At 33.7% G+C, this 68,194-nt stretch overlaps 7 protein-coding genes across 7 annotated transcripts; 4 read left to right on the forward strand and 3 right to left on the reverse strand.

Annotated features, from left to right (window-relative positions):
- Positions 1-10,373: 10,373 nt before the first annotated feature.
- Positions 10,374-12,008, forward strand: LOC145033556 (elongation factor 1-beta 2-like). The gene is made up of 6 exons (XM_078982146.1): positions 10,374-10,557; positions 10,675-10,794; positions 11,122-11,203; positions 11,286-11,406; positions 11,491-11,604; positions 11,705-12,008. The coding sequence occupies exons 1-6, from the start codon at positions 10,472-10,474 to the stop codon at positions 11,866-11,868; spliced, it is 687 nt and encodes a 228-aa protein (XP_078838272.1). The 5' UTR covers positions 10,374-10,471; the 3' UTR covers positions 11,869-12,008.
- A 2,189-nt stretch (positions 12,009-14,197) lies between these two features.
- Positions 14,198-15,935, reverse strand: LOC145033564 (ATP synthase subunit d, mitochondrial-like). The gene is made up of 5 exons (XM_078982157.1): positions 15,670-15,935; positions 14,968-15,049; positions 14,812-14,876; positions 14,645-14,731; positions 14,198-14,543 (listed from the first exon to the last, which is right to left on the reverse strand). The coding sequence occupies exons 1-5, from the start codon at positions 15,838-15,840 to the stop codon at positions 14,442-14,444; spliced, it is 507 nt and encodes a 168-aa protein (XP_078838283.1). The 5' UTR covers positions 15,841-15,935; the 3' UTR covers positions 14,198-14,441.
- Positions 15,936-19,139: 3,204 nt separating this feature from the next.
- LOC145033575 (tetraspanin-3-like) lies at positions 19,140-22,341 on the reverse strand. Its single transcript, XM_078982165.1, has 2 exons — positions 21,655-22,341; positions 19,140-19,689 (listed from the first exon to the last, which is right to left on the reverse strand). Exons 1-2 carry the CDS (start codon positions 22,165-22,167, stop codon positions 19,342-19,344), a joined length of 861 nt encoding a protein of 286 aa, XP_078838291.1. The 5' UTR covers positions 22,168-22,341; the 3' UTR covers positions 19,140-19,341.
- Positions 22,342-30,448: 8,107 nt separating this feature from the next.
- LOC145033586 (V-type proton ATPase subunit a1-like) lies at positions 30,449-35,142 on the forward strand. The gene is made up of 14 exons (XM_078982177.1): positions 30,449-30,807; positions 31,363-31,407; positions 31,514-31,744; positions 31,818-32,102; positions 32,210-32,347; positions 32,445-32,552; positions 32,666-32,773; positions 32,869-33,017; positions 33,103-33,256; positions 33,337-33,497; positions 33,606-34,080; positions 34,158-34,357; positions 34,432-34,491; positions 34,633-35,142. Exons 1-14 carry the CDS (start codon positions 30,667-30,669, stop codon positions 34,838-34,840), a joined length of 2,463 nt encoding a protein of 820 aa, XP_078838303.1. The 5' UTR covers positions 30,449-30,666; the 3' UTR covers positions 34,841-35,142.
- Positions 35,143-37,649: 2,507 nt separating this feature from the next.
- On the forward strand, positions 37,650-41,035 carry LOC145033596 (protein NRT1/ PTR FAMILY 2.7-like). The gene is made up of 3 exons (XM_078982184.1): positions 37,650-37,786; positions 37,885-38,644; positions 40,047-41,035. Exons 1-3 carry the CDS (start codon positions 37,729-37,731, stop codon positions 40,861-40,863), a joined length of 1,635 nt encoding a protein of 544 aa, XP_078838310.1. The 5' UTR covers positions 37,650-37,728; the 3' UTR covers positions 40,864-41,035.
- Positions 41,036-45,321: 4,286 nt separating this feature from the next.
- On the reverse strand, positions 45,322-47,974 carry LOC145005091 (uncharacterized). The gene is made up of 3 exons (XM_078964142.1): positions 47,235-47,974; positions 45,480-47,159; positions 45,322-45,397 (listed from the first exon to the last, which is right to left on the reverse strand). Exons 1-3 carry the CDS (start codon positions 47,972-47,974, stop codon positions 45,322-45,324), a joined length of 2,496 nt encoding a protein of 831 aa, XP_078820268.1.
- A 1,824-nt stretch (positions 47,975-49,798) lies between these two features.
- LOC145033605 (protein NRT1/ PTR FAMILY 2.7-like) lies at positions 49,799-59,934 on the forward strand. The gene is made up of 3 exons (XM_078982189.1): positions 49,799-49,878; positions 49,969-50,728; positions 58,886-59,934. The coding sequence occupies exons 1-3, from the start codon at positions 49,815-49,817 to the stop codon at positions 59,742-59,744; spliced, it is 1,683 nt and encodes a 560-aa protein (XP_078838315.1). The 5' UTR covers positions 49,799-49,814; the 3' UTR covers positions 59,745-59,934.
- Positions 59,935-68,194: the final 8,260 nt, after the last annotated feature.

Genomic DNA, 68,194 nt, shown 5'->3' on the forward strand with positions numbered 1-68,194 from the left:
TATATATATATATATATATATATATATATATATATATATATATATATATATATATGTTGTGTACAAATTAAATGGGAGTTTTATGTCAACCTTTTGGTCCCAAAAGTCTCATCTTGAGCATGACTTGTTTTGGATATTTTAACTTGTCCTTTCTGACCTTAGGAGGGGTCCTTAGCCATAAAAATGAAGTCTATTTGGTTGGTTTTGCTCTATGAATCTTGTAGGAGGTCTTAATGGATTAAGACATTGTGTTAAGCTCTTATTAGGAATGTAAAGTCATAAACTTGGAAACTTATGACTCTAGGGTATGTTTTGGTCATGGATTTGAAATATGGGTTTAAGTGCTTAAGCCATTAAGCCATAAATGGAGTTTGGAAGCTTCGAGGGTACGCCCCACGTACATGGGAGTACGCCCTACGTACTTGGTCAACCACCCCGATGGTGGTCAATATGAGGCTTCGTGTACGTTAAGCGTACCTCCGAAGTACGCCCCATGTACTCGCATGGGTCAACCTTATTGAGTTGACTCGGTTGGGTTGAATCAATTAACTTAGTGGGTTTGACCAACGGACTTTGACTCTCACCAAGTTTTGACATTGAGGGTATTTTGGGCATTCTGGGATTTTGATGGAATTCTTCATTTGATGCAAATAGGTATCAGTTAGAGAGATGAGATTCGGAGTCGGGCCTTATCAGTTGTGTTCAGTCTACGAGGTGAGTTTTCCTCACTGCACTTACGAGTCGAAGGCACCAAGGTCGACCCTTTGGATTATTATCATGGTTTATCGTATGTTTTGTGTATTGTAGTGATGTATAAGATCAGTATCCGGGTAGATAGGATGTTAACATGTGACGTGGGCCCTAGTCTGGAGAATCGATCCCTTGTGTTCCTAGAGGCCCACGATCGTGTGACTAAAGGGGCTTCACGGAAATGGCCATAACTTTGGATACAGATGTTCATTTTGGGCCTATGAGTAGTCAAATCGAATATTGGAGCAAGGAGCACGTCTAGATAAGTACCCGAAGGGGACTTACCCATTTTTGAGTTCATAAATCTCATTCTAATTGGAGTTATGAACAATTTTGTTATTTTTCCTTAATTTTGGGGTTTTGTTTTTGGGTTTGTATTTGGCCCATGGACTTTTAGGTTCCGTTTTAATTTATGATTTTACTGTTTTTTGATGTAATTTGGATGATCGGTCAACAATTTTATGAACTTCCATTTTCTCCCAAAATTCTGTGTGTGTCAACCCAGACTTTGAAGCCAATCCCATGGTATCCGTATAATCAACGTGGTTTTGAATAGATCGACTTGGTTATTATTTTAGAATCAATATGTTCACTCTTGCTTATTTCTATTTGTTTTGTATGCTGCATTAACATGCGATAGTGAACTGTAAATTAGCCTGTTTGTCTGATGCCTAGTTATATGAATATTAGTTATGTGTATGTCGACATGTTATGATTGGTTGGGTTGAGGTCATCCTACTTTGTGCTGAAGGCCAAGACACCCAAGGTGGATCGGGTAGACTGTAGGCCCTGAGAGGCGGTCTAATCAGACCGAAGGCTCGGAGGACTATCCATATAGGCTGAAGGCTCGGTGCAACGGTCCAATCATGCTAAAGGTCCTGATCGACCCAAATAGGCTGAAGTTTGCGAGGCGGTCCAGTCATGTTGAAGGCTCTGTATGAATGATGTTTGTTATTGATATATGTATTATATGTTGGTACTTTGTGGGAAAGCTCACTAAGCATTGGCTTACAGTTTTGGATTATGTTTCAGGTACCTCAAATGATCGCGGGAAGGCGAATGTGTGATCGTGCACTGTGACAACCCGAGATTTATATCTTGTAAAGCCAATCAATTCAATCAAAAGTCAAACTCGTTTTTGCTATCGTTTAGCATTGTTAATGGTTTTGTTTAAGTGTTCTAAGTCTAGAACATTCAATGATGGAAAGTCTTCTCACTGTACTTGTGGTTCGAAGACACCAATGTCGGCCCATTGGATTGTGTTATGTAGGATGTTAGCGGTCTTTGTGACTCTTGCATATATATTGGGTTGAAAGAAACCTCGGGGATGGTCCCATGTATGTATGATTCGGTTAAAAGAAAACCGTGGGCTAGGCCCATGTATATATGATTGGGTTGAAACATACCCCAAGGTTGGGCCCATGATTGTATGTTGGGTTGGAATATACCACAGGGTTGGCCCCAATTGTATGTTTGGTATGTGGTACTTTGGTGAACTCACTAAGCTTTGTGATTACAGTTTATGCTTATGTTTTCAGGTACTTCCGGTACGAAATGGAAGGACCTAATGTGATGACACAACATCCCCTTCATGATCTCGCACTTATGATTATTTTTACTCTGATGATTTTGGTAAATTTGCATCGTGGTCGACTTTTAGACATCTGATGTATGGAATTGATGATTTTTAAAATGAAAATTTTATATCACTGTTTTGGGATGTTACATAAATGTTGCACCCTGGTCCGACGAAAACCCCAAATCTCAAATGTTGTAAAAATCAATGTCAAAACAGCTCATACATAGAAAGGCGGATGTTACATCGGACATCTAGCCTCTAAGCCATCATCCATGCCAAGGCATACGATGTAACGCCCGTATATTAGGGCTAGTCAATTTAGAGATGATAAGCATCAAAAATGACTTTTTAAGGGCAGATTATTTATAAGGATTAATCTTAACCAAGTTGTAGTATATGTCACAAGGTTTCCGTGCATATAAAGAACGCCGAAATCCGAGTTATAACGAAGAAGTTACGACCTGTCGAAGTTTCGCGATATAACCGGCACGACACAGCCGACGTAAATAGTGAATTTACGTTAGAGCGATATTTTTCCTTAGTGATCTAAATGAAAGTAGTAGAATACATTAAACCAAGAGCGTGCATAAAAAGAACGTCTAAATCTGACTTCGTATGAGGAAGTTATGATTTTTCGAAGTTTCAGTATTAGTAGTATGCAGCCCGAAACTCGAGATTGAGGTCGAGTGATATTTAGCCAAAACTTTCTTAATGATAATTGAAGATCTCATCAATATTAGTCCAACGATAAAAAGACAGACGAAAACGGAGTTCAGATGAAGGAGTTATGAATTTCGAATGGAGTTTTCTTGTCCCGGCCTACTAAAAGTAATATATTTATAATATATTAAAAATAAATTCAAAATTAGCCAATGGAGCCTAAACGAGAGTTGTAGATCATAATATCACCTTCGCGGCAATATAAAGAACGTCGAAAATGGAGTTCGTATGCGAAAGTTATGAATTTCTGAAGTTCGGGGCACGAAACCCGGTACTGTGTCAGAGTTCACGACGTGAACACTGTGTTCACGACGTGAATTTTGAGATTTGACCTTCTGGAGCTGTCAGACACAAGTGGATGAGTGACGCATGCAGTGACGATCAATCCCCACGACGTGAGCCTTAAAACTCACGACGTGAACCCTAAAATCTCACCCTATAAATAGAAATCAAGGGTCAGCCGATTTTGGTTGCTCCTCCCTTACTCTCTCACTCCCGATACCTTCTCTAAGCCCTATTTTACCCCCCCCCCCCCCCCGAAGCCCCGGTATCATCCCGAGCCCCGAAGCAAGTCCCGAGATCCCAAAGATCCCGAGAAGTGCGGTTCCCGAGCCGAAGCTCTGCCCGCGAGAAGTTCGATTTTTGAAGAGATCTTCCAGATCTGCTGAGGATTACTACTTCTGCAAGTCGTAGTGCTGTCCGATCATATTCTAATCAGGTGAGTGTATACTACCTTTCATAAACACGATAATAATACAAGTATGGTTTGAGTGTATTAAGTATATTGTTGTTTATATGTGTGAGTGTGTAGTTACTTTCTTCTAACACATAAAAATGAAGTATTTGCTATGAAATACGTGCTATGTGTTTATATGTTATTTGTCTATTTGAGATGGGCATGAAAATTGGAGTTTTATACAGGTGTTAAATGATTTAAACTGTGTAAGTATTTATATCTACAAAATTGTTGGGTAGAACATAGGTAGATGGAATAGTTGGTGACTATGGAGTTAGCGCCTATTATATAAACCTTGGCAACGATGTGACTTCGTGCCTATTTGATGAATCTTGGCGACTATGGAGTTAGCGCACGTTGAGTAAACTTTGGCGACTATAGAGTTAGCGCTTGTTGAGTAAACCTTGGCGACTATGGAGTTAGCGCTTGTTAAGTGAACCTTGGCGACTATGGAGTTAGCGCCTGTTGTTGAGTGAACCTTGGTGACTATGGAGTTAGCGCCTGATAACTATGGATTTAGTACCTGATAGATAAACTTTGGCAGCAATGGACTTCGTGCCAATTCCTTAGGTAAATCCTTAGGAGTGAATGAATGAAGGATAATGGATTCTTAGGGTAAAACCTTAAGAAGATAATGGGGATGGGTATTTGGGTTGATTGTTTGATAATTGAATATAATAAATGTATTATTGTGGGTTGAAAACCCTATATGCTCACCAGGCTCCCAAGCCTGACCCACTCCGTTTTCTTTTCATTACAGGTAATGGCACAAGGGTATAAGTTGGTGGACTTGACGAGAGATTTTGGATTATAAATCAGTAGTTGAATAACTATTGTAAGGTCTATTTTATATTGTTTATGCTTTTGGTCTGTATCGAACATGACATCCCAAGGTTTTATTATTTAATGAAAATACATTCTTTTCGAGAAATGTTTTGATAAATGGTTATCATATTTTATTTTGGGAACAAATTCCGCAACTCTTTTAATCAAAAGATTACTATGATTTTATAAAACAAAGCATAAACAAATCGGTATTTTCTGGCCGTGATTTTGGGGATGTCACATACGATCTAATCATAAGACCTTCCACAACATAACCAATCATTGCTCTTGCATGAACACATTCACACGCTATCAGTATGCAAGCAACCTTCCACACAAGGACATATATTGCCACACACAATGTAGTAAGAGCACTCACGTGAAGCTATCAAGTCGAATCTTAATTCTCTGCAAATGAAACAGCTAGCATGAATTACCTAATACCAAAAAGAAGTCAAACAAATAATATCAATAAAAAACTCACCAAAAGTCAAATTGGTCAAAAAGTCATTGATCAAAACTAAAGTCAACGGTCAACATGTGCCACGTGTCGGGTCCACTATAAGCCAAAAATAATCGCAAATTGATCTCAACCCACGTGTCGCGTCTAAGGAGTGGACTAGATGCATTCCCATTGCAGACTAACTCCTTCAATAAGCACTTAATCCATAAAAACAGAAGCTATAATTGTTTGTAAACCATCAAAAGGGGTTCTTAAATGGATAATGTTTCCAACTTCATCCATGCACAAGCCTCTAACAATCCAACATTAACCCTATATCCAAAATGAGGTCAAAAAAACATAATCTTCTTATATTGTTCAAAGAGAGCTCAAGTTTACTTTTGTTTAATCCCATTAAGTGCATAAATGACCATTCAACAACTCAAAAGCTTGTAGTTTTCCAAACTCCTAGCAAAGGGGACCATACTTGACCAAAATGCTCTAAAACTCTTCTACACACTAGATCCATGAATGAAACACATAATATTGGAACTTTATAACTTACAAAGGTTCGAAATATGATGAGAATGTTGAAACTCTTATGGATCTTGATTTATTGTACCAAAAACAATTTACTTCTTCAAGATTCAGTCTAAAAAGGCACTAGAGCACACAAAATCAAAGGAGAATAGGGTTTTCTCTTTAAGATTTTGAGAGATGGATGCCACACAAATGAGGAAACCATAGAAGCTAGAGCATTTAAATAGGGCCCAAAGCCTGATACCCAAGGTTTTGGATTGATTGCAACGTCGCATCATGCCCGCACTTGGACGCGCCGCACTCAACACACACCCAACACGTTGCGTCAGCCATTCGACGTGTCGTGTTCAAGCCCAAATCTCAAATTTTAAATCTTAAAATCAAAACTTGGCAATTAGAACAAATTCTGAAAAGAGTCGATACATATCTGGTTAAATATCAATCAACTTGCATGGTTTTAAACACGGGATGTCAAAGCTGATTTATTATTGTTTCTACATTATGCAAAAAATTTGCTCCACTTTAAGCTACAATTACTGCTTCGTCATAATTTTGATTACCTGTTTTTTTTTCTCCAAAATGTAGTTCAATGTTTTGGTGTAATTTTAGACTTTGGAAACACATTATCTTGCTATGTATGGACTAATTTACAAGTCCTTAAACAAAGAGTATCATCCTTGTTTTTTTGTTATATATATATATATATACACACACACACACATACACATACATACATACATACTAGCCGTTTACCCGCGTCAAGCGACGAGTGTGACAATGGTGGTTGAATGCTGAAAGATGAATTAAACCTTAGAAATGGAAACGTCATCGATATATACCCAAGATTTGTGAATAGAAATTGCAAGATTTAGGGAAATACGGAGATAAAGAATGAACCGGGTCAAAATAGCCTAAAAATAGGGGATAAGAGATTTGACCTTTTCAACTGTTGACCATATGTACTCTACTCTTTTTGTAATGCATAAATTGATTGTACAAATGCATTGTATGTTTGTACGACTTAAAATTCAACATTTGACCAAAAATGCTTTGTAAGGTAACTAAGATATATATATATATATATATATATATATATATATATATATATATATATATATATATATATATATAGAAAGAGAGAGAGAGAGGGAGATCATTCATTTGCAGAATATTTGAAATCTCTCTTTACTTTTATTCTATACTAAAAAGTTATGATTTTTTAGTTATTTTTCGGTTCCAAACTAGGTTTTAAGTTATTTCCGGATCCATACCAATGAGCCAAGTTTGTTTGTTTGTTTTTTTAATAGCTGGTTCAAAAACTTATATAACAACCCTTGATCTGAAACCGGAACTAAAACTAGTTCGGTCCGGTCTTTGGTTTTAGGATTTGTCACTTTTAGCTTCCAGTTATTTTGGTTTCTGTCCGATTTCAGATGTCATACAACATTAAAATTGTTTATTAACATTAATGTTTGTCTGACTGTTAATATTCAAGCCAAAAAACAAACAAGGAGAGGAGCTCATCGATCATGATCACATATTATAAAAGACAATACATATAAAAGAAAAAAGACAAAGCATTTTTTTATGTCTATCTTATAACTAAACATGTCATGTAAACATCAAACTCATCCATTGAAATCCATAAAAAAATGATTTTTTAAAACAATTAGTGATAATACAATACAAACATTCATTAGCCCACTTAATAAGACCTCGTAAGCTCTAATAAAAGTTCAAATATCGGAGAAGACCGAACGAGAATAATATAATACTTTGCAAAATAATAATAATAACGTCTTTGTATCTTCGTCAAATGGAGAACTACTTTGAAGCAATTTAGATCATCCACAATACCCACCATTAACCATCATAGTGGTGGGTGACACCTCATCACCATGTCCTACCACTAAAACCATGAGATACTTACTACTAACACATAACTCCACATCATTTTTTAAATTAAATTTAATTCAAAAGTACAATAAACGTACAATAAACATACATATATTTTTTTTAAACTAGGTTTCCATAAAATTAAAAAGATGTTACATTAATTAAAAAAAAACGTCAATTTAAAATAAGTAGAAGAAAACATAAAAACTTCAAACAAAAACAACTATCCTTAATCCTATTTTTTAAACAACATTATTTTATTTTGAGGAAATTTTCAACTTTTGTCAAACTTTAAGATGTACAAAACGTTTTAGGTTTGTGTTTTCAAATTGATCCATGGGTACATTAACCAAATCAATATTGTCTTTGTATACATTGTTTATAACAAAATTGTAAATTCCACTGAACTCGCCACATATCACAATCATATCGCGTCACTTCAAACATATTTCGTCGGGATTTTGACTTGTAGAACCCATTAAACCATAGAAGAAGCTTCAAACTTTTCCCAAAAAAATATATAGAGATTTGACTATCTTCATATTCTGAAACCGAAACACATGCTTGTGCTAACTTCTCGTCTTCATCTTCTGACCAATTCATCATTTTGAAAGTCATGGTTTGAAAGAGTAGCACAAATGTGTGAATATGAATAAAATGATAGAATAACTGTGTGAAAATAAAAAAGGTTTATAATAGTAGTTATATAGATAGAAATTTAATAATAAAAAAATACCTAAAGTCACCATTATACATGGTTAAAGGAAGAGTCAAAGAGTAAACGATTTTTCTCGAGCCTTGTAGGTCGTTTTTGGCTTCATAAAACATCATGACCATGAATGTTTGGAAGGTAGTGTGCACAAATTACGATCGTGATCTCATAGACCACGATCCTTCTCGTGGTAACCATTGCATAAGGCCTTATTATAACTAATAAAACGAATACAAGAAATTCAATCTTTTTGTCAAAGAATTTCAATTTTTTTTAATTTTATTAATTTTTTGTGACTATATTTTGACCAAAGAAAAGAAAAGAAAAAAAGCATCTAGGAATTATGCTTCACTGGATCTATGGTTTTTGTCCCAAAATTCCCGATCCATATATAAATACCTCAACTCTTCATCCTGCCAACCCCTCTCACCCAAACTCTACCGGCCGTCATCCCACTTATTCCGACCATCTCACCGATCTCCACATACAAAATCTATAGAGATGGCTGTTACTTTCTCCTATCTGCAAACCGAAGCTGGCCTGAAGGCCCTTGAAGCTTTTAGCTTTTAGTTATTTTGGTTTCTGTCCGATTTCAGATGTCATACAACATCAAAATTGTTTATTAACATTAATGTTTGTCTGACTGTTAATATTCAAGCCAAAAAACAAACAAGGAGAGGAGCTCATCGATCATGATCACATATTATAAAAACAATACATATAAAAGAAAAAAGACAAAGCATTTTTTTATGTCTATCTTATAACTAAACATGTCATGTAAACATCAAACTCATCCATTGAAATCCATAAAAAAAATGATTTTTTAAAACAATTAGTGATAATACAATACAAACATTCATTAGCCCACTTAATAAGACCTCGTAAGCTCTAATAAAAGTTCAAATATCGGAGAAGACCGAACGAGAATAATATAATACTTTGCAAAATAATAATAATAACGTCTTTGTATCTTCGTCAAATGGAGAACTACTTTGAAGCAATTTAGATCATCCACAATACCCACCATTAACCATCATAGTGGTGGGTGACACCTCATCACCATGTCCTACCACTAAAACCATGAGATACTTACTACTAACACATAACTCCACATCATCTTTTAAATTAAATTTAAATCAAAAATACAATAAACATACATATATTTTTTTAAACTAGGTTTCCATAAAATTAAAAAGATGTCACATTAATTAAAAAAAACGTCAATTTAAAATAAGTAGAAGAAAACATAAAAACTTCAAACAAAAACAACTATCCTTAATCCTATTTTTTTAAACAACGTTATTTTGTTTTGATGAAATTTTCAACTTTTGTCAAACTTTAAGATGTACAAAACGTTTTAGGTTTGTGTTTTCAAATTGATCCATGGGTACATTAACCAGATCAATATTGTCTTTGTATACATTGTTTATGACAAAATTGTAAATTCCATTGAACTCGCCACATTTCACAATCATATCGCGTCACTTCAAACATATTTAGTCGGGATTTTGACTTGTAGAACCCATTAAACCATAGAAGAAGCTTCAAACTTTTCCCAAAAAAACTATAGAGATTTGACTATCTTCATATTCTGAAACCGACACACATGCTTGTGCTAACTTCTCGTCTTCATCTTCTGACCAATTCATCATTTTGAAAGTCATGGTTTGAAAGAGTAGCACAAATGTGTGAATATGAATAAAATGATAGAATAAATGTGTGAAAATAAAAAAGGTTTATAATAGTAGTTATATATATATATATATATAAATTTAATAATAATAAAAAATACCTAAAGCCACCATTATACATTGTTAAAGGAAGAGTCAAAGAGTAAATGATTTTTATCGAGCCTTGTAGGCCGTTTTTGGCTTCATAAAACATCATGATCATGAATGTTTGGAAGGTAGTATGCACGAATTACGATCGTGATCTCATAGACCACGATCCTTCTCGTGGTAACCATTGCATAAGGCCTTATTATAACTAATAAAACGAATACAAGAAATTCAATCTTTTTGTCAAAGAATTTCAAACTTTTTTTTTTAAAAATTTATTAATTTTTTGTGACTATATTTTGACCAAAGAAAAGAAAAAAAGCATCTTAGGAATTATGCTTCACTGGATCTAGGGTTTTTGTCCCAAAATTTCCGGTCCATATATAAATACCTCAACTCTTCGTACTGCCAACCCCTCTCACCCAAACTCTACCGGCCGTCATCCCACTTATTCCGACCATCTCACCAATCTCCACATACAAAATCTATAGAGATGGCTGTTACTTTCTCCGATCTGCAAACCGAAGCTGGCCTGAAGGCCCTTGAAGCTTTCCTCTCCGGAAAAACTTACATCTCTGGGTCGGTATTTCATTGTAGTTACTCATTACTCATTACTCAATTCACTTGTACCTTTATTTTTTCCAGATTCACTCAATTGTTTTGTATAATTGTTGTGTTTTCATTCGAATGATTCAGTGACCAAATCACAAAGGATGACGTTAAGGTTTACGCAGCTGTTTTGGATAAACCAAGCGCCGATCTGTACCCCGCTGCTAGTAAGTGGTACGAGTGTGTCGCTTCACAGCTTGAATCAAGGTCCGTTTGAACTCTACTCCGTTTACTTTAACAATATGCACCTGTCTTATTCTTCGGCGATTGTTGTCGATCGGGTTTAGTAGTAATCTAGGCATTCGGTAATTTAGTTCAGTAGATAGTCAACTATGATGTAGACGATTCAATCGTGATATAATTTGCCTGTCAATTCCACATCTACATACGACCTTAACTATGAATATGTAATTAATAAAAGCTACAATATTGAATTGGGGCTCAAAATTGATACATTAATAAGGATCAAAATGGGATTGACATATGTGTGTGTGATCTCCATTTTTACTTACCTTGTACAACTAAATCATGCAGTTTCCCTGGTAAATCTCTTGGGGTGAGAGTCTCTGCTCAAACTCCATCAGAGGAAGCTGCTCCAGTCAAGGAAGCTCCCAAGGTGTGTTTCACGTCCCGTATATCTTTTTGATCTTTTTTTTGGTTTCAAACTTACTGAATTTTGATCCATGTGGATGTTACAGGAAACTGAAGCTGCAGCTGAAGATGATGATGACCTTGATCTCTTCGCTGATGAGACTGAAGAGGAAAAGAAGGCAGCTGAAGCAAGGGATCAAGCAAAAGCTTCAACAAAGAAGAAAGAGAGTGAGTTTGTTCACCTTTTCGTTGTTTTATTCTATCTTCTTTTCCTTCTCTTTTATCAGCTGTATAACTCCATGTATAATTTAGGTGGGAAATCATCTGTTCTTATGGATGTAAAGCCATGGGATGATGAGACAGACATGAAGAAGCTTGAGGAGGCTGTTCGAAGTGTTGAACTAGAAGGCCTTCACTGGGGACAATGTATGGTTTTATTATAGCAATGTCATTGAAATACAAATAAAGTATAGAAATTCACTGCTGAAAATTTAATTGTGTTGTTGTGTTTGATGTTTTTTTGTAGCAAAACTTGTTCCAGTTGGTTATGGGATAAAGAAGATGACAATCATGTTGACCATTATTGATGATCTTGTTTCTGTGGATGATCTGATTGAGGATCGACTTACAGCTGAGCCCATCAATGAGTATGTGCAGAGTTGTGACATTGTTGCATTCAACAAGATCTAAATGCAAACCCCACCCACAAGTTTTGGTTTTCTATCATCTTGTTTCATGTTAGTGTTGTATTTCAAACCAATCATACTTCATGCCAAGGATTTTTATTGGAGTTACTAATGACACCACCATTTCCAGTTTTGTTTGCATAATTACATATTGTGTCGCATCCTTGGAGACCATATATTGATTAATGCTAGAGAAAAATTTACAACAATGTTTGATTTAGAGTAAATTAGGTTTTTGATTTTTTGGCTTAATAGATTAAAATAATAATAACATATCATAAATACACCACCCTTAGGAATACGGTTGTTTTAGAAATAGATTTTGGAGAGTACAAAATGAGCTAGACTATAAGGGTGCGTTTACTAGGAAAATTTTCCAAGAAAAACGGAAATTTTGAAAACGTTCTTTCAGTTTTCCAAATTTATTCAAGAGAATGAAAATTTTCAGTTTTTCAAATTGTATGTAAATTAGAAAAGTAATTTTTACAGTTTCCAAAGTTTTCTAAATTTCTTAGATGGAAAATGAAAACTCCTTCGGTTATAATCAAACGTATTTTTTAAAAAATTTAATGAAAATTGAAAGCGCAAACTCATATCTATTTTCTGAAAACATTTTCTTAGAAAATGAAAACAGTTTTCCACAACCAAACGCATGGGACAAGTTTAGAGAAAGGTTTTCATTTTGTTAAGGTTTTTGGAAGATGTGGCTCGTTAACTCAAGTTCAACTAACCCATTAACCCAAGTTTAAATCATGGGATCTCCATTTAAGGCGACCAAAAGAAGGGTTTGTGATGCCAGCTCCATAAGGATTGCTCAAAGACAGAGCCTCTCTATAAGTAGTGTAGCTTGCTCCGTTGAGAGGTTGCTAAAAACACAAATGAGATGTCAATAGGGAAGACATAGAGGATCATTAAGATACTATATAAGAACAAAAGAGATACCTAAAGGTATGACAACTACTGCGCTATTAATCTACTTAGTAATGCAACAAACTATAAAAGATAGTGTTGGAGGCCATATTAAGACATGAAACAGCATTACTTAAAAATAAATTTGACTTCATGCCAATGAGGTTGAAGAATGATGCTATCCACCTTTTTCAAGCGCCATATGAAAAAACATAAGGAGAGATAAGAATCTCTATATAGTATCCTGTATCCATGAGTGTTCATTGATGAGAAAAGTCATATGGTTGTGTGTACTACATAAGACATTTTGATTTTGGAGGACCCTATAAGTGTTCGAAGGAATTATGTCAAGGTTATATATGTCATGTCCTATGGGTCCAAGGCAGGTCTTCAAACTACAACCGGCAACATATGGTCTTTCATAGGCTACACCAATGATCGACTCTTGGCATACATCTTTGTGTTTTTTAAGGATGGAGCCCATGCCCATCATCATGTCAGGGGAAGAGTGTCGTGGTGTTTTTTCTCGCTGATGACTGTTTTTGTGGCACATATTACAAATGATCCAAGTGCTAGGATTGAATACCAGAGCTAGAAGGCAACAATAGAAGAAAATGGTTAAAAATCAACACAAGTTTAAACAAAATATCTATGTTGTAATTTCAGTGGAATGTAATAATGAAGGAGCATTAGTATGTATTGGTGAGCAAGCTCCGCACCCAAAGGAGGGTTTCAAGTACTAGGGTCCTTGATCCACGAGTTAACCAATGGCTACAATTAAGAGAGTGGATACGATCATAGTTGACGATGCAAAGAGGAGAGGACACTTGAAAAGAAAGTTGGAATATAGACTTGAAAGATACGACCTACATAAGAGGGTGTGAATGTTGGAATCAGTATAGTAGAGTAGCATACAAGTAGTCTGATGAATTTGTCATCCATCCAACTTGTGCATACCCTCAAATATCTTTTTTAACATAAAAAATTGTAAATAAGACATTCTTATTGAAATTCATAAACTTGTAACTTTTCATGACTCTTATGATAATACCATTTCAATCAAGTAAACACAAGTTTACACACAAAGTGGTATACAAAACCAAGTTCCAAGTTCAAATAAATCACACAAAAATGTCACATGCTTGAATATTCAAGCTCTTACTAGTTTCTACATGGGATGTTTTTTTCCCTCATTATTATATAGGTATTTGTAAATTTGGTGATTATGTAATGAATGTTCAAATAAACCATCATAATGGGACTAACTGATAAATTTATCTTTGCATTCCAAAAAAAAAAAAAAATCTTAGTGATGGTAAATGACAAGAGTGAATCCCTGTTTCAACTTTTTGCTTGGGCCAAAAAAATTGCAACTTTCGCAGCTTTGGGTTCCATGTATCCCAACCATTAAATAATAAATACGATGAAGGGCAAAACAAAAATAACGATTGTATTCAACATGACAACATATCCCATCAAATTCAGATTTATGTATTTCATCATATTGGGATCGATTTCGTCACAATCATGGAGTACAACTCCATGGTTTTTTTTTTCCCTCAAACTTCCAAACAAATAAAAACCCAAGCATCTTCATTCCTCTTGCTTTATTTCTATAACAAAAACAAATACATCTTCCTTCCTTCCTTCACTTGAAGAAAATCAAAATCAATAGCCCCAGTAATCATTTCTGATTTCATCATCAAACTTCTTCTTCAACTCTGGGTGCTTCTCAAAGTACTCATCAGCAGTCATGGTGCTAAGCTTTTTCTGTCATAATCAAACAATTAAATTCAATTATCAACAAAGAAATAACCACTTAAAATGGATTTTAACTTTAAATTTTTTGCCACATCATCATTGTTTCTTACCTTGAGGTCTTGCACATCAGCAATTTCTTTCTCAAGTCTTTCAGATTCCTTGAGAGATTTCTGCTCTGCTTCTTTCAGTTCCACCAACTGTCATTTCAATTTTACAAATATATATATTATCAGATCAGAATTTAAGAACTAAAATTTAATAGTATATAGTTTCTTACCAGTGCATCAAACTTGGGTTTGTACTCTGGGGTAGTTTTGTCAACAAACTTTGGGATTTCAACACCTGTAAAGAGGATCATGAATGTAACTGTTTGCAAAAACATGGTTTGTATAAAAGTGTATGCATGTTTGTTTGTTGGTAAAGAAAGACTTACTTTCATAATATTCTTTGTAAGAATCAACAATGCGGGATCCAAGTCCTTTCCTGTAGTATTCCCAATCAATAGGTTCTGGCTCCTGCATTATCCAAAAAGAAAATTCATTAATTGATATCTTATGAATGCTGATTATAAAGATATTTCATATAATTGAGATGCCAACAGTAGAATTTCAAGTTTCTGGATTAGATGACAATAGTAGAATAGCAGAAACAAGGACAGAAGAGTCAGGTAATTTTAAACCTAGAAAATTATATCAAATAGCAAGTGAACTTCCATAGTTTTGTGTGTTTTCTTCACCTTGTTATCTGAACAAATACCTAAATTCTCAAAACCATATCATATGAAGATTCTCATTTCAATTGCATCTACAAATTTAAATGCTTTTGACAATCCAATTCAGCAAAGAACTGCGAGTTCCAAAATTACGATCAATTTATCATATCTGCACAGATAAACGAAACTTCTCGATGTAAAACCAAAGTACAGATCACAGGACATGATATACGTATAACCGATTCAAAAGAACGATATCAGCATCAAACCTAATCTGAATGCTTCCGATTACAGAAACCCTAGCTATCAACAAAAATGCAGATCCGTATCGTTTAACATTTGACATCGATAGATTCAATATAGAAAAACACATATCGTCAATCGATAAATATAAAAAATGATTAGAGAGATTGATGCAATGACCTGGCTAAACTTGGTCTGAAGAGTTGAGTTGACTTCCTCAAAGGCACGGCGGAGTGACGAGAACTCCTTACGAGCCTCATCGGTGACGATCATCTTCGCCATGCCATCCCAATCGATAGATTTAGATGCCTTGAATGCCACATCCACCACCTTCTTCCCTGCACCGCTCATCTTTCTCTGTTTTTTCTCTCTCGGAAATCGAAGAGATAGTACCTCGGAGCTATAGCAACTGTCAAATTGCGAAGTGTGCCATTTTAGGGTTCGTTTGAGTTTTAGAGGTGTTTGGACGCACGGTTAAAAAAATTCCTTACAAAACAAAAAATAATGAAGGTAAAATCTATATAAAAAAAGGGTTGTATTTCACTATTTTGTAAAGAGATAATGATTAAAAGGCTAATATATTTTTGATTTGTATATATTTAGTTATTAGATTTGTATATATTTAGTTATTAAGTCATTTTAATTTGTTTAACTGTACACATTTAATTCATTTAATTTTTATGACTGGCTACTTCGAATAAGTCCGAAAAATAACTTAAAAGGGTAATATATTTCTAATTTTATACACATTTAGTTCTTAATATTTTTTTTTGCACATTTAGTAATTAATATTTTTCTGTTGCAAATAAGTATTTGTTATTTTTATATATGTTCAGTACTTATGATCGATTTTTTTAGGTTTTTCTCACAATCTCTTATGCGAGACAATCATTAATAAGGTATCCAGAGATGTTTATGTTTATGGTTACGGCTGCCTCGACTGCTTGGTTGCTTAGTTTTTGTAGTTTGACTCAGATCTTGTGTTTCAAATATCAAAACTTCTCCAAACGATAACGGATTTTAACGATATTTATATCAACGTGTTCGTATTTGAATCTACTACAACTTTCATTTACATTACTTTCGTTAAAAAGTAATATATATATATATATATATATATATATATATATATATATATTAAAGACTAAATGTAAAATGAGAAATATATCACATTTTTAAGTCATTTTTTATGGTTTACCCGAAGTAATTGATTATAAGTACTAAATGTATAAAGTTAACCAAGTTGAAGGGTAAATGTGAACAAAAAAATTCAATAACCAAATTTATACAAATCAAAAAATAAATTAACCTTTTAAGTTATCATCTTATTATGTAAATCAAATCAAAAAAAATGTTGAGTGTTAACTTTATTATAGTTTATACTATCTTTTCTTTTTGCATAAAATAAATTTATAAATATAATTTCAAATTTATTTTAATAAATTGATCAATCATCACAACTATATGGTATATTTTCTTACAAAAAAAATAATGTTAAAAGTATTGGAATATGGATCATTGGATTGTTTTCTAACACATAAATAGAATAAAAGTTTTTTGCTTTGTAGTTATAAGGTTGTACGCAACAGTGTTAATACATGTCAGCTGCCACATAAGTTTTCGGCAACTATTTCACTGTCACGTTACCTTTGCTACAAGATATATGTGACATGTGTCGTTTTCAGAGGACGAGTCAAATTGGTAAATTTTGATTTTTTTTTTTTTTTTTTAAATAGCCTAAACCATCACACTCTCTTTCCTCTCTTATTTCTTTCGCCTCGGCAACACAATGCCGCTTGACTACTTTGTACTCGGCATACCACCTTTTGGAGGTGGTGTATGCCGATTTTGCCACCACCTTTCCGAACATATCTCAAGTCTCAAGTCTAGTTATACGTAAACATATACTATCTTGAAGAACGAATTACTAATTGACTTTATGGAATTAGTTGAAGTAATAAAATTTTATAGAAAAATCTTATTTTGCAAAAAAGTATGATGTCATTTTGATAAAAAGATGATGTCGTTTAATAAAATTTATGCTATTTTTCATAAATATAGTATCATTTTGCAAAGAGGAAATCAATTTCAAGAACTTATTTATTTATTTATTTTTAAAAGATTTTGCAATATCCATATTACAAAATATTTTTTTATAATAATGCTCATAGTATGATCTTTTTGTAATATGATACCTTATATTTTAATCATTTTAGCAATTAACCTTCATTTATGCCCTACAAAGAATAACGATTTAAGGTTAACCGAGTTGCCACATTATATATATCATATACCATAAATCAAGTCCAATGTTCCGCAAGTACACACCCATTCACCCATATATACATAGATATTTATAGAATGGGTTTTGACCATAAGAGTTTGGATCTTAATTTTGATACGGTGGTAACATATTGTACCCGTTAACTTTTTTTAATAAAAAAAGTTGGGTATAGATCATTATCAATATGTTTTGTTTATAAACCATGCCGTATAAATATTATAATTATAGTCTTTAATTTCCCAAATCATTTATTTTTAATTCCAAATACAAAGCCCAAAGGCCAAACCGTCAAAGGGAGGAGTGACTACCAAGGAGGTGAGAACTCGAGCAATCATTATCATTCCAGTTTTACATACTTACAAACTTCCAGACCTAAACTTACATTTATAAATCATCAATCAACAATTTGAAGTTCGAAAAATCATTAATCACACCTCAACTTTGTGACTGCAATCGACAATCTTATGTAGGCATTCAAAAATTGCACTTCAACCCATGTCACACCACGATAAATGGCACCTCAAGTCCTCAATTCTACAATGGATTTAAAAAAAAAAAAAAAGATTGCTGCTCCATTGAATTCTTATAGATTTCTAAGACCTTAGGTGTGTTTTGAGTTTTTAACTAAAGCATAGCAAACTATTTTTAGAGGTTTTCACAATAGGATGGTAGTTAAAAATAATTATAAATTTTTGGAGTTTTTATGTTTTTTCTTGGAATCGATTTTACAATGTGTGTTTATCACTACAATCGATTTCTTAATAATTTAAATGGGCCGGGTTGATGAAGTGGATATTTGTTGATGAAGTAAATAAGAGTATGTGTTTAATTATTAAAAATCTTTTGGGTGATAGAACGGAATTTGATTAAATGGTTTGGATCAAGATTCATTCTATTGATAGGTGTACATATATATATATATATATGAAAGGCTTAGATAAAAAAATAGTTTATATCTAATAACGAATTCAAAATTTCTAAATGAGGGATGAACATGTCAAATTTGTTATAAATTTTATTTATGTAAGGTTTTATTACAAAACTGTTAAAAACATCACCTATTTTTCTAAAGAGACTTTCATCATGTTATTTGAGTTCGCTCGAACCAAACTTGTTTAACTAGTCATGGTTTCTTATGAAAAAACTTGTTTAACTAGTCATGGTTTCTTATGAAAAGGTTTGAACTGCTCAAGTTTTTAAGACAATAGCTCGCCTCGACTCATTTTCAGCCCTAAGACGGAATAAACCTTTATTCACCCTTACCTTAATATTATAACTAAACACATACAAATACAACTATTACATGTTCATAATTTTACGTGACACAACACAACATGACCTTTAAGTGAACCTAAATTTCAAAACATACATGAAATATCACAAATAAATTAAAATGCAAATAACATATATATGATATGTACGTTCGAGTTTGTACGCTTCATTTACGAAAGCAAAATCACCACACCTAAAAGGCTAAAACATACACACACCTTCAAAAACCCTAAAAACCAAAATCCAAAATCGAACAAAAGAGAACTTTTTAAATTTCTCTTTCAATTCGAGAGCAACTAAAATTGTATCCAACTAGGTCGCGACTTCTCCATTCGGGTTTCTCCATAGGGCTCATCATTATCCATCCTCTTGTTGTTCCTAAAAGCCGCACAAGCAACAACATATGCAATCACTAGGAGAATCAAAACAACAATGTTAATAATCGAAACCTTCCTCCAACTTTTCCTAAGACTCGCTAACACCCCCGCCTTACACGAGTTACACCCGTAGCATAACTGTTCTTGGTCGTTACTCCACCTCATGCAGTCACGATTGTTTGTTGCTAACGCTGAGTTAACCGGGTTCCATGTTGTCTCGTTCACATACACGTACCCACATTCTGTTGGTGGCTTACAACATCCCGACTGCAATAATTAAACAAAAGGTTTCATTAATAATTATTAATTGAGAAATCAAATATTCTCCTACTCTTCCTTGCTACTTATATTCTACCAATTTAAAATGATGACAAGTGTCAAGTTTTATTTTCCCAATAATATTAGGACACTTGTCATAATTTTAAATGAGAAACTATTCGTACACAATAGTATTTTTCATTATACAATAATTAATGTTTTATAGAGTTGTATAAAATGACATTTTAAAATATAATTGTTGTGTATGGAGAAAAATTGTTGAATTGCTATTTTAAATGGTTAGAATGTGGGTATAAAGGAAAATAGAATGAAATTTATTTTTTCTTATTAATTATTGATACACAAGGGGCCCATTTACCAACTAGATCGAAGGAAAATTTTCAAACATCATCGTTATTATTAGAAAAGTCCAAAAATTCGTTACTTTAGAATTAATTTTTTGATGATATGGCGGAGTAAAAGTATTATAGAAGAGAAAAAGCAAGTGGGACACTAGGGCGTGGCTTGGAAAGGGGAGAATTAAGGTCAGAAGGGAAAATGCAAAGGTAAGTAAGAGGAGGCAGTTGAGATTTGGGATCTTTTGACCAAGCAACCAATAAATTATAAATCCCCAAAATAAATTTAATGGTTTTAATAAAAAATAGAATTTTTTCGAAGATAATTGACGTATTATGTAATGATTATATTATCGACTTTTAAAATTAAAGAAGTTGGATACATTTTGGATTGTGCGTGAAATGTGCATGGAAAATGATAAGAGGTGGATGGGAAGTCAACCGACTCAACTCGTATGCGTGGATGAGATAAGTTTGCATGAATTACAATAACAGTCCTTAAACTATTTTGGATTTAATAGTGGATGGGATTCTGATTTCATAAACGTTACCAAACTTTTGGGGTCCCATCCGTACTAATGTCAGAAGTTAGAGGACGTTTCGTGACACTCATTGGTTTGTAACAAAATGAAAAAATCTTATTTGGTTCTAAAGCTTTGTGATTTTGCTTCGATGTCTTTGTGACCCGAACCGAATGGACCGATTTCTATGGGTTATCCATTGGGCAGCCGGGCTTTGTTGATATAGTGACACCTGAAACGACTTTGTTAGGCCATTTGTGTCACTCTACTGTCTCTCTTCAACACGTGTATTGCATTTCTAAACCTCTATGACCCTACAAATATTCGGTAAATCTGACATAATTTTTCAGAAGAATTTTAAATGGATTTATTTCATAAAAAGAAAAAAAAAACAAATTTAAAGTGAAGTTGGTTTTTATTAAGAAACAAAAGTACAGACGAATACAGAACTATTACATGAATGTATATTACATTTAAAAAGTGTTCAATGCTTTTAAATTAAATAGTTATATTTATTATAGTCAGTAATTAGAATTATTTCCATATTCTATTACTTATTATTATTTTTTTTTCAATTATTGTATACATAAGTTTGCTACGTGTTATAGGTGTCCTATTCCACGAAATTACATGACAAGTATGGAAAATTAAAAAAACTGGCACCAATCATTAATGTACACGACAACGACACGATCGTTTCACACCTAACATTAATTCAATAAATTTAGCAATTTATTTAATTAAATTGTTCATACTCACTTTTGTCTTTCATACTTGTTTCCCGTATATGATAAAATTAAAAATATTCTTGCTACACATATTTAATTAATGTTACATTCTCTTTATCAATATTAAAAAAAAAAAAAGTTTAGAAAAACCAAAACATCACGTAACTTTTGAAAAAATAAACATTAAAATAAATTTTACGTATGTCAAACAATAATGACAGATAATGTATAACTGGACCATGGCTAATAGTATTACTTTAAATAGTAATATAGTACTGTATATCCATCTGATAAATATCTATCATTTTTATTTTCTTAAATATTTATAAAAAATAATTTACTATAACACTAAAAGAAAATGAGTGTTACCTCGATTGGATTGAGCTTTCGCTGGTAATACATATCAGCAGACTCCGGAAACCCACCAACAACCCGACCCGTTTTTGCACACGCATTCGAATCACGGATACAGGAACTGATTTTCCGCCAATAGCTATCACTTGCAACCCGATCCTTAAGCCAACCCGAATAGTCCGGTAGGTAATAGTCCTCGTATTCCCGGTTTAATACGGGTCGGCCCGATCCTTTGTCGGTTACCACATAGGCGAATATCACAAACCCGATAAGCAGAGCGATGATGACGAACATCGCCCAGAGGTAAAGGTACATTACAAAAGTATTCCGGTAACACGCGCCGGCGAATCCAGCGAGTGAGACCACCATGATTGCGACTCCGATGACTATTAATGGCCACTGAAGGAAGCTCATGCAATCGGTGTTGTTGGCTCGCGTGCTCAGCCATATTCCGCCACCGAGAATTGGAATTGATAGAAGGAACGTCAGGAAGTTTAACATACCAATCAGATGGTTGCTCGACCTCATGATTTCACTCTCTCCCTCCCTCTCTCTCTCTCTCTCTCTCTCTCTCTCTCTCTAGAATCTACAGTTATATTTTTGTTTTTCTCTCTAAAAGTATAGTTATTTTCAAGCTTTGTGTGTGGTGTGTGTGATTTGGGTTTTTTTTTATATAAGCGTGAGTTGAATGAACGGAGGCAGGGAGGGAAGAGTACAAAGATGAAAGTATGAAGCATGTGTAGGTGTGACTCTGTGTGACGAAATGACGAAAATAGGTTTGGGAGGAAAGTGAGAAAAGGAAAGAGAAAGGGTAATTCGTGTAAATTAAAACTGCAAATATGAAATAGAGTAAATTACACGAATGGTCCCTATGGTTTAGGGTAATTTGCACGTTTGGTCCCTAACTTATTTTTTTAACTCGGAAGGTCCCTACTGTTTGTTTTTGTTACGCGTTTGGTCCCTGTTTTACTTAAAAAATCTATTTTTCCCTTTATTTTTTAATTTATTTAAATAAACACACCCCTAATCTCACCCTTCTCATCTTACCTTACGTACTGCATTATTTTTTCCTATTTAAATAATAGTCTTTTTAGGTATGACAGGGACCAAGCGCGTAACAAAAACAAACAATAGGGACCAGACACATAATAAAAACAATCAGTAGGGACCTTCCGAGTTAAAAAAATAAGTTAGGAACCAAACGCGCAAATTACTCAAACCATAGGGACCATTCATGTAATTTACTCTATGAAATATCTGCTTTGTCGACAGAGCGAAGGTGGCATGTCAATTGTCATGGGTTCATTTCGTTTAGTTTAATAATTGTTACATTGAATGTAAGGATATTCATAAAATGATTTTTTTAATGATTATAAAAAAAATATATATCAAGACTTTGCCCGTTTAATTAAACCACGGTATATGAAATAACTGTGAAGCGGCTTTAGTCTGCAAGGGATGTTGAATCTGTGTCTGTGTGTTCGAATATGAGCCAGATGTTCGAAGAATACGATTATAATTATAGTTGTTCAAAAAAAGAAGATATCGTGTGTGTTCATGTCAGCTCTATATTTATTTGCAAAATCAAATGTATGGTATACATCACATCCTGGAATTTATTTTTTGGATTCGAATGAGTTTACACTTTACCGACCAAGATCTTTGAATTCGGACGAGTTTATGCTACATGCTTGGGAATGAGCATATGGACCGGGAAACCGGATGAAACCGGTACCGGAAGCGGAACCGGTCGAGTCAGGATCGAGACGATATTTTTGTGGATTTTTAAAATTGACAAAAACCGGAATCGTTTGTTGCTATTTATCAACGACCGGTTTCAACATTGAAGACACGATAATAACCGGTAGGAACCAGGAACCGGTAGAACCAACGGTTCGGTTCGGTTCTTAATTCGGCCGACTTCGGTTCTCAGGTCGGGTCCGGTTCGGGTCGGTTTCTTTGCTCATCTGTATACATGCTAGTTTTTAGTATTTAAATGAAAGTTATTTATTTATTTATTTATTTTTAAAAAGGGAACTTCCTTAACAAGGGTTTACGGGCCAGCGCGCTTTCGCACACCAACTAATCCCCGCTGCAAAACATGAAGCTCTGCCTCATGCCCTAGAGTCACTTCAAGCGAACATCCATGACCACAAGGACTGAGTGGTGTCAGGATTTGAACTTGGGTCAATATGTTATCCACCATATCTTCCACATGTCTTACCAAGTCACCACAACTCAAGTGGTTAAGTTAGTTTTGGATTAGTATTTATAACAAAAAAAACAATTTTCTAAAATAAAATCTTATTCTGGAACATGATGAACTAGTCATGTTCATCATGTTGGATTAGTATTTATACCAAGTCATGATGAACTAGTCATGACTTGGTAAAATAAAATCTTACCAAGTCACCACAACTCAAGTGGTTAAGTTAGTTTTGGATTAGTATTTATAACAAAAAAAACAATTTTCTAAAATAAAATCTTATTCTGGAACAATTTTCGAAAATAGATGTTCGTAACGTTGCAAATTTCAAACTATTTTAAAAAAATAGATTATCGGGTCTGTCTGAACGCAAACTGAGGGTTTGGTAGTTTTTTCAAATAGAAATGTTTAAAAAAGGTTTTTTAATAAAAGAAGAAGAGTGTAGTGCATGCAATCGACCAAGCTCAAGTAAGCTTTTCCAAAATACCCATGCATGTTTTATGCTATGATTTGATTTATGAATCTATGAATCACATGCTAGTCAGGGTTAAGGATTTACTTAGGATTTGCATGATAGAATGTCAGGAGAGATGCATTTATATGCATATTGTATGAGCTTGTAGACTTGCATGCTAGTACTGATCAGTTAGTGATAGGATGGTATGTTTAGGTTATGCTTGTTCTGATTACTCGATGCTTGAATGTTGTTTGCTTTGTGCTTTTTGGAGTTTCCATTAACCTTAGCTAACTATTAAGTGAGTATATTGAGTTACATATTGTTGAGACTATATAATTTTAGAAGGTTAGGTTTTAACTTTGTTGCACAACTCTTGTTTGAATCCAATTGTTGTAGTGTGAGACCTTTCATTCGAATAATTATCTAGTGTTGGCGATATTTAATTATGTTTGTAAGCTAGTTATAGGATGTTAGGGGGAGTTCCTTATGCATCTGATGGTGGGGAGTAGTGTGGTGGTTGTCTCGGGTACATCAATCCTTTTCAGGGTTTTGGCCTGGGTAGGTCGGGATGCTTATCATCGAGATCTTCCTGAGTTGTTTAGTTAGATCCATAGCGCATTTCACGTCTCTCAGTTGCGAAAATGTTTGGTGGATGGATTCGCCTGATATGTGATGCCTTGTAGAGTAAGAAAAATTGGATGTTATGCGAGATTTGAAATCTTTCTTGGTAGGAAGTAAGATTGAGATGTCTTATGTTTGGCTGTGACTTGGAGTGTTACTACACAACTGCTGCGTGCTTTGAGCTTTGTGGGACTCATGATGATGTGAGTGAACTATTAAGTGAACATGTTAAGTCACATGTGGCATGGGCTAAATAATCTCAGAGTGACAAAGTTGACCCTACCGTGTAGCTCTTGTTTGAGTCTAACCACTGTAGAGACGAGTCTTTAACTCGGAAGATTATCTAAGCTTTGATGCATGTGATTGTATTCATGAAGTAGTTAACTGACATTATTGGGAGTTCTTTAGCAGTTAATGGCAGGGTAAGGTCGGGAACCTAGGAGAGCCTAGGATGTGCTGTAGTGGGCTGGCCTATGCTGTTTAGCAATGGGTATTTATTTGAGAACGGGTGTATAATAATGGATAGGATGGATGCAGACAAGAGTGGTTACTTAGAGGACCCGAGAAGATTATTGATGAAGGTATGGATAGGTGTGGAAGGTAGTATTGGGCCCATACTACTAGAAGCACAAGATTCATACTCGACTAGAGGAAAAAGTGGGTGATTCTAAGGAACTGGTTAAGGAAGGTGGCACGGTTTGGCACCATGATTCGTTGCGGTGTATCCTGCCATTATTGGTTTATCGGGTATGATTGTCCAGGTTGAGGATGGCTCGGATGATTGTTCGGGCCTCAGTGGTCATGTCTGTTTGAGAGAAAAAGTACGATCTAATGCGCAGGGACAAGGTCTGAGAATTCAAACTTTGATTGAATGATTAAGATCAATGTCTGCTTGCTAATAAATGTTCAAGTCAAGTCTGGAAAGACCAGTCAAGTCTTAGATAATGAGTTCGGCAAATGATCAAGTCGTTAAATGAAGAATGAGAATAAATGATCAAATTAAAGCTAATAAATGAAGAACAAGAAGAATGTTTTGAGAGAGGTTTTAAAACAACTTAGTAAAAGCCAAAAGTAGGGTGAATGATCCGTGATTGACTTTGCATTAAAAGCTCCTATAAATAGGAGTGAATGTTACAGCGAATTAACCGAGGTACTTACATAGGACTGGACAATAGAAATTCTTCTGACATTCTGATTGTCTAACATTACAAAAGGCTATGTCCTATGAAACGTTACATCAATACAAAGGCAAAGTTCATAAATACATAAAGACAAAACAGGTTGATTCCACATCGGCACCCATTCCGGACATGAGAGTCATTCCTGAATGTCTTCACTTAATATTTTCTTCTTCTCCTCTTATGGACCGGACATATTATGGACCATTCTTCATTTCTTCCTCCGAACCATCATCAGTTTCGGAAGATCTCCACTCCGGAATTTTGAGCTTAGGATTGCTAAGGTTCACTTTCATGTTCCAACAATCTCCCCCTAAGTGAACTTAACAATCCATGCAGTTTAAACAACATCTTCCTTGATGAAGGTGTGGGCTTTGAACAACCATTCTCTAATTTCAATATACCAGGAGAGATGACTAACAAACTTGACTTTGACTTGTTCTGGAGCTTCTAATTTGGAGGCACGTGAAATGAACTTCCTCAGGGCTTTGGTGGGAACCAGGTGTTTGTCAAGAACTCGGAAAAAGTCCTTCTTGTTTGTTTTCCTGGTAGTGTAGATAAACCCTATAACCGGTTCTTCAATTGGGCCATCTACAAGAAGTTCAACTTCCGGAAGAACATCGCTGTTTTTTGCTACAAAGTTTTTAGTTCCATATAGGTGCGCCAACTCATAGTCGTGTCGACAAAATTCCGTGACATAGTCTTTGAGAAAGTTCATAGTTGTGTAATATGCACCCATACTTATGTCATCTTTTTTATTCACTCTGAAGTAAGCAGCCAGGGTGAGAATGTCGTTTGGATTCATTGAAGGGAAATCCGCATCAGAAATGGTTTGGGGAGTAGGCCTGTTCCGAAGGACATGGGATTTGAATAGTGGGTAACTCAGATCGAATTTAACCAAAAAATTTCTTCCGAACCCATCAACTTTAGTAATTCTCTTCCTCGTCCACACTTCCTTGAGAGGTTGTGCGTTCTTGGAGTAGAATGTTGTAAGTCTTTCTCGCTCAGTCCGGAGGATCACCTACCAGTCATCTGATGGGTGAAGATGAGCAAACTTGGTGTAGAATTTGTTGTGGGGAGAGAGAGGAAGATCCAGTTGTTCGAAATCATTTGTGGGAATTTCGTAATACATGAGTGGGATAATCTCATGATCATGTAGGATGCCTTCACGAAAAAGAGGGGAAATACCACGCATCGGATCAGGGTTGTCCTTGAGAGCTTGGATCTGGATGCTGTCCTCTAGTGCTCTGTTGATTTCCTCCTAAGACCATCCATATTTTTGCTTTATAGGAGGTCCGGAGTGAGCAGCTTGTTTGTCTGATAGAAGCCCTTTGCATTTGTTGTATTTCCTCAACGTATCGATTATCAGCTTCATGTTTTTATCAATGATAAATTCCGGAGTAGGGTTTGGAAGGGGTTCTTCCTGAATTTTATTAGGGATTCGGAGAGGAGAGCCCCGGTCAACTGGAGCAATTTTCGGAGCTGGAATCGGTGGAAGCATTGAAGGTGTGGCTCGAAAGGCTTGGGCAGTGAGTAATGATTTTGCTTTAGCGGCTAACATCAACGATGTTCCATGTGGATTGAAGTAGTTTGATGAGGACTTGTTGAATAATTAGGTTCATTTCATCCTTCTTCTTTATCTCCTTCTCTAACCTCTGAATTTGCTTTTCGTGACGAACATGTGTTTGCTTGATGAGTTCGTTTGTAACAGACACCAAGTCATCATGAACTTTTAACATGGTGGTGATTGTGTCGAGGTAGTGTTCAACGGAGGCATCATACATGGCTTCAACTTCCTCCATGGAGTGCTTGAGTCGGAGAGAAATTAATTTGTCCAGTTGGGCTTCTCTTTCCGTAACAGATGGTCCGGACAACTGTGATATCGACTGGAGAATGATATCAAGCTTGGAATCAAGTCCGGAAATCTTTTGATTCACTTGACTATTGAGCTCGGTTACATAGGTTTCAATTGATGAAACCTTCTGCATGGTATCCGACATATTGGTTTGCATCTCAGGTAGAGCAAAGGGATCGATGTAGTTGCCAGCGGAAGATCCCGTGTCGGAATTGGAGTGAGGAAATTTTGCTTGATGAGATGAGGAATTATTTGATGGACTAGGTTGTGTTGCAACATCATCTTCGTGAGCTTGAATGTTGGAGTTTGAGTCGCCAACCGAAATGAAGGAGGAGGAGGATCTGAAGTCATAGGTAGACTCGGATACTGATGCCTTTGATTGAAAACGGACTAAATCCATGAAATTTGTGGGTGGAATAGTTTTTTCTTCATCATCCAACATGACTTCTTCGGAAAGCTCTTCATCCGAACTCGTTTGGAAGATATTTTGATGAGTGGTAACAGGTGGCAGTTCTGAAGCGAGTTCGTTATCTGCATCAGCGTCAGTGGGAGAAACATATGGCATATTGTTTTCGTTTAGCGGGATCTCTTTCTAGATTTTTAAGATCCACTTCATTAGGATTTGGTTGTGTAGCTTTAAAAATATCATTCTCTTGTTGATTTTCATGTTCTTGCGGTTGCGGCTCACTTGTTTAAGCTTTGTGACGTTTACTTTGTTGATTTTCATTATGAGTTTCTTCATCATCATTCTTTCTTTTGAAAAAAGAATCAATGGTTTTCATCTTCCCCATAAAATTGTAAGCTTTGTATGATTGTATCTATAAAAATCAAAATTGAAATCATAATCTCATATTGCAAAATTCTGAATTCAATTAACCAACAATATTCCTAAATCCTACAAATTTTATTTATGAGAAATCATTTAACTAACAATGCTCCTAAATCCTAACAATCAAAAAACTAATCAATTAACTAACAATTACATGATATAACATAATTGAAAACAATAAACATTGTTGATTTTGATTTAGAAAAAAATAATCAAACAGTTAAGCATATATGAAATTAATCCTAAATCCTAACAATCAAAAATCTAATCAATTAACTAACAACTACATGATATAACATAATTTAAAACAATCAAACATTGTTGATTTTGATTTAGAAAAAAATAATTAAACAGTTAAAGATATTTGAAATCAATCATTGATTCGGAAAAGGGACGCATGACAGTTAAACATAATTGAGATGAGAGACTATGATTTTTGCATTGTGAAGACAAAAAAAAACCTGATTAAGTAATAGGGGCAGGTAGTAGGGACGCAACGACAACAATGGGAATTCGTACAACATGTTGCAGCAACACAACACGTCAGCAGCAAATTTAGGATCCCTTCTTTTGTTTCATTGGACTATTGGAAAGCATTGGGGGGGGGGGGGGGCAGAACCCCTCCTGGCCCTATATAACCTTCGCCCATTCTTGGCGGTAGATGCAAGCTTTGGAGTCGTGACGCGTCATGACGGAGCCATATCGAGCTTTTTAGAACCTTAATAAACAATAACAACATTGACAAAAGGAACCATTCATACAAGTTTTAGAAATCACAATGATCATATTTGTAAAAAATATTAGTAAAGACTGAATTAATCATCATCAATCGATAAATCATATAGACCCATTTATGTAATTTTGTCTTACTTTAATTAATTAAGTTTGAGTTTCTAAGAGAGTGAAAGTGGTGGTTTTTAGTTATTTATAGAAGTAAAATACGATAAGAACCAACAAAATAAGTAGGATAAAGCCCAAATCAAATGGGATATGGGCCATATGGCATTAAGTATGCTACTCTTCTTGGGCTAACGTAAATCCAACCTTGCAGGTGAAAAAGAAAAAAAAGGCGTCTTAATAGACAAATGCTCATTTCTTACACTTAACCTATTAAGACATGTTATATGAATTAAATTAAAAAAATGCTGCTACATGTCTGTATGGAATAAGTCATATCTCCATTTTATTAAACATATCAAGTAAAAAAGAAGCATGGTTCTAATTGTTCACTATTTGATAATTACATGAAAAAACTATTAAATGAAGTGTCAGGACCAAATAAAAGACATTTTAAAAACTATAAACCAAAATCAAAGATTTCTAATTCTAATTATGTTACTAAGGCTTGATTAGTTCGTCACTCAGTTAGACTCAGTTAGATAAGTTAGTTTATTTTCTGAGTTTTTTAAATTTTCATTTTGACAAGGCAAAAAATAGTTTATAAATTTGTTTTTTAAAAAACTACTTAGATTATTATTATTATTATTTTTTTTTTATTTTTTTAATTTTCAAATATATCCCTTAATTTATAAACATATTTTTAAAAAATTTTCTTTTATATTATTTTATATCTTTTAACTAATTTTATTATTTTTTATCACTATCTTTTCAACTATATTTAGATTTTTATTTAATAATTAGCTGTAAAAAACGAATAACAAAACATATCCCTAAAATGCACCTGATCATCGACGACGATGAGGGGTTTACCCCAGAAGAAGAAAACAGACGAATTACATTGAATCGTAACGCGGGTTTCATATAGAACATAGAAAATGAATTGACGGTGGCCAGATCTCAAACATAACCCTCAAGATCAAAAATTTAGCATTCATTCAATCCGTAGGTAGCGTAAGAGTAGCAGCAGTAGGAACAATAATTATGGAGTTGTTAAAGAATTTGCCGCAAATGGATATGATGCGGTCGGAGAAGATGACATCGGTTCAGTTAATCATCCCCGTTGAGTCTGCTCACCGCGCCATCTCTTATCTCGGCGAACTCGGCCTTCTACAGTTCCGTGACGTATGCTCCTGAATCCGAATCTCTCTTTATAATTATATATGCATATGTATTACTCCTCAATACCACATTTTACTATACGGACTTGATTTTACTTATTGTCTATTCTAGCAGTGATTGGTTAGGATCTTCGTGTTGTGCTACATGAATTACTTAAATTTTTGTATCCAATAGCAAAATGCATGCTGTGTTTTAGGTTATGGTGGTTTGGTAACCTAATTTTCTTTGTAAGTACCTCAAGCATAGACTAATAAAATGTTTGAGATTATACACTTATAAAGAGATGGAGTCATTAAGACAAATGATATAAATTTCACAAATAGCGACGAAGAGGAATGAGGGCACCAACTGTGCCACAATCAAATGTTAAGAACTCAGATGTGGAGTCTGCATGTGTTTCTGTTTAAGTTCTTGGGGCATTACAAGGCAATTCCAAATAACAAGTTGCTCTTATCTATTAGTTTTCATATTTTAGTTTGTAAATTGATTTAAGTTATGGATCTTTGTTACATCAGGCAGATTACTAGCTAATCTCTTGATTCTGATTATCCTTGGCAGTTGAATGCTGATAAAAGCCCCTTTCAGAGAATATTTGTAAATCAGGTAAAGCTTATATTTTGTCAGTAGTTGATATCACTTGTTGATTGTTGAATGCATTGTAGAAAGTAACCTTAAATCCTTAATTACCATGTTGTGCTACAATTATCAGGTAAAAAGATGTGCTGAGATGTCAAGAAAGCTTCGTTTCTTCAAAGATCAGATACACAAGGCTGGTTTATCATCTTCATCTCTTCCCACAATACAACCAGATATTGATCTTGAAAGATTAGAGATACAACTAGCTAATTATGAACATGAACTTCTTGAGATGAATGCCAACAGTGACCAACTACAACAAACATATAATGAGCTTCTAGAGTTCAAGATGGTGCTACAGAAGGTATATATAACCAAAACAAAACCTTTAATTTCTTTAAGTAATCAAATTTGTTAACTTATTATTTTTTCTTCAGGCAGGAGGCTTTCTAGTTTCAAGTAAGAGTCATGAAGTTATGGAAGAGAGAGAATTAGATGAGAACGTGTTCTCCCATGACTATCAAGATTCAGTCTCCTTACTTGATCAAGAAATGCAATCAGGATCATCAAATCCATCAGGTCTTAGATTTATCAGTGGCATTATCGTAAAATCCAAAATGTTATTATTTGAGAGAACACTGTTTCGTGCTACAAGAGGAAATATGTTTTTCAATCAAGCAGATGCAGATGAACCAATCCTGGATCCTGTATCAACTGAAATGGTTTGCTCTTTCTCTCTCTCTCTCTCTCTCTCTCTCTCTCTCTCTCTCTCTCTCTCACACACACACACACACACACACACACTGACTTTTGAATGATTCTTTTGAAGGTGGAGAAGACTATATTTGTAGTGTACTTCTCAGGGGAGCATTCAAGAACAAAAATTCTGAAAATCTGTGAAGCATTTGATGCAAACTGCTATCCTGTTCCAGAGGACCTAACAAAACAGAGACAAATAACTGAAGAGGTGTTCTGTTTATTGTTTATTCTTTAATTCACACTCCATATGTCCCAAAACCATGCAACATAAATCATATATTATTACTTTTTATTTGTTTTTGCAGATTTTGTCACGATTATTGGATTTAGAAACCACTTTAGATGCTGGGATTCGTCATCGTAATGCTGCTTTACATTCAATTGGATTACACTTGTTGACATGGATGACCATGGTAAGGTGTGCATTTTCTTCATTTCTTGTATTGTTAACAATAAAACTTAAAAAATGTCATATACAAGACTTGAATTTTCTTTAATATTTTGAAGGATTTTATAATCTTGGTAGGTTAAAAGAGAGAAAGCTGTTTTCGACACATTGAATATGTTGGATTTTGATGTAACAAAAAAGTGTCTAGTTGGAGAAGGATGGTGTCCAATATTTGCTAAGTCCCAGGTACTTTTCTTTATTTTTCAGGAAAACGTTATTATTATTATTATTATTATTATTTTAAAGGTTTTGATGGAAGTTATTTATTTATTTATATAAAGATTCAGGAGGCATTGCAACGTGCAACATATGATAGCAACTCACAAGTTGGAATAATATTTCATGTAATGGAAGCTGTGGAATCACCTCCAACATATATCAGAACTAACCGATTTACATACGCATATCAAGAGATTATTGATGCATATGGGTAAAAACCTAAATCTCATTCTCACATCTTAAAAATACTTTTTGATTTCATTATATTAGTAACAGATTCTTCTTACTTTTTACAGGGTTGCTAAATATCAGGAAGCAAATCCAACAGTTTTTACTGTAATTACTTTCCCATTTCTTTTTGCTGTCATGTTTGGTGATTGGGGTCATGGAATTTGCTTACTTTTTGGAGCTTTATTTCTCATAACTCATGAAAAAAAACTTACTTCTCAGGTATCTCTTCAATCTGCTAATTTTTTTTTTTATGTCATTTACTTGGTATTTTTTATAATCCAAATTTTTGTATGTGGCAGAAACTTGGGAGTTTCATGGAGATGTTATTTGGTGGGCGTTATGTGCTCCTTTTAATGTCCATATTTTCAATTTACTGTGGTTTAATATACAATGAGTTTTTCTCTATTCCTTTTCACATATTTGGGGCATCTGCATATAAATGTCGTGACACCTCATGCAGGTATTTAATTTAAAGTTCAAATTCATCTTTTCTCTTTCTTTTTCCTTTCAACGTGTTCATAATATAAGCTCAATATCTTATTTATGATATCTGTATGTTAAACAACAGTGATGCATATACAACTGGTTTAATAAAATATGGTGACACGTATCCATTTGGTGTGGATCCTAGCTGGCGTGGAAGTCGTTCAGAGTTACCTTTTTTAAACTCTCTGAAAATGAAAATGTCTATTTTATTCGGTGTTACACAAATGAACCTTGGAATCTTATTAAGCTATTTCAATTCAGTTTTCTTCAACAATTCATTAGACATCAGGTATCAGTTTATACCACAGATGATCTTCTTAAACAGCCTCTTTGGGTACCTTTCTCTTCTCATTATCATAAAGTGGTGCACTGGATCAAAAGCAGACCTTTATCATGTCATGATTTACATGTTTTTAAGTCCCTTTGATGATCTTGGTGACAATGAGTTGTTTTGGGGACAAAAGCTGCTTCAGATCATGTTATTGGTGTCTGCCATTGTTGCAGTTCCATGGATGCTCTTCCCCAAACCTTTCATTTTACAAAAACTTCATTTTAAGGTACTCGATTTCTATTTTCTACTATATGTTTATTTTTTTCTCTTTGTTTTTACATTTTTAAATTTTGTACATTTTAGAGATTTCACGGGCGTTCATACAACATTCTAGAAGCTTCCGAGATAGATATGGAAGATCATGAACCGGATTCAGCAAGAAGACATCATGTTGAAGAGTTTAATTTCAGTGAGGTTTTTGTATATCAAATGATACACTCCATTGAATTTGTACTTGGTTCAGTTTCCAACACAGCTTCATATCTTCGGTTATGGGCTTTAAGGTACAAAACATTATATTCATTCTTGTTGATTACAAAATTTACAATCTTACCCTCGTTCTTTCTCGTTGTTACAGTTTGGCCCACTCAGAATTGTCCACTGTATTCTATGAGAAAATTCTCCGCCTTGCTTGGGGGTAATCTTTTCCGACTATATTTCTTTTTTTTGAGTAAATTACATTTTTGGTCCCTGAGTATAGCTGGACTAAAATTGCAAAAAATGGCTACACTCAGGGACCAAAAATGTAAATTTCTCAAAATCTGAGTAATTTTTGTAGGTATGATAATGTGATTATAAGAATGGTGGGGATAGTGGTTTTTGCATTTGCGACTGGATTCATACTACTGATGATGGAAACCCTAAGTGCCTTTCTTCATGCATTGAGGCTTCATTGGGTGGAATTCCAAAACAAATTCTATTCCGGAGATGGTTTTAAGTTCAAACCGTTTTCGTTTGCCGGAATAGCTGATGCCGACGATCGGTAGAATCACTTCACTTTTTAGGTGAAGATGGAATCCAAATTTTGGGTAGGCTATATATAGATAGATGTGTAGCTCATATATATGAATATAGCGAGGTGTTAGATGCAAATATTCAGATAACTTTATAGGTGATGACAGGATTTTGCAGGATTCAGAAGTTTTTGGGTAATAAAATTAAAGGTGATTACATATTTACAATTCGCGTCTTTAGGTGTAAAGCAAGAGTTGTATCTTAATTCTTATGATTTTGGTGCAACTTTATAAATCATTTTATGAAACTTCTGCGATTTGTGATTGTGTTCTCATATTTTTATATAGATTTATAACGCTATGTAGTTGTTACATGATAGTGACATAATACTTATTAGAGATGCATCAATAATGATAATGATGATGTTTGCTTGTGGAATCAATTATTGTTCCGTATGTTAAAAAAAGTTATTTGTGGGGTATGTTAATATAACTGAATACAAAATAAACATGATTGAGCAGCTTGTTACCGAACAAATACATAAAGCAAGTTATTTGTGGGGTATTTTATTAAAACTGAATACAAAATAAAAATGATTGAGCAGGTAATTACCGAATAAATACATAAATAAGAAGGTAAAGATTAATACACAAATAAGAAGGCAAAGATTGAATGGAAGTACACCAACACTAAAAAAGAAGTTGGTGCATATACTACTCCACCACCCTTATTACAAAGCTAAATAGTAAATACCATCTGAGTTAATGTCTTCTGAAAGAGTTAACTTCTTTAGATATAACCTCAAACTATTTTCCCACATGCTTCTTATGCATCCTTCCCTCCTCATACCATTGACCAATCACATCCACCCTCCACATCACATTCGTCAGTCGTCTTAATGTACATGTTTCTTTCCCACAGTTTGTTGATAACCAACACTACCCCCAACAGATTTTTGTTTGTCGTATTTGGTACTATATCCAAAAAAGTTATACCATATGATTGTATTTTTAGCAGACTAGCATCCTCATTTCAACGACTACCATTTTCTCTCATGCTCCTTCTTAATCAGCCAACAAAACCATACAACAAACTTGTCTTATAACCACCTTAGGAATCTTCTATTTAGTTTCAACGAGATCTTCTTGTCACATATTTATGTACTCTCCACTTAAGCCATCCCTCCCTACTATAGTAGATTATGCCATCCACAACACCCATTCCTTATGGACCATAGACCCTATCATATAGGAAATTTGAAATAATCTTTTTAAAAGGTTTTTAATTAATTAAAAACAATTCAAACAAGGTCCTAAACATTATAGTGTTTACAAGTGTAGCCGAACCAATAGGGGGAGACCTAGGCGACTGCTTAAGGCCCAAACTATAGTAGATTATGCCATCCACAACACCCATTCCTTAGGCCCAAACAAGGTCCTAAACATTCAGTTTTATATGATTCGTTGTCACAAAATCCAAATACTAGTAGAACTAATTGACTTCATAATGTATTTTGGTGAATTGGTGCTTGCAAATTTTCTAACATAATCTAGGATGATGGATAAGAATACGAGAAATTATATATCCTTCTACTTTTTTCTTACATATCTTCTTATCAATTTGAATAGAAAAAAGGAAACCAGATCACCTTGAGTCACTTATTTCTTGATATTGAACTCCTATGCTATGCTTGTGAGCGAGTTATTCACAAGTATTGATGCTCTCGCGAAGGTTAAACATCCCATAATCCAGTTTCACTATTTATCACCGAAGTTCATTTGTTTCGTAATATATTTGGTCACGAAACTTTTTGAGACCTAATGTCATTTAATTTCAAATTTGTATCCATTGTCATCCCTTACCATATGTTATAGATCCTTAGTAACTTTTGAAAAAAATTGGTTCAAATTTTAATTTTTGTCATGAATTTTGTCTTTTTTTAATAAATTCACACCCTAACTTCTTTTTCTATATTAATTTTTTTTATGATAAAACATTTCAATAATATTTTTTTCACTAAAAATTTCAAAGATTTTTAAATTTATAAGAAAAATCAACAATGGCATTCCCACAAAAAACATGATTTTACTTTATATTTGTTTTAATATATGATATGGGTTGCACAACTCTCCACTAGGATTTCCCCGATTGGCAAGGATATGAGGGAGGGGGCTCACCTATGGTGAAATGCTAGCAAGTCACAACCTTATCTTTCTCATGATCACCCCTAATTAAAGCCTCCAAGATTAGAAGTTAGGAACTCTCATGTGGGGAATCATTGTCTTTACCAAGTGATCATGGCTAAATGTACATATAATATAAATTACTTCATAATTTTTTTATTTTATTGACACCTACATGAAAATGTATACACATGTTTTGGATTTAGCCGATAATTGGTCAAAAATCCATTACAAGGTAAATAATACAAATTGGTAAAAAATATTAGGAGAACATAAATTTTGTATATATATTGAGACCAAATACGTAATAAAAAATAAAATTCGTGCAATTTTATATAATTTTTTTGGCCAAGTATCGTGAAACTATACAAGGCCATATCATATAATGGATACAGATACAACATTTAATGATTTTGGGTCTCAAAGAAAATATAGTGATCAAATAAATACATAGCAAATAGTTGTTTAGAAAATTTCAACATGAACCTAATTAATTATTATAAAATTAATTCAAAGACATTGTAGTCCAAGTTTGGATAACAAAACACCCCCTTAATAATAATACATTAATACTTAGCTGTCCATGATATGTTTTCTAACAAAGACAAAATAACATACGCATGACTTATGAGTTATGACCCTACCTTTAAGAGGTCCATAGTCCCATTTGCTATATTAGCCCCAAAATAACATACGCATACTTTATACTTATTTCCTCAAACACAAATTTTGCAGCAATGGATGCAGAACCAAAACCATCTAAAGGTGGCTGGATCACCTTCCCTTTTCTTATAGGTATATGTGCTTCTTCTTTTGTTTAACTTCTACTTTTAAATCCAAGTCTCTTTAATTAAAATCATAACACAAAACCATTTTTTGTCATCTAAATATAGCAACCATGGCTGGTTTAACACTAGCAGCGGGAGGATGGGCAAATAATATTATCGTGTACCTAATCAATGAATTTAACATCAAAAGCATCGATGCTGCTCAAATTGCAAACATAGTCAATGGCTGCACCACCCTATTCCCAATCTTAGGAGCCATACTCGCTGACTCGTTTTTTGGCTCATTCTCAATAATTTCGGTTTCATCTCTTATATCTTTGGCGGGCGTACTGCTACTGACCCTAACTGCAACACTCGACCCGTTAAAGCCCACACCATGCGAAAACGGGTCGAACCTTTGCGTGGGCCCATCAAAAAGTCAACTCGCGATACTCTACACGAGCCTAGCTCTTTCGAGCATTGGGCTCGCGGGTACACGATTCACGTTGGCAACAATGGGAGCAGATCAATTCGATAACCCTAAAGATCAAGGGGTTTTCTTCAATTGGCACTTTTTTACTATGTATGCTGGGACACTTGTTAGTGTTGTGGGGATTATTTATGTTGAAGACAATGTGAGTTGGGGATTGGGATACGGTTTATGTGTTGCGGCTAATTTGATTGGTTTAGTGATTTTTGTGGTGGGAAGACGTAAGTATCGGTTACTAAAACCACAAACCAGTCCGTTTACTGGATTGGCTTGTGTTGTGGTTGCAGCTTTCCGTAAAAGGAAAGTTTTGTTGTCACTTAAGAGTGAGGATTATTGTCAAGAGCAACAAGATGGAGGAACGAAATCGGTTAGAACTACTCCAACAAATAGCTTCAAGTAAGTATACACAAGTTTTTATTTATTTATTTAATGATGAAATATGACAATGTATATGGATGAAGACAAATTAAGATTCGTGATTCTCCTAACAATAATTTTTGTCATTGAGAAAACATGATCATAACAAAAATACAAAAGTCCCAAAATAAATTGGTAATATTTATTTAGTACACCGAAATTCGTTGTTTGATGATATTTGGTATATTATTACGTTAAAACAATAAAAAAGATAATAGAAATTTACTATATCATATATTGTTTCGTAAAGCCTTAAATAAACCCAATCGAGCATTTAAATTGTATATTATAGCCGTTTAAATATTCAAATACTATAACTAATTTGATACGCATACTTTTAAAAGTTTTTTTTTTTTTTTTGTCATCTAATAATTTGTTGTAATGAACATTTCCGAATGAAGCCAACTTAACTTTGTAACTTTTAGTGGGTAATAATAATAAAGAAATAGCAAGTTGAACCCACCAACCAATTTCCCAAATATGGTAATCAAGAAAGACCAACAAAGTAGTAAGCCCACCTACCAATGAATAATTATCGAAAAGCTTATTCATTTTGTTTCAGTTAAATTATATTGATCTAATTTTAACAATTAATCTAATATAAATATTCCATAATCTTTTTTACGCTTTAAAAAAGTATTATTCTCTTGGTCTTTTGGATTAAAATTTATTTTTCACAGTTGTTGATTTTGTTACACCTAAGCAATCTAATATAACTAACATGACTGATAATCTTGTTGATCTTTATACTAAACATAAAAGTATAATGACAATTTTATCTAGTTTTACACGCAACATCAACACAATATGTTTTGGTATTTAAGGGGATATTAAAAATACGAATCCTCCTCTCATTAATATCATAGATCTTGAAAGACAATTTGATAAAATAATATAATATCCAGAGTTCTTACAAAATAAATTACATAATACTTAAATGTCTTTCACGTACGTATCTTGTAGATAATGTTTAAAAGGACATATCAATGGTACATGAATCAGTGTCACCTTTATATTTTCCTGTTTTAGACATCATGATAAGTGAGAGATACTTGGCATTGAAGCAAAGCATGAATGAATGATCGATTAGTGCATATGTAACTCAAGATGCACATCGCAATTATTGCATAATGCAGGAGTGCGAGGGTGGACCAAATTTCCAAAACCAAACAATCAAATGCAATCAGAAGTCTAAACTTAAAACGAAACCCATGCATGTCTTTCGATTCTATTTTTTTTTTTCATTGCTCTCCTTTAATTTTTTAAACTCAAATTTATATCCGGTCTTATCTTGTTCAATAACGATATCATATGTGGTAATTATTGATATACTAAGTACTAATATTCGAAATATGCTAATTAATGATTAAAAATGAAACAGGTTCCTAAACCATGCAGCTCTAATAACCCAAGGGGACACCATCAACAAACCATGGAACATATGTACACTACAACAAGTCGAAGATCTGAAAACTCTAATAAGAATCTCCCCACTTTGGTCAACGGGTATTCTCTTATGCACCCCTATAGCTATCCAAATGAGCCTGATAGTCCTCCAAGCTCTAGCCATGGATCGTCACTTGGGTCCCACTTTCCAAATTTCAGCAGGAACCATGATGGTCTTCGTTATGCTTTCAACTTCCATCTCACTCGCCCTCATCGACCGTTTCCTTCTTCCCACATACCAAAAACTTACAACCACCACCCTCACACCCCTACAACGCATAGGGGTGGGCCATGCTCTAACTGTGTCAGGCATGGCCATTTCAGCACTGGTCGAGTCAAAACGGCTTGCTATGGCTCGATCACATGACATACATGGAAATTCGGTTGTCCCAATGTCCGTGTTTTGGATGGTTCCACAGCTTGTGGTTGTTGGTGTTGGTGAAGCATTTCATTTCCCGGGTAATGTGTCGTTGTATTACCAAGAGTTTCCAAAGTCGATGAAGAGCACAGCTGCTGCAATGGTGGCAATGTTTATTGGAATAGCGTTTTATTTGGGGACTGCGGTGGTTGGGTTTATGAGGAAGACAACCGGGTGGTTGCCTGATGGGATTAATGATGGGAGGATGGATAATTTGTATTGGGTGTTGACTATTCTTGGGTTGATTAACTTTGGATATTACGTGGTATGTTCATGGTTGTACGAATACCAAAATGTCGAAAAGATGGAGATCTCAAGCTCAAGTCCTTGCTAAGTAATCATATATATGCATAATGTTATAATAATTAGACATAATAGAAGCGAAAGATAAATTGTGAAGTAAGGAGTTTGATGGTTATATTTGAAATCTCATTACTTGGGATCAATTGCGGTTATAAGTTGTATAAACCTTTTACTCGTAAGTGCATTATACTTAATTATATTTACCAAGAGACTCATAAGTCCCTCATCTAAAGATCGAGGTGTATATAACAAATATATTTAAAAAACTAAAAAAAAAATTAAAAATTGAAAAAGTAACAAAAAATAAAATGACATTAAAACTTTGAACTAAATTTTATAAAATAAAAAATGAAACATATCATGTTTTAACGTAGATTAGAACATATAATCAAAAAATATATCTAATCAAAAATTAAATATATCAAGAATGATTTGTGACCGTATATACATATAATCAATGGAAAGGAAAAACCCATTAAAATATATATAATCAATGGAAAAGAAAAAACCCATCAAAATATATACAGGGGGTGTTGGTGTTAATATACAATTGTCATTGTGAAATTTATATTCAAGAACGAACTTATGTACGTAAAAAATGAAGCTCAAGATTTGATATTTTTTACTTATGTCCCAAGATGCATTTCAGGGCTTCATTCCACATCTGCATTATGCATTATGTAGGCTGCATTCAAGTCCACATAGACATGAAAAATATTACTAATCATTTATGCAAGGCTGTACTAACAAAATAAAAATGCTTAACTCGATGAATGTTAATAATAACTTGTTATTTCTTTGTTTTTTTGGAAACGGCATGTTATTTATTTGTGGTCTAAAAACATGTTGTGCAACAAAGCCCACTTGTTATTATGTAAACTAAGAGGCAAATGAGTACCAATATTGGTGCCACTATGGCAGAAGTAGAGTGTGCATTGTTGCATATGAGTAGCCTTCAAAATGAAGTTATTACCATTTCAATATATCAAATGAACTCAATTAAAACTAACTCTGATCGGATTACTAAGAATAAACTATTTGTAAAGCATAAAAGTAGAAGAGACAAACCTGAAAATATATATTGTTCGATTGAAATGTGAAATTCCAGTCTACCCCGGCAGGGAAAGCTTGTCTCCTTTCCTTAATAGCTATAATCCCCAAACGGTCAAAAGTATCCCAAAAAGAGCCAAATTATGGAAAGGCCAACGCAATTAACTTAAGACACCACAAGGAAAAAGGCCATTACCGGCGACAAAAGTCGCCGGTAAAAGTTCCAAATGTCGCCGGTACTGATAATAGCGGCGACGCGTCGCCGGTAATGAATCGCCGGTACTGCCTCGTCGCTATTGATCAGTTTGTCGCCGCTAAAGATAATAGTCGCCGCTACTGACAATTGTCGCCGCTAATAATGTTGTCGCCGGGAATGACATTTGTCGCCGGTAATAGTGTCGCCGGCAAAAGTGTCGCCGGTAATGATAACTGTCGCCGGTAATTTGTTTTCAATTTTTTTTTTAAATAACGATTTTCGTTGCCGGTGATAATATCGCAGGTAAAAGTGTTGCCGGTGATAATATCGCAGGTAAAAGTGTCGCCGGTAATAACAATATTCGATTAAATATCAAAACCAATAGTGTCGACGCTAATTACAAAACAAACATCCTATTAAATATCAAACATAATAGTGTCAAACAAACATCCTATTACAAACAAACATCCAAAATACAATTAAATATCAAAAGTCATACTATCCGAGTAGCAAAACAACAAAATTTTTACATTCTACTAAGTAGCAAAACGAGACAACATATGCAAATAAAACCCATTCTTACATACCCTCATCGCCGTTCCCATCGTTTCCTTGATTGTTTTGGGATTGAAAAAACGAATAAAGCTCATCCCTACATGCCGGGTCGGCGAGCATTGCACGAAGATTTTCCAACTACATAATTAATAACAATATATATAAAATTATAAGTTAGATCGTCAAACATAAACAAAGTACATTGCTATATTTTCCAACTACATAATTAATAACAAAAACTATCAAAATACATTGTTATTTTTAAAGTAAGATAGAAAACCAAAGTACATTGCTATATTTTGCACTTGGGACAAAAACTAAATTACCAAACTTTTTAGCAAATAACCACCACAAAACCAAAACTACCAAATCAACATGCATTTTACGATGCTAAAGTAGATTGCTATTTTACCTGTGATGGTTGTGATGGTGGTTGTGATGGTTGCGAAGGCTGTGGAATCGTCGGGAGACCAGAAGGTTTGCGGCCAATGCCTCTAATGTGGCCACGTCGCTCTCCTAATACTTTCTCGAACGTAGCTCTTTCTTGAGTTGGCGTAAACTCACTTTCACCTTGAGTTTGTTCTAGCAGCTCTTCAACTAACCGATTCTGTAACTCCCAAAAGTGAGTAACAATTAAGTATAAATAAACATTTAAATATATGATAAAATTATAATTAAATACTTACATATTGTTGTTCCGATTCAGCAATAACAAATACACCATTCTTATCGGTATGAGCTTTGCGAAATGTTTCCACTCTCTTAAGGTTCTGTTTAAGTTTAAAAATTAGATTATATTTTAAATAAATAATTACATGTATCGTACGGTACCTTCTTATAGCAAGTACTGCTATACGAGCTCGAACCCCCACGATTCACAATTGTTTGCTTTTCACGGATTTTTTTGTTCCTTTCTGAAACAATTTTGTGTTCGTCAGTTTGAAAATACTCAACTGTCTTCTCCCAGTTATCAACAAGCATACCATCCGGAGGATTTGCCAATGCTCTCGGGATATCTTCATACCCTCCGACCATGTTGAAATATTCTTTTGCGTCAGCTTTACGCTCTCGAAAACCTCTTAACAAGGCTGCTTGAAAACTCTCTGTCAATAAAGTAGCTTGTGCATCCTGGTACATTTGATTGAGATCAAACTTTGTCTACAATATAAAAAAAAAGTTAACCAAGTAAGAAACAATTATAGTTAAACCTATAAAATATATTTAAATAAATAATTACCGCTAAATGTTGTAATACAGTGTCCTTTATATCAGGGGAAACTCTTTTCCAACTCCATTTGTCGAAAGGGACCATCTGCCACATTGTTTTCCCAACTTCTCGGGAAAACATGTCTCCCGCCTCTCCTACGGGATTAAATGTGATATCTCTATCAAATTGCATGGCTATTGGTTTCCCCTGGTTCTGCAAGATTGCTTTTTCAAGCTTTATATTTTTTGCTTTTCCTCGAGCTTTCCTTCGGGCACGTCCCTCAACTACAAATGTAATTAAAAATTATTAGAAACGACATTTAATTTATGATAATTGAACAAAAATAGTAAATAAAAATTCATGATAAGACTTACCGTCCTGCTCGTGCTGGCCAGGACCTCTACCACCTGGGAAAGGTGGGTCCTCAGCTCCGTCTCCCCCATGTCCACGACCCATGACAGCAGCCATGGTAAACATAAACAACAGCCACACTCTCATCATTTCCTGAAAAATTATAAGATATACAAATACAATTTTTATTATAGATACACATTACATAGAAATAAACATTTAGATAGGAATAAACATTTCCATTTAAACTAGAAATCCAAATACAGTTCATATTACAAACACATATTACAAATACATATTACATAAGAACTATTCTAATCAGAATCTTCCTCATATCCTTCAGTGTCTTCTTCGGTATCATAGTCAGAATCGGTGTCATCGTAATCAGTATCGCAATCAGAAACATCATTGACTCTACCAGTTGGCAGAGGAACTTCAGATGCACTTTCTACATCAACAATGACTCTAGGAATGTTTTGAAAGTACATGCTGAAATCGATAAAAAGTGGAGCATCGGATGAAGAGATATTTTCAAGTACATCGACATCGTCTACATTTTCGTGTGAGACATTGTCAACATTTTGAACAAGGTCATCGTTCGATGGTAGATCCCAAATACTTCAATGATTAACATGCTCGACAACACACCGATGGTTATTGTTTGGCTCTCTGATGTAGAACACTTGTTTGGCTTGTGACACATATATGAGTTGATCATCTTTGTATGCTTCGCGTCGTGTGTCGATACTGGTGAAACTATCACTAGAAATAACTCCTATTCGAGTATCAAACCACTTGCAACGAAATAGTACAGTTGAATAATCATGTGTATACCTCAACTCTATAATCTCTTCTAACTGGCCATAATACTTCTCGCCTTTCTCACCCACCGCTAAAACCCCAGAGTTTTGTGTTGTACGTTGTGTGTCACGACTAAGTACCATAAACCTAACACCATTGACTATGCATGCGGTGTAAGAATAGGCATTCATTTGCGGGCCCATTGCAAGAACCGACAACTCTTCGTGGAATTCTGGAGATTTTTCTATTTTCATTTGATGAACCTAACAATTATAAATTAATATGTATTATGTATTCGTTAGATCAATGAAAAAAATTTGTTTATTAATTTATATTACCTTTTCACGAAACCAATTACGAAATTCTCTCTTTTCATCACTTTGGGGATGCTCAGATTTGAATTTCCTATGTTGATGACCAAAAGATATAGATTTTAAAAAGATAAAATAAAAAATTAAGAATGAAAGTTAGAGATAAGATTAATTACTTGATATACTGTCTGACTTCTTCACAGCTATTCAATACAAACCATTCCATGTTATGCATTTCCGTTAAATTAAGAGTTTTGATTTGAGTTGTGCTGGTCGGTCGACATTTAGACTCAAACATCCAAAACTTTGTTTTTTCAATGACAACATCTACATTTCTTTCCGGACGATTCTTTACATCTCGAAGGTACATTGAACAAAATGATAAAGCTTCTTCAGCAACATAACCCTCAGCTATAGAACCTTCTGGCTTCGCCTTGTTTCTGACATAGTTTTTTAGTTTTTTCATATATCTCTCGAATGGAAACATCCATCTCATACAAACCGGGCCTCCAGCAATTGCTTCATCAGGTAAATGCAAAAGTAAATGAACCATAATGTCAAAAAACGCCGGAGGATAAATCAATTCTAACTTGCACAAGATTGCAATAATGTCTACTTTTGCTTTCCTCATATCCTCCACCTTCAATGTTCTGGAACAAAGTTGCTTGAAAAACGTACAAAGGTCTACAATAGGTGTATAAGTATCTTTGTCTAACAACCCTCTTACTCCAATCGGTATCAAACGTTGAATAAGAATGTGGTGGTCATGCGATTTCAACCCAATAATGTTAGTATTGGTATCGTTCACTTTCTTACTAATGTTAGAACCAAACCCATCCGGCAGCTTAACCTCTTTTATAAATTGACAAAAGAGTTGTCGACTAGATTTCGTGAAAGAGTATCTTGCCTGGGGTCTATGAAACTTGTCACCATTTTTTTGCAACCATTCATTTCTCCGAATGTTTAGAATTCTCAAGTCCTCTCGTGCATTTGATGTGTCTTTGCTTTTATCGTTCATTAGGAGAGTACCTAACAAACTCTCATCCACATTTTTCTGGACATGCATGACATCTATGTTGTGTTTCAACTGTAGAGAAGACCAATACTCTAGTTCGAAGAAAATGCTTCGCTTCGACCAGTTCAACTCATAATCTTGCCGCTTTGGCTCCCCGCCTCCATGCTCAGGATGTTTACCCGGTTTACGAGTTAGTAGACGACCTAGTTGCTCTTGTATGTCATCATTATTAAAGTGTCTCGGAGCGGGTCTTGTCTCTTCCATCCCATTAAATTCCAACCTCTTTCTTAACGGATCATTAGCATCTAGGAAACGATGATGACCGATGTATACGACTTTGTTTGTTGCACGGTACGAAGGAGTGTCTTCATTGCAAGTAGCACATGCTCTATACCCTTGCCCACTCCAACCCGATAAACTACTACGAGCTGGCCAATCGTTTATTGTCCACAACAACATAGCTCTCATCGTGAAGAATGTGTTTGTCGCCGCATCTTTAATACGTATGCCTGAGTTCCACAAATGTTTAAGCTCTTCCACCAACGGTCTAAGGAAAACATCCATATCCTTACCTGGAGCTTTCGGTCCTGGAATCAACAAAGTCAACATGAATGATGACTCTTTCATACAAAGCCAGGGTGGCAGATTGTATGTGGTGAGTATGACCGGCCATGTGCTATGTGGATTACACATGTTTCCAAATGGATTGAAACCGTCAGCTGAAAGACCTAGGCGTACGTTACGAGGTTCACTCGAGAAGTCGGGGTATTTTTTATCAAAATCTTGCCAATGTTCCCCATCAACAGGATGAATCATCACACCATCTTCTGAACGTCTGGTACTATGTCAAATCATATTTTTGGCAGTGTGCCTCGAACAATATAAACGTCGTAGTCTCGGGGTCACAGGAAAGTACCGTAACACCTTATGAGGTACTTTCTTACCCTTGGTGTTTTTATCGATCCATCGGCTCTCTTTACAAACGGGACAAACTTGCAATGAATCATGTTCTTTCCAAAAGAGACAACAATCGTTTTTACACACATGTATCGACTCATACCCCAGGCCAATAGACTTTAGTTTCTTCTTGGCTAGATAATGTGAAAGGGGAACCTTGTTGCCTTTGGGAAATGCTAATTGCAAGAGCTCAAGGAGTTGATCAAATGAACTATCAGTCCATTTGTTGTTCACCTTGATATGCATTAACTTTGCTAGAAACTCAAGGGAAGAAAAGATGCAACCAGTATACAATTGAGTTTCCATTTCTTCCAACAACTGTGCAAAATCATCATCCACACCGCTACCCCTTGTATTCGAGGTTCCTTCATCGAGGTTGGTATCATTTTCTCTCGACTCCCACATCACATCGTCGATTAAATCGGCCATTTCGTTACTTGGCAAGACGACGGGAGGAATAAAAGATTCACCATGATAGATCCAAATTTTGTACGCCTTACTGAAACCATTTATAAATATATGGCGTTCAACTACAGTCGGGTACTTGAAGTAACGGTTATCACATTTTTCACACGCACATCTGATTTTACCATTACTATCAACGTGCAACTTCGACTTCTCAATAAAAGCTTTGAGTCCTGCTTGGAACTCGGGATGGTTTCGATATGGATTAGTAGTCCAGCTTTTATCAATAGACATGATGTTGCTGAAACATAATTTTGGGTTTAGAGTTTAGTATACAGAATTAGCATTGTTTTTTTTCAAACCACATTTTTTTACATCTAAAATAATACAAAAATTAAGTAATAAAGAAATGAAAAAAATAAATTAAAAATTTTTATTTATGCATTTTTTTAATTAATTTTAATTAAAATTACTTGTAAGTTAGCTTGGGTAAAAACTAGAAGCTTTCTAGTTTTTGTATATAAGTTTTTAAACAATTTTATAGTTTTTTTTTGTGTTTTTTTTTTCAATTTATAAAAATAATGTATTTTTTTTTTCAATTATAGCATCCTACTTATACCAAAACCACATAGTTTTACATAATACATAAGAAGGTGAAATTCACATACTTTTACATACATATACCACATATACATCAAATACAAATACACACAAAATAACATCCTATTTAAACAAAATACACATAATTTCACATATATACATAATAACATCCTATTTATACCAAATACAAAAGTTTCACAATCATATATCACATTTACAACAAACATACATACATTCACATACACACAATAACATTCTACTTATAACAAATACATATAACTTCTACTAATATACCACATATACATCAAACACACATACATTGGAATATATATACCAAATTCACATATATTCAAACAAATACAAAATATACAATCCAATTTTCACATATGACAATTATCACATAATTTCACATATAAATACAACTTGAAGCTATACAACTAATTGCAATTAAATAACCACAAACAAAAAATTGAATAACTTGCTTCTAATCCAAAACAATACCACCAAAAACAAAAATATGAACAATTTATTATCATTCAATCACTACATAAAGCTACAAATCAAAATTCATACAAAATAAAAAAGAAATCATAAAAAAAACTTACCTTTCTTCAACAAATGGAGGCACCTACAAATTAATCCCAAAGCTTTAACCACTTGCTTGGAACAATGCTTCTAATCCAAAACAACATCACCAAAAATAAAGAACATGAGCAATTTATTATTATTCATACAACACAAAAATGAAATCATCAAAATAAAACTTACCTTTCTTCAAGAAATGGAGGTAGAAATTGATCCCAAAGCTTTAACCACACCTAGGGACACTTGCTTGGAACAATGAGGGGAGAAATTTGCTTGAAAGAAGCAGATTGAAGAAGAAATCGGAAAAATGGTGAAGGAACTCGAAGCAAACAGAAAGGGAAATGAAGAAGGAACTGTAATCTGCGTGCGTTTTTTTTTTTATCTGCGATCATCAATAGCGACGACACCTTTAGCGGCGACGCGAGGGTCAATACCGGCGACAATTGTTAATAGCGGCGACAAACTGGAGGGAAGGGTACCGCGTCATTTTTAGCAGACAATTAGCGGCGACTTTTTTAGAGTTTTAGCGGCGACATGCGTGTTGCCGGTATTAGGTTAGACCGGATAAGGCACCCCACCCGTTGGATTGGATATCTCATCGAACGGTTGAGATGCAATGTAGGGGGAAAGTGCGGATTCGGGTGACAACCCTTTAGCGGCGACACTATTAGCAGCGACTATTGGCTTTACCGGCGACTCTAGCTAGAGTCGCCGGTAAAGCCAATAGTCGCCGCTAATAGTGTCGCCGCTAAAGGATATATTTCTTGTAGTGAGAGATAGAATCTGAAAAAAAAAAAAAGTTACTTGATGTCCATAGTTCTGATGACTTGACATTATTGACATACATATGGTATGACCCTACCTTTATGGGGTCCATTGTCTCGTTTTCTATATATATATGTACCCGAAAATAAACTTACACATTCAGTTTTATACAAATTTTGCAGCCATGGATACAAAACCATCTAGTACACCCACTAAAGGAGGCTGGATCACTTTCCCTTTTCTCATAGGTATGTATATGTTCTTGTTTTGTTTAACTTTTAGTTTTAGAATCCAAGTCTCTTTAAAATCATAACACAAACCCATTTTTTTAAATATAGCAACCATGGCTGGTTTGACACTAGCCGCGGCAGGATGGTCAACTAATATTATCATGTACCTAATCAACGAATTTAACATCAAAAGCATCGATGCTGCTCAAATTGCAAACATAGTCAATGGTTGCACCACCTTGCTTCCAATCCTAGGAGCCGTACTTGCGGACTCATTTTTTGGATCGTTTACAATAATTTTAGTTTCATCTCTTATATCTTTGGCGGGCATACTGCTACTAACCCTAACCGCAACACTCGACCCGTTAAAACCCGCACCATGCAAAAATGGGTCGGACCTTTGCTTAGGCCCATCAAAAAGTCAACTCGCAATCTTGTATATGAGTGTGGCTCTTTCAAGCATAGGGCCCGCAGGTACACGGTTCACGTTAGCGACAATGGGAGCAGATCAATTCGATAACCCTAAGGATCAAGGGTTTTTTTTTAATTGGCACTTTTTTACCTTGTATGCCGGGATACTTGTTAGTGTCGTGGGGATTATTTATGTTGAAGACAATATGAGTTGGGGATTGGGATACGGTTTATGTGTAGCTACTAATTTGATTGGTTTAGTGATTTTTGCGGTAGGAAGAATTAAATATCGGTTGTTGAAACCACAAGCCAGTCCCTTTACTCGCATGACTTGTGTTGTGGTAGCAGCATTCCGGAAACGAAAACTTTTCTTGTCACTAAAAAGTGCGGATTATTGTCAAGAGCCATATGCAGAAGGAACAAAATTGGTTGGAACAACTCCAACAAATAGTTTAAAGTAAGTACCTACAAATTTTTATATATTTATTTATTTTATGGTGGAATATATATATATATATATATATATATATATATATATATATATATATATATATATATATATATATATACACAGTAGTCGTTACTTGCGCAAAACGGCGGTGGTGAATAGTATACGACATTGATCAATTCATTTAAGTGAATAATTTCCTTGCGACTATCAAAGCAAACCATAAAAATCATTACATGTTAAAGAAGTTACAAAATAATGAGACTTTCTTAGTTCTTAAAATTACCAAACGTTGTTAAATCCATTACTGTGTAATTTCCTTGTATATTGCAATCAATCAAAACATAACGATAACTCCAAATAAATGTAACATCTTAGCTTTTAAAAAACTGACTCATGAGGACACCTTATAAAAATTGAAAAAAAAATACAAATCATAAAATTGAGCATAGTACTATGTTGGAGAGAAAAAAATTGAAAAAAAAAATGATTATTAGAGTTGAATCATGGATCATTTTTATGATCCATGATTCAATTTTAATGATCCCAAAAAAAATTTAATTGTTTTTCTCTCCAATATAGTACTATGCTCGATTTTATGATTTGTATTTTTTTTTCAAATTTTTTAAGATATCCTTACGAGTTCTCACCGAAAAAATAGTACTCACTGGAACCGAACCCTATATATATATATATATATATATATATATATATATATATATATATATATATATATATATATATATATATATATATATATATATATATATATATATATATATAACCAGGTTCATTTGAGATCATATTAATTTTGTAACACCGTAAGACGCATTCTAAAAAAAATTAAAATGCAAAATAAAATGAAAATTCTGAAAATTCTTTTTTTAATTATTATTTTTTACATTTTTTTACGTAAAAAATAAAAATAAATAAAATAAAATAATATTACTGTTTTTTTAAATACGTGAAATATTTTAATAAAATATTACATTGTAAATATTCTAATGTGATTTTTAGAATGTTAGAATATTCTACCAGATTTTCAGAAATTTAAAATATTCTACTAAAATATGTAAAAAAAAATAGTCTTTTTTATTATTAAGTTTTTATATTTTTTGGTATTTTTTTCAAAAAAAAAAATGGAAAATATAAATGACGAAAATAATATTTGAATTTTTTTTTGAAAGTTTTCGATTGTTTTGCATTTTAAAATTTTTTTAATCTATAAAATGAGTGGATATGATTGTATTTCACGATCTAACAAAATTACGTCGTCTCATATGAACCTAATCCTCCTTCTCTCTTTCTCTCCCTCTCTCTCTCTCTCTCTCTCTATATATATATATATATATATATATATATATATATATATATATATATATATATATATATTTGTTCGGTTTATTCGGTTAACCAAATTAAATTAGCTGAAACCAAATAACACAATTTTCGATTTTTTATCACCTCCTTCTCATTGCAATAATCGATGGACATGGCTAATTATAAGAAACAATAATTTTATTATTTATTTAGTTGTGTACTATTTTATTTTGGAATATTTTAATTATGACATTAAACTTCTTTATTTTTTACCATGAAAATTCCACCTATGTATGGGGACATTAATATCATCGATCTTGAAAAGACACTGGATAAAATAATATAATACCCAAAGTTCTTACAAAAAAAATTGCATATATAATACTTAAATGTCTTTCAAGTGGTATCTTGTAGATATTGTTTAAAAGGACTTATCAATATCAATGTATATGAATTTGTATCACCTTTATATTTTCCTGTTTTAGGCAATGATCATGAGTTAGAAATACTTGGCATTGAAGCAAAGTATAAATGAATGACTAGTGCATATGTAACACATGTATGGCGCAATTATTGCCTAATACATGAATATATGAATAGGGGACCATATTCACATTCAATCAACTTTATTTGGAATTTAAATATAAACAAAGTGTATTTTCTTTTTTCAAATTTATCCTTTGATTTTTGTAAAGTCAAGTTTAGTTAGATATTATTTTGTTCAATAAGGAAATCATGTGAATTTTTATTAAAGATAATTAGATAATGATACAATAAATTACAAGCTACACCATATATCAATCTATATACCCTATTTTTATAACTATTTATGTAAGAAAATATAACTTTGCCACTTTAATGCAACTTAGTCATTCAAATGTAACTTATCAACTTTTTACCATTTTATATGTCGATTATATAAGATGATAAGTTTTGTTATAACATATTATTAAAATATATTGTGTATAGTTGATCTAATCTCCAATTATGTATTAAGAAAACGAGTTATTCATTTAAAATGATCATATTTAAAAGGCTAACATATCAATATAACCATTTAACCACATTTTCAACGTCTATAAAAAAATAATAATCAATTTCATGAAAAACTAACTTAAGAATTGGCAAGATTATTTTTTCAAACAAAAAACTCATAAAATTTTGAATATATTCATGAGGTTGAAAATTTTAAAAATGGATCAAACAAATATTTCATAAAAATGTAAATAAAATAAATTGTAGCAAACATAATTGAAGTATATATGTGGTTTTGAGGATCTCCATTGCGGGTTCAAATAGTATGAAAGACGTTTTTTTATACATGAAAAAAGAAAAAAGAAAAATAGAAAAAATAGTAGTACTTATTTGTCTTTGTTGGATTTAAAACCTCAAGTCTAAGCCCTAAAAACCATACTCTTTAACATTGTTTTTCAAGAAATACTCATCTTATTCGATTTTGATCTTAAACCTTATGAAAAATACATTACCGTTGTGTTTCTGAGTTTTTTATTTGAAAGAAAAAGAAGGGTAATAAGAAAAGAAGGGGAGGGGAAATGAAGATATATAGTTGTATATTTATGTTATCAAGTTCAAAAGAAAAGATATGAAAGTTAAATTAAATGGTAAAATATGGAGTCGTGATGGAGAACAATTGAACAACATGTACATTAGAGGCGTTGAAGAAAATCACGATTATGTAAGCTATGTAATCTTTTTTTTTTTTAAATATTAGATTGAAGGATAAAATCAGTAAATGATAGCCTTATATATCTTTGTCTACAAATCCCTCTCATTTGGGGGAGGAAACGTAGGATGAAAAATTATGAAAAAATATTCTTCTTTTCTCACTTTCACTTTTTTCTATTAAAAAACTAAGAAACAAGAACTTTTATTATTTTCTTTGTATTTCCTTTCACTTTTCTGCTTAAAATCAGTTTGGGGACACCGTGTAAATATACAAATATATTTAACAAAAAATTACGAATTTTAGTAATTTCGTATATCCATGCCTAAAAGTCAATATGGTTTTTCTAAGAAAAAGTCATTTGCTATTAAAAAGGTAACATGCAAATGAACGAAGTAGATTCACATTTCATGATAACTAATCATCATTTTAGCATTGAACTAAATACCAACCTTCTTTAGTTTGATGGTATATTAATGGTTCAATTTTAGATACCTTATGTGGTTTTGGTCCTTCTGGTTAAAATTTTTGTGTAATTTTGGTCCATACTTAACCTGAAATGACGAACATGCCCCTAATATTGTTTTTAATTTCTTTTTATCTATTTTGTTAAGATTTCTTTTAATTAACTAAACTAGAAAAAATCCTATGCAACCCCACATAAGTTATCATGCCCAATACCCACCACCCCCCCTCTTTTGATTCGCTTTCTTCTTTACTTTATGGCTAGACATAACCTCTAACACCGGCCAAGCCTCTACCGATGACAACAACCCCACCTCCCATCGCCTAAACTACAAATTTCTCACTGCTGAACTATTCCCCTCCATCGCCACAGTATAAGTCAATCGGAGCTAGGGTTTGCACCAAACGATTTAGGGTTATTTTATTAACTGTGGTGAAGTATGAGAGGAATTCGACAACTGAGGTGGTTCGAATCATACACAAGAAAGAATGAGCGATGACGAATGGGTGGGGAAATTTCACCAGGTCTAAGGAAGGAAAGATAAGGTGAGGGTGGGATTGGATGTTTGTGATGGGCGATAGTGGCATTCGGTGGTGATCGTGGCAGTGACTTTAATCATCACCAACCCTAACAAGCTCCAATAAGAATCATAGTGCTCCTCCGGCTATAATGAGAAACACAGCTTCCTTGCTTGTTCATCATCAACCACCCTAACAAGCTCTGATGTCAGTGGCTTTAGACCCAGATGCAAACTACATTCACACACACACACACACACACACACATATATATATAGGAATGAGTTCTATGGAAAACAAATAACTAGGGCAACATCTACCGGAACCAATAATCAAATGACACGTGTCCATTTCTTTCTTCACAAGTAATGTATTGTGGAAGTTATTGTGGAAGTGATGTGTTGTCATGTTTTCATTGGTTCAAATATGTGTTGCCCTAATCATTCATTTTCCATATAACTCTTCCCTATATATATATATACATATATATATATATATATATATATATATATATATATATATATATATATATATATATATAGGGTTAGGTTCATATGAGATCTTCATATTTTGTGAGACATGAGGACACAATCATAACCACTCATTTTGTACATCAAAAAAACTATTTTTAAAATGCAAAATAAATAAAAAATTTCTATTTTTTTAAATATTATTTTCTTCATTTAGATTATCCAAAAAATATAACATCCCAAAAATAGAGGTAAAATTTTTCAATTTAAAAATCATCAATCCATACAATCGTTGTCACAAAATCCATCACAAAATAGTGTATCACAAACATCAGAGTAAAATGGGAATCAATGTGAAAACATAAAAGAGATGTTGTGCGATCACGTCAAACCCTTCCCTTTCGTACCAGAAGTACCTAAAACCATAAACATAAAACTATAAGTATAAAGCTTAGTGAGTTCCCCAAAAACATCACATACCATACATATAGTTGGGCCCAGCCCTGAGGTATGTTCCGATCCAACATACAATCATGGGCCCATCGTTGGGGTATGTTTCAACCCGAACATGCAATAATAGGCCCAATCCTAGGGTTTCTATAAACTTAAACATACAATCATGGGCTCAGCCCTGGAGTTTCTTTAAACTCAAACATACAATCATGGGCCCAGTCCTGGGGTTTCTTTTAACCCAAAAATATAATCATGAGCCCAACCCTAGGTATATTTCAACCCAATAATACATCAAGAGTCACAAAGACAGCTAACATCCTATATAGCACAATCCAGTGGACCGATATTGGTGTATTCGACCCATAAGTACAGTGAAAAGACTCGCCTCTTAGTCAAAACTCAACTACTACTACTCTCACTACCAGAAATAGAAAGCCCTTAGTTCTTATTCTAAAACTAGGAGTTTGTCCAAAAGTCAACTCTAGTCAAAAGACAACAGACAATGATCAAGGTCAAAAGTCAAACTTCTCACTTCAGTGAATCGCCATGTCATGGCCATCATTGGCCACGTTGTGGTACCGAATCAAGACAAAGCAGTCGATCCATCCTTAGTCGCCACAACATGGCGACCTGATGTCGCGTCGTGGGAACTAGGTTCCAAACAGCTTAATGGATTAAGATGTTTCCTTTAACCCTAAGAGCTTCAAAGCTCAGATCTGGTATGAAACATAGTCAAGAAGGATAAAGTTTCAAACTTTATCCCTTAAGACCACCCAAAAGGTCAAAATCTCAAACATCCATAATGCAATGCATGCAATTATTGATAGACAGAAGAATCAAAGCTCGGATCTAGTATGAAACACGGTCAAGAAGGATAAAGTTTCCAACTTTATCCCTTAAGACCACCCAAAAGGTCAAAATCTCAAACCCTAGGTTTCAAAAAGGATAGACAAGACATGGATTCATCTATTAAGTACTTTTTCCAAAAAAAAAGTCCTTAACTTATTAACTCCAAAAGGGTTTCTATCACCAAAACTAACATAAAAGTTGATGCTTTATAAACATGCATGACCAATGCATGTCTTGAAGCCATAATAAGTCAAAATAAGTGTTTTTGATAAATAAAAAATTTTCATGTATGGCTCAAAAACTTAACTATACTTCAGATCCAAACCATAAATCACACCAAATGTCTCAGAGATTTATAAAGTTGAAAACTTTTTGAGATCTCACCACTCCAACTAACAAGAACATGAAGATTAAGTGACAAAACTCAAGATCTAACAACCTAACATGATAAAGATTGAGTCTTGGACACTCACAAAGGTCTAAAAGAGTGCTAGGATGAAGAAATCAGACTTGTTTGTTGAATCTTAGCTCACCTCTTCTTCCTTTTTCCCTTAAGAACTTCTAAGAACACCAAAAAGAGCTTCAACAATGGAGGAAAGAGATTAGGGTTTCTTCAGAGCTTCAGGAGGCTGAGGATAAGCAAACTCTAACCTCCTCATTCCTTTAAATAGGAAGCAAACCTGGAAAAATTGGGTTTTCCATCAGACAGTTGTCACGTCATGGCCATATACTGCCCCGTTGTGGCGGCTTAAATGCAACACGTGTTTCAAGCTTGCCTCACCACGTCGTGGTGGCGCCTCCATCAGGTCGTTTCAACCCTAAAATACCATATATATATAATAATAATAATAATAATAATAATAATAAAACATAAAGTACCTCAAGATGCGGGTTTTACAAAAAAAATACATTTTTTATATATACATGAAATATTCTAATAGAATATTACAGTATAAATATTAAAACAAAATTGTTAGAATATTCAAATATTAGAATATTCTAACAATTTTAGTAGAATATTAAAATACTTTAACATATCTAACAATTATAATAAAATATTAAAATATTTTAACATTCTAAGAATTCTATTTGAATATTTATAGTATAATATTCTACTCTTTCTGTCTCATATTAATAGTTCATGTTTCATTTTTAGTTTGTCTCAAAATAATAACCTGCTTCTAAAAATGAATATTTCTTTTTCCATAATACCCCTCATTATTAGTTAAATTATTATGAAATTAAATGTTATTGCTATTGAATTATATACAACAAAAAGTAAAACTATCATTTCATTTAATAAAGTAATAACAATTAATATTTCCTTAATCTGTATATCTTTTTTTGTGTTTGGACAATTATTTTGGGATGAAAAGAATATTATAATATTTCACATATATTTAGAAAAACGGTAATTTTTGTTTTTATTTATTGTTTTGGTAAATTAAATGACAAATGATATTTAAAAATAATTCTCCATTTTTTCTTTTTATTTCGCATTATATAACTTCAATTCAAAATTTAAAAATAAAAAATCTTACCCTAATATTGAACACATTTGATATTCATGATTTTATTGTCCTTACTCCTTTGTGTGCATTTATCTTTCAAAAATTGAATTTGTATATCTATTTAGTCGCGTCCAAACAAGTCGGACATGACAACATTTCTTTTGTTTTAATTGTATTGGTATTTTTAATCTTTTTATGTTTATTATATTAAACATAAATTTTATTAATTTGAACTAAATCCAACGAATAAAATAATTAAATTTTTTTCCAACATCTAAAATAAAGAAAATGATAATATATAACTAATAAAAAGTATCGTCTAATTAAGAGAGATACTAAATGACAACTGTTAAAAACTTTTCTGAGAACATTAGTTTATATTATTTTTTTAATTTATTTTTAAATAATGGGGTTGCTGTTAAATTATACATAAAGGTAGTTAATACTAGAAAATATGACATTTTTTTTTTGAAAGTCATGAGAAAAACGATGACATTTGTTTGAGAGAATAAAAACTATTTGCTTTTGTTAACACTTTCCATCTAAATAAGCAAACGAAAAATAACATCCATATACCTACAACATCTATGTTTGATACATTTAGAAGGGATAAGTGCATATTTATGCAAATCATGTTTCATATTTTTATGAATTTATTCAACACAAAGGTTTTTGGTAGAAAAATATACAAACATATATGTTCCAAATCATTTACTAAAATGTCACGCTACATTATGTTAAACATTTAAACAATCATCCAGTGTTGTATCAACTAACTATCGGTAAATTTATGATTAATGATTATGTTTTTTTTTGTAGTTTACTGTTTATATTATTTTATTTTGTTAAACGTGTATTACACCGGTTATATAACTAATGATTAAAAATGATACAGGTTTCTGAACCATGCAGCTCTAATAACAAGCCAAGGGGACACCACTACAGACAACATCTCAATCAAAAAACCATGGGACCTCTGCACAATACAACAAGTCGAAGACCTGAAAACCCTAATAAAAATCTCCCCACTTTGGTCAACTGGTGTTATGATGTCCACCCCTTTAGCCATCCAAATGAGCCTAATAGTCCTCCAAGCTTTAGCCATGGATCGTCACCTCGGACCCACACCCACACCCACCACCTTCCAAATCTCAGCAGGAACCATGATTGTCTTCGCTATGCTTTCAACTTCCATCTTTATCGTTCTCATCGACCGTTTCCTTCTTCCCACATACCAAAAACTTACAAACACCTCCCTCACACCCCTACAACGAATAGGAGTGGGCCATGTTCTGAACGCGTCAGGCATGGCCATTTCAGCACTGGTTGAGTCAAAACGACTTGCTATGGCTCGATCACATGACCTAAAAGGGAATTCAGTCGTGCCAATGTCTGTGTTTTGGATGGTTCCACAGCTTGTGGTTATTGGTGCTGGTGAAGCGTTTCATTTACCGGGTCATGTGTCGTTGTATTACCAAGAGTTTCCTAAGTCGATGAAGAGCACAGCTGCTGCAATGGTGGCCTTGTTTATTGGAGTAGCGTTTTATTTGGGGACTGCGGTGGTTGATCTTGTGAGGAAGACGACCGGGTGGTTGCCTGATGGGATTAATGATGGGAGGATGGATAATTTGTATTGGGTGTTGACTGGTATTGGGTTGACCAACTTTGGATATTACTTGGTATGTTCGTGGATGTATGAGTACCAAAATGTCGAAAAGATGGAACTCGATGATAGTTCTAATGCTCCTTGCTAAGCGATGTATATGCATATGAGATGAGTATATAGAAGCTACTAGAGGATCTTGTATTATAGAATATAAAATTATAAATGCTCCTTAGAATAAGTTTGCATAAGTGTAATGTTTACGGAATTTATTATGTTTTATATGTTTATGTAGTTAACTGTTTAAGGAATTTATAATGAAAATTGATAAAACTGCTACGAAATTTATAATAAAACATTGATACGGAGTAGTTATTCAATAACCATCTAGATACTACACAAAAGATTTTTTGTTAAACTAAAATGTCCATACATGCTAAGACAGTATGAAATAACCAATCTAGATACTACACAAAAACTTTAACAACCAAAAAATGTAACCTTTTTGAGACAACTTTCATATCCTTAATCAGCTTAAAAAGTACAATACTCTTAGCCACCTGAGTGATCATATAACCATGTCAAAATGAGCCAAACAATACTAATAAGCAACTGCACATTCTCTATCTCCTCCAATCACAGCATTTATGATTAATTGATCCATAATAATATATAAAAAAAGATATTTGAAACGATAAGAATATGTTTTGTTACTTGTCCTTGGAGAAAAGAATGCAGGAAGGCCCATGAAATTACAAAACATGTGCGACACAAGTGGTGCTGCTATATTTCCTGCAATTAACAACAAATATTATTTAGATAATCACTAGCAATTAATAAAACATATAACATCATTAATTTTTAATCATCACTCACCAGTTTGGACCAGTGGCGGAGCCAGACTCAAAGCAAAGAGGTATCATAATTTTTTTTCCGGGTATCACCGCAACGGCTGAGCATGGGGCGGGTCGGATCAGTTTTGACCTAAAATCAAACCCAAATCTGATAGCGACGGTTTTGAAACTTTTAAAACCAAACAAAACTCAAACCCATCAATTTGATGTTATGGTTTTCAGTTTGTACATGAGTTTCCTCGTTTGGTTTTGGTATTAAACTCAAACCTTAATAGAATCGTTAGCTAACTTTAAGTCTTGTTATATAAACATAAAGTTGAAATATTTTTTGATACTTGAATCAATGTGGGACTTAAAGTTGATATAAAATGAATCATGATGATAAGATTTTATAATAGATGAAAACAACTGAGTTTACATGTGTTTTACGATGTGGGATAGAATAGCTTAGAAATTAAAAGAGAATAGAATAGCTGGAAAAATAAAAGAAATATAAACAAAGAATTTGTAAGGAACAAGAATTGATCTTAAGACTTTGTTTCAATAACTCAACACCTTACCCAGTAGACTAGCTATATGTTTGTGTTTATAAGTGAAGGGATGCATATATATACACTAAAAAAACGAAAATTTTCTAAAAAAATTACATTACCGAAATTTTTTTGAGGGGTATCCCGGGATACCCCTTGGATCCGCCTATGGTTCGGACAAAAAGAAATGATGCATATGACACAAAGATCACAGTGTACCCAAGCTGAAAACCTAAAAAATAGGAAATAAATATTTGGTGAATATAATAAAATCCTTCTATATAAAAATAAATGTTAAAGGGCATGTGAAAAAGTAGCAAATACCTACAACCATGCAAGCTTTCAGAAAACTGGAATCTTGATGCATGTAGAACTCCAGTAACTGTTTTAATTGAGCTGCAAATAAAGTTTTAAAAACTATATGGTGTAAGAAAAGCTCTTTTAAACCAAAAAGAAATCAAATGAAATAATAAAAAAAACTAAAAAGAAATCAAAAAAGAAATGGAGGACATAATATTCATTACAGGTTAGACAGAAATGAAACGTATAAGTTTTAAACCAAACAATGGATGATCCGATATAATTTTTAAAAATAAGGAATAAACATGTAATTTGACACCTACACGAGGGAAGATTCATGTAATTACTCTAAAAATATAAAAATGGAGAGCAAAATGGTTATTTCATCAAACTTAACACAACAAATATAACCAATGTTAAAATTAAAAGACCAAAACCACAATTAAACTGCTAAAGGGGATCATTTTTGCGAGTTGAAATTATTTTAAACCTTAGCTAGAAAAGTACAAACCACATGAACCATTTCTCCGGTATAAACAAAGATAGAGATCAAAACCACAAGTTTTTTTTTAAAGAACCAAAACCATAATCAAAATTAATCCATGTCAATGAGACAAAATTATCGAGTTAAAACTTTGTGGGGCCTTACCATCAAAAAATTGAAAACAAATTTTTTTCTAAAATTAATTCAAGTTACTTTTGATCCCAAACACCCCTTTAATAAGTTACTTTTGATGTCCATAGGTACGATGACTTGACATTATTGACATACATATGGTATGACCCTACCTTTATGGGGTCCATTGTCCCGTTTTCTATATATACCCGAAAATAAACTTACACATTCAGTTACATACAAATTTCGCAGCCATGGATACAAAACCATCTGGTACACCCACCAAAGGAGGTTGGATCACCTTCCCTTTTCTCATAGGTATGTATATATATGTTCTTGTTTTGTTTAACTTTTAGTTTTAGAATCCAAGTCTCTTTCAAATCATAACACAAACCCATTTTTCTATCTAAATATATATAGCAACGATTGCTGGTTTGACACTAGCCGCAGGAGGATGGACAAATAATATTATCGTATACCTAATCAATGAATTTAATATCAAAAGCATCGATGCTGCTCAAATAGCAAACATAGTCAACGGTTGCATCGCCTTGCTTCCAATCCTAGGAGCCATACTCGCTGACTCATTTTTTGGATCGATTACAATAATTTTAGTTTCATCTTTTATATCTTTGGTGGGCATACTCCTTCTAACCCTAACCGCAACACTCGACTCGTTAAAGCCTGCACCATGCAAAAATGGGTCGGACCTTTGTGTCGGCCCATCAAAAAGTCAACTCGCAATCTTGTACATGAGCATGGCTCTTTCGAGCATGGGGCTCGCAGGTACACGGTTCACGTTAGCAACAATGGGAGCAGATCAATTCAACAACCTCGAGGATCAAGGGGTTTTCTTTAATTGGCACTTTTTTACCTTGTATGTCGGGTTACTTGTTAGTGTTGTGGGGATTATTTATGTTGAAGACAATATGAGTTGGGGATTGGGTTACGGTTTATGTGTTGCTGCTAATTTGATTGGTTTAGTGATTTTTGCGGTAGGAAAGAGTAGATATCGGCTACTGAAACCACAAGCGAGTCCGTTTACTCGATTGACTTGTGTTGTGGTAGCGGATTTCCGGAAAAGAAAAGTTTTGTTGTCAACGAAGAGTGAGGATTATTGTCAAGAGTCATATGATGAAGGAACAAAATTGGTTAGAACAACTCCAACAAATAGCTTCAAGTAAGTATCTACAAGTTTTTATATATTTATTTTAGGGTGGAATATGAAGATGTATATATATGGATGAAGACATATTAAGATTTGTGATTCTCCTAATAATAAATTTTGTTAATCAGAAAAGTTGATATAACTAAAATACAAAAGTCACATAATAATATATTGTTACGTTATACCAATAAAAAGATGATAAAAATTTACTCTGTGTTATGAAATATTAGTTTGTGAATGACCATTGGATTCTCCATTTCTCCCATAACTCTCCATCATTATTTAGCATTAGTAACAACCATTTCAATGTGTTTTATGAATGTAATAATACACCATCATAATGTGCATTCATATTGTAGCTCATCTTTCATCTTATTTGGATATTATAAATAGTGAGCCATATGTATTAGGCACTATATGAATTCATCACAAGTATTGGAATAAAAGTTCTCTCTACTCTCATATCTTTCTTTACTCTATAATTTATATTGTTATTTGATCATATTTTATAACACGTTATCAGCATGACTCTACCATATAGCTCTAAATCCTTATTGGTTTTGTCATTTTAAGGTATGTATTTTTTTATAATTTTACATGTACAATGCTTACAACTTATTTTATGGAATTTCTTAACTAACAATTCCTTACATTACAAGTCTTTATTTTGATTTCTATTTTCATTATGGAAAACAATGCTAGAGAAATCTTTCTCTAGTTTTCATACTATTAACATGCTCCTGCAGTAGCAATATCATGAGAAATGTTTAAAATAAATATGAATTAATCTCATGTCTTCTTGTGGCTAAACAAAACAATGAGTTATTGATGAAAAATTATCAATCAATCCCGACTGATTCTAGTACATTCCCTGAAGTGAATGCAACTCATATAATCATAATAGTCAAGAGTCTAACCGAGGTCGTGGAGGTTATCATAATTATCATAAAAATAACAAGATTACAAGTAACCACCAGAAGTGGAATGACCGATCATTAGTCTTGTACATGCCGCTTACCAAAGCATTTTGTTGATCGTTATCAAGATTCTCTAAAATATAAAGAAAAATATCGAAACAAATTTTATTCAAAGTGATATCCATGAAAATCAACCATAAATGACACATTTAGATGTTGTCGATTTTCTTGTCTACCCTGAAGGGACAAGTGGTGATATGGATGATGATTGATCAGAATAAATGTGTAGTTTTGTTTCATGACATTTATTATGTTTTTATGTCATATTCGTTTCATGAGAAATGATGTCGTCACAATTTTTATGTCATATTCGTTTCATGAGAAATGACGCCGTCACAATCTTCCCAAATTAATAAAATATGAATTTATTTCTCTAAGCCGAATGTTTCTTATGTTTTATTTATTTATTGAAAAGAAATATGGATATTCGCAAAAGAAATAATGAAGATATATTTCTTACAGACAATGCAATAACACATAGCGTTTTTAATAATGAAAAGTATTTTGCTTACTTATCAATTAGAGAAGCAAATGTTAATATAATAACAGGTAATGCAAAAATGATTGAAGGCTCCAGAAGAGCGAATATAATATTACAACAAGGGACACCAATTACAAATTAGCGATGCATTATTTTCGTCTAAATCAGCAAGAATGAAGGCTCCGAAAGAGCGAATATCATATTACCACAAGGGACAATAATTACAATTGGAGATGCATTATTTTCTTCAAAATCACCAAGAAATTTATTAAGTTTTAAGGATATTTGGTCCAACGGATATCATGTTGAAACAACCAATGATGGTGATAAAGAGTATCTCAATATTACAAAAATGATATCGGGTAAGAAAAGTCTTTTGGAAAAATTACCCGTATTGTCCTCCGGATTGTATTATACAAATATTAGAGTGATTGAATCTCATGCTATTGAAAATAAAAGGTATGATAACATCTACAAAGTTTGGCATGACCGGTTGGGCCATCCTGGATCAGTTATGATGTGCAAAATAATTGAAAGTTCAAGTGGACATTCCTTGAAAAACCAGAAGATTTTTCAAGCTAATGAATTGTCTTGTGTTGCATGTTCTCAAGGAAAATTAATTTCTCGTCCATCATTGAATAAAGTTGGGTATGAAAGTCCTAGTTTTTTAGAAAGAATTCAAGGGGATATATGTGGACCAATTCATCCACCATGTGGACCATTTAGATATTGTATGGTCTTAATTGACGCGTCAACTAGATGGTCACACGTGTGCTTGTTATCTAGCCGTAATCTCGCTTTCGCAAGATTACTAGCACAAATAATCCGCCTAAGGGCACATTTTCCGATTACCCAATTAAGAAAATTCGACTTGACAATGCTGTAGAATTTACATCACAAGCTTTTAATGACTATTGCATGTTGATTAGGATAATTATTGAACATCCTGTTACATATGTTCATACACAAAATGGTTTAGTTGAGTCGTTAATCAAATGCCTTCAATTAATTGCAAGACCATTACTAATGCATTCTAAACTTCCTACATCGACATGGGGACATGCAATTTTACACGAGGCATCACTTATACGCATCAGGCCAACTAGTTATCATAAGTTCTCCCCTATTCAACTGGTTTGCGGCCATGTACCAAATATTTCCCATCTAAGGACGTTCGGATGTGCAATTTATGTACCTATTTTTCCACCTCACTGCACAAAAATGGGTCCTCAAAGAAGAATGGGAATTTATGTTGGATACGAATCTCCATCTATAGTAAAATATTTAGAACCATCAACTGGAGATTTATTTACAGCTAGATTTGACAATTGTCATTTTGATGAATCAGTTTTTCCAACATTAGGGGGAGAAATAAAGAAGCTGGAGAATAAAATCTCTTGGAATGAATTATCACTTTCAGTGTTAGATCCTCGTTCAAGTCAATGTGAACTTGAAGTGAAAAAGATAATTCATTTACAAAATGTAGCAAATCAATTGCCAGAAGCATTTACTGACCCTAAGTGGGTAACAAAGTCTCATGTACTAGCTATACTTACTCTAGTTAGAATTGATATCCCAGAAGGAAAAAATACAACTATAAATGAATCAAAGGCACGCCTGAAGCGTGGAAGACCAACCGGTTCCAAAGATAAAAATCCTCGAAAACGAAAGGGAGCAAATATAATTGATGGTCCAAAAGAGAAAACATACTCTTTTGAAAAGAGTAATGAAGCTCCAGAAGAGCCCAATGACATAACAAAAGAAAATTGAGGTACCTAAAAATTATGAAAATGAAGAGATCTCAATAAATTATGTCATGACAGGAATAAGATGGAACCGAAATAAGATACACGTCGACGATAATTTTTCATATCATGTTGCGTGCGAGATTATGGAAGAAAATGAGGATGTTGAACCAAAATCTATAGATGAATGTAGAAATAGAAAAGATTGGCCAAAATGGAAAGATGCAATAAACAAAGAGCTTAATTCTCTTACTCAACGAAAAGTTTTTGGACCTGTAGTCCGTACACCAAACGGAGTAAGACCAGTGGGACACAAATGAGTATTTGTGCGCAAAAGAAATGAGAAGAATGAAGTTGTGAGATATAAAGCAAGACTTGTTGCACAAGGTTTTACCCAAAGGCCCGGAATTGATTATGAAGAAACATACTCTCCTGTGGTTGATGCGATTACATTCCGTTATCTAATAAGCCTGGCAACACATGAAAAATTGGAGATGCGTCTGATGGATGTAGTTACCGCCTATTTATATGGTTCACTTGAGAATGATATTTATATGAAAATCCCAGAAGGGTTTAAGGTGCCAGAAGCACAAACTCCTAATTCTCGTGAAGTATATTCGGTAAAATTAAATAAATCTTTGTATGGATTGAAACAATCTGGCCGGATGTGGTTCAATTGTTTAAGTACATTTCTTTTAAAAGAGGGCTATAAAAATGATCCATTAAGCCCATGTGTATTCATAAAAAGATCCGGATCAGAATTTGTGATAATTGCTATTTACGTAGATGATTTGAACATAATTGGAACTTCTGGAGAATTGGAAAATGCCACTTCTTGTTTGAAAGAAAAATTTGAAATGAAAGATCTTGGTAAAACGAAATTTTGTTTGGGTCTTCAAATTGAGCACACCAAAAATGGAGTTTTTGTACATCAATCTAGTTATCTAGAAAAGGTGCTTAAAAAGTTTTATATGGATAACTCACATCCATTGAGTACCCCGATGGTAGTAAGGCATTTAGATGCCAAAAAGGACCAGTTTCGGCCTTGTGAAAAACATGAAAAACTTCTTGGTCTCGAAGTACCATATCTTAGTGCTATTGGTGCACTAATGTATCTTGCTAATAATACGAGACCTGATATATCTTTTGCTGTAAACTTATTAGCAAGATATAGTTCTTGCCCAACAAGAAGACATTGGAATGGAGTCAAACACATTCTTCGATATCTTTGAGGTACAATGGATATGGGCTTATATTATTCAAATTCATCAAATGCGGAGTTAATTGGTTATGCAGATGCTGGATATTTGTCTGATCCATACAAAGCTCGATCCCAAACAGGTTATTTATTCACTTGTGGAGGTACCGCAATCTCTTGGCGTTCTGTTAAACAAACTTTAGTTGCTTCTTCTTCTAACCATGCAGAGATTATAGCAATTCATGAGGCAAGCCGTGAATGTATTTGGTTAAGAAATTTAACTCATCACATTCGTGAGAGTTGTGGTCTAACTTCTAACAGGGAAGCTCCAACCATACTATATGAAGATAATGCGGCTTGTATAGCCCAATTCAAGGAAGGTTTTATCAAAGGAGACAGAACCAAACATATTTCACCAAAGTTTTTTTTTACTCATGATCTTCAAAAAGAGCGTGGCATCAACATCCAGAAAATTCAATCAAGTAACAACTTGGCAGATTTGTTCACTAAAGCGCTCCCTACATCCAAATTTGAAAACATGGTACGAAATATTGGAATGCGACGCTTTAAGGAAATCAAGTGATGTGATGATCAGGGGGAGTTGGAAACATATTGTACTCTTTTCCTTAGCTATGTTTTTCCCACTGGGTTTTCTTAGCAAGGTTTTTAACGAGGCAATTGTTCCAAATATCTATTATTAATCATGTACTCTTTTTCCTTAATAAATGGTTT

The sequence above is a fragment of the Lactuca saligna genome, chromosome 1, assembly GCF_052625555.1.
Source record: "Lactuca saligna cultivar CGN05327 chromosome 1, ASM5262555v1, whole genome shotgun sequence".
NCBI classification, from domain to species: Eukaryota; Viridiplantae; Streptophyta; class Magnoliopsida; order Asterales; family Asteraceae; genus Lactuca; species Lactuca saligna.

Bases quoted from the DNA above. Each gene is read 5' to 3' on its own strand.
- LOC145033556 (XM_078982146.1), top strand. From the start codon at position 10,472: ATGGCTGTTACTTTCTCCGATCTGCAAACCGAAGCTGGCCTGAAGGCC. The intron at 10,558-10,674 runs GTCGGTATTTCA...CGAATGATTCAG, and splicing joins GGAAAAACTTACATCTCTGG to TGACCAAATCACAAAGGATG. The intron at 11,204-11,285 runs GTGTGTTTCACG...TGGATGTTACAG, and splicing joins CAGTCAAGGAAGCTCCCAAG to GAAACTGAAGCTGCAGCTGA.
- LOC145033605 (XM_078982189.1), top strand. From the start codon at position 49,815: ATGGATACAAAACCATCTAGTACACCCACTAAAGGAGGCTGGATCACT. The intron at 49,879-49,968 runs GTATGTATATGT...TTTTAAATATAG, and splicing joins CACTTTCCCTTTTCTCATAG to CAACCATGGCTGGTTTGACA. The intron at 50,729-58,885 runs GTAAGTACCTAC...AAAATGATACAG, and splicing joins ACTCCAACAAATAGTTTAAA to GTTTCTGAACCATGCAGCTC.
- LOC145033586 (XM_078982177.1), top strand. From the start codon at position 30,667: ATGGAGTTGTTAAAGAATTTGCCGCAAATGGATATGATGCGGTCGGAG. The intron at 31,408-31,513 runs GTAAAGCTTATA...TACAATTATCAG, and splicing joins AGAGAATATTTGTAAATCAG to GTAAAAAGATGTGCTGAGAT. The intron at 32,348-32,444 runs GTGTTCTGTTTA...TTGTTTTTGCAG, and splicing joins AGAGACAAATAACTGAAGAG to ATTTTGTCACGATTATTGGA.
- LOC145033575 (XM_078982165.1), bottom strand. From the start codon at position 22,167: ATGAGGTCGAGCAACCATCTGATTGGTATGTTAAACTTCCTGACGTTC. The intron at 19,690-21,654 runs GTAACACTCATT...TAATTATTGCAG, and splicing joins GAAAGCTCAATCCAATCGAG to TCGGGATGTTGTAAGCCACC.
- LOC145033596 (XM_078982184.1), top strand. From the start codon at position 37,729: ATGGATGCAGAACCAAAACCATCTAAAGGTGGCTGGATCACCTTCCCT. The intron at 37,787-37,884 runs GTATATGTGCTT...ATCTAAATATAG, and splicing joins CACCTTCCCTTTTCTTATAG to CAACCATGGCTGGTTTAACA. The intron at 38,645-40,046 runs GTAAGTATACAC...AAAATGAAACAG, and splicing joins ACTCCAACAAATAGCTTCAA to GTTCCTAAACCATGCAGCTC.
- LOC145033564 (XM_078982157.1), bottom strand. From the start codon at position 15,840: ATGAGCGGTGCAGGGAAGAAGGTGGTGGATGTGGCATTCAAGGCATCT. The intron at 15,050-15,669 runs GTCATTGCATCA...TGGATAATGCAG, and splicing joins TTCAGACCAAGTTTAGCCAG to GAGCCAGAACCTATTGATTG. The intron at 14,732-14,811 runs GTAAGAAACTAT...TTGAAATGACAG, and splicing joins AACCCAAGTTTGATGCACTG to TTGGTGGAACTGAAAGAAGC.
- LOC145005091 (XM_078964142.1), bottom strand. From the start codon at position 47,974: ATGTCTATTGATAAAAGCTGGACTACTAATCCATATCGAAACCATCCC. The intron at 47,160-47,234 runs GTACTTTCCTGT...GATTTGACATAG, and splicing joins GTACCTCATAAGGTGTTACG to TACCAGACGTTCAGAAGATG. The intron at 45,398-45,479 runs GTAATTAATCTT...TCATCAACATAG, and splicing joins GAAGTCAGACAGTATATCAA to GAAATTCAAATCTGAGCATC.